Below are 72,089 nucleotides of genomic sequence, written 5' to 3'. Positions count from 1 at the left end.
GGACCCCTTCAGGGTCGAGAATGATTTTCCCTGAAGGAATCTGATGGTGTTTCATTAAGCAAGAAAGCTCGGCTATAAGGTTTTTATTTGGAGTCGCAAATTACAATACATACATACATACATACATACACACATACATACATACACACATACATACATCCATCCATTCATACATATAGTCATACAGTCATACATATAAACATCCAAACATACGGTCATTCGTTCATCCATCATTCCATCCATCCATCCATACATACACACATCCATCCATACATACATAGAAACATCCACACATTCATACATACATACATACAACTGCCGGGACGGAGTTTCCTTTCTCATAAGATTCCCAGACCAAGACTCGGGACGAGTCTTTTCAGAGGGGAAAGTAATGTAACGCTCCGTTGTAGACGGCGGATTAGTGTAACGGTCTGCTGTAGGCGGCGGAGATGCGTTCATAATAATATTCCGTATAAAACGGAATTATGTTCATACCGGATGTAAACTTGGATGGAAAGATGCAAATTAGCAAACCCCATGTAAGAGAAGTTAGTGTATATAAAGACCAGTGGACACCTTCAGGTCGGGCATGCTTTTCCCTGAAGGGATCTGTTGGTGTTTCATTACGCCAGAAAGCTCGGCTATCTGGTGTTTCATTGACATGGCACGTTATAAATGATGGCAGCGGTGGGATATTGACAACTGCCGGAACGGAGTTGCCTTACCCATAAGATTCCCAGACCAAGAGTCGGGAGCAATTTATTCGGAGGGGGAAGTTATGTACCGCTCTGCTGTAGGCGGCGGTTTAGAGTAACGGTCCGCTGTAGGCGGCTTAGGTGCGTTCATAATAATATTCCGTATAAAACGGAAGTGCGTTCATACCGGATGTAAACTTGGTTCGTAATATGCAAATTAGCAAAGCCCGGGCTATGTGAGAATAGAGAAGTTAATATATATAAAGACCAGTGGACCACTTCAGGGTCGAGCATGCTTTTTCCTGAAGAAATCTGCTGGTGTTTCATTACGCCAGAAAGCTCGACTATCTGGTGTTTCATTGACGTCGCACGTTACAAATAGTGGCTGCAGTGTGATATTAACAATTGCCGGAACGGAGTTGCCTTACCCTTGAGTTTTCCAGACGTCTTCTCGGAGGGGAAAGTAATGTAACGGTCCGCTGTAGTCGGCGTATATGCGTTCATAGTCTCCATTTCTATCATCGTCCTAGAAAGCTCAGCTATCCTGTGAGGCATAGTAAGTTGGAACTACAACAATCTTTCAGAGAAGGCTCTGCTTTCCTGTTCGTTGAATTCTAACGGTCCGCTGTACTCGGCGGAGGTCTACAGTGGCCGAGGTGCGTTCATAATAATATTCCGTATAAAAAGGAAGTAAGTTCATACCGGATGTAAACTTGGTTCGTAATATGCAAATTAGCAAAGCCCGGGCGATGTGAGAATAAAGAAGTTAATGTATATAAAGACCAGTGGACCCCTTCAGGGTCGAGCATGCTTTTCCCTGAAGGGATCTGCTGGTGTTTCATTAAGCAAGAAAGCTTGGCTATCAGGTTTATAATTGGCGTCACAAATTGCAACACATACATACACACATACAAATATACATCCATTCATACATATAATCATACAGTCATACATATAAACATCCAAACATACGGTCATACGTTCATCCATCCATCCATCCATCCATCCATCCATCCATACATACACACATCCATTCTTACATACATACAAACATCCACACATACATACAGTCATACATACGCACATACGTACATATTTCCATCTATCAATCCATCCATCCATAAGTACATACATACATACAACTGCCGGAACGAAGTTGCCTTACTCATAAGATTTTCAGACCAAGACTCGGGGACGAGTCTTTTCGGAAGGGAAAGTAATGTAACGGTCCGCTTTTTACGGCGGAGATGCGTTCATAATAATAATCCGTATAAAACGGAAGTACGTTTATACCGGATGTAAACTTGGTTGGAAATATGCAAATTCTCAAAGCCCGGGCTATGTGAAAATAGTGAAGTTAGTGTATACAAAGACCAGTGGACCCCTTCAGGGTCGAGCATGCTTTTCCCATGAAGGGATCTGCTGGTGTTTCATTAAGCAAGAAAGCTCGGCTATCAGGTTTTTATTTGGAGTCGCAAATTACAATATATACATACACACACACACACATACAAACATCCATCCATTCATACATATAGTCATACAGTCATACATAAAAATAAAATATCCAAACATACGGTCATACGTTCATCCATCCATACATACACACACACATCCATCCATACATACATAGAAATATCCACACATACATACAGTCATACATACGCACATACGTACATCCTTTCATCTATCAATCCATCCATCCATCCATCCATAAGTACATTCATTCATACATATATACATACATACATACATACATACATACAAACGTACATACATACATACATACAACTGCCGGGACGGAGTTGCCTTTCTAATAAGATTTCCAGACCAAGACTAGGGACGAGTCTTTTCGGAGGGGAAAGTAATGTAACGCTCCGCTGAAGGCGGCGGAGATGCGTTCATAATAATATTCCGTATTAAACGCAAGTACGTTCATACCGGATGTAAACTTGGTTGGAAATATGCAAATTATCAAAGCCCGGGCTATGTGAAAATAGTGAAGTTAGTGTATATAAAGCCTAGTGGACCCCTTCAGGATCGAGCATGCTTTTCCCTGAAGGGATCTGCTGGTGTTTCATTACGCCAGAAAGCTCGGCTAACTGGTGTTTCATTCACGTCGCACGTTAAAAATCGTGGCACCGGTGGGATATTGAGAACTGCCGGAACGGAGTTGCCTTACCCATAAGATTCCTAGACCAAAACTTGGAACGAGTCTTTTCGGAAGGGAAAGTAATGTAACGGTCCGCTGTATGCGGCGGATTAGTTTAAAGGTCCGCTGTGGGCGGCTTAGGTGCGTTCATATTAATATTCCGCATAAAACGGAAGTGCGTTCATACCGGATGTAAACTTGGTTCGTAATATGCTAATTAGCAAAGCCCGGGCTATGTGACAATAGAGAAGTTAATGTATATGAAGATAAGTGAAGACTTCAGGGTCGAGCATGCTTTTCCCTAAAGGGATCTGTTGGTGTTTCATTAAGCCAGAAAGCTCGGCTATCTTGTGTTTCATTGACGTCGCACGTTACAAATGGTGGCAGCGGTGGGATATTGACAACTGCCGGAACGGAGTTGCCTTACGTTTGAGTTTTCCAGAAGTCTTCTCGGAGGGGATAGTAATGTAACGGTCCGCTGTAGGCGGCGGATATGCGTTCATAGTCTCCATTTCTATCATCATCCTAGAATGCTCAGCTATCCTGTGAGGCATAAGTAAGTTGGAACTACAACAATCTTTTAGATAAAGCTCTGCTTTTCCTGTTCGTTGAAGTCTAACGGTCCGCTGTACTCGGCGGAGGTCTTACAGCGGCCGATGTGCGTTCATAATAATATTCCGTATAAAACGGAAGTGCGTTCATACCGGATGTAAACTTGGTTTGTAATATGCAAATTAGCAAAGCCCGGGCTATGTGAGCATAGAGAGGTTAATGTATATAAAGACCAGTGGACCACTTCAAGGTCGAGCATGCTTTTCCCTAAAGGTATCTGTTGTTGTTTCATTAAGCAAGAAAGCTCGGCTATCAGGTTTTTATTTGGAGTCGCAAATTACAAAACATACATACAAACATACAAAAATAAATACATACATACATACATACACACATACAAACATCCATCCATCCATCCATCCATAAGTACATACATACATACATACATACATACAAACTTACATACATACATACAAACACACATACAAACATCCATCCATTCATACATATAGTCATACAGTCATACATATAAACATCCAAACATACGGTCATACGTTCATCCATCATTCCATCCATCCATCCATACATACATCCACACATCCATCCATACATACATAGAAACATCCACACATTCATACATACATACATACAACTGCCGGGACGGAGTTGCATTTCTCATAAGATTCCCAGACAAAGACTCGGGACGAGTCTTTTCGGAGGGGAAAGTAATCTAACGCTCCGCTGTAACCGGCGGATTAGTTTAACAGTCTGCTGTAGGCGGCGGAGATGCGATCATAATAATATTCCGTATAAAACGGAAGTACGTTCATACCGGATGTAAACTTGGTTCGTAATATGCAAATTAGCAAAGCCCGGGCTATGTGAGAATAGAGAGGTTATTGTATATAAAAACCAGTGGACCACTTCATGGTCGAGCAGGCTTTTCCATAAAAGGATCTGTTGTTGTTCATTAAGCAAGAAAGCTCGGCTATCAGGTTTTTATTTGGAGTCGCAAATTACAATACATACATACATACATACATACATACAATCATCCATCCATTCATACATATAGTCATACAGTCATACATATAAACATCCAAACATACGGTTATACGTTCATCCATCCATACATACACACATCCATCCATACATACATAGAAACATCCACACATACATACAGTCATACTTACGCACATACTTACATCCTTTGATCTATCAATCCATCCATTCTTCCATCCATCCATAAGTACATACATACATACATACATACATACATACATACATACATACAAACGCAATGTAACGCTCATAATAATAATCCGTATAAAACGGAAGTACGTTCATACCGGATGTAAACTTGGTCGGAAATATGCAAATTAGCAAAGCCCGGGCTATGTGAAAATAGTGAAGTTAGTGTATATAAAGACCAGTGGACCCCTTCAGGGTCGAGCATGCTTTTCCCTGAAGCGATCTGATGGTGTTTCATTAAGAAAGAAAGCTCGGCTATAAGGTTTTTATTTTGAGTCGCAAATTACAATACATACATACATACATACATACACACATACATACATACACACATACATACATCCATCCATTCATACATATAGTCATACAGTCATACATATAAACATCCAAACATACGGTCATTCGTTCATCCATCATTCCATCCATCCATCCATACATACACACATCCATCCATACATACATAGGAACATCCACACATTCATACATACATACATACAACTGCCGGGACGGAGTTGCCTTTCTCATAAGATTCCCAGACCAAGACTCGGGACGAGTCTTTTCAGAGGGGAAAGTAATGTAACGCTCCGTTGTAGACGGCGGATTAGTGTAACGGTCTGCTGTAGGCGGCGGAGATGCGTTCATAATAATATTCCGTATAAAACGGAATTATGTTCATACCGGATGTAAACTTGGATGGAAATATGCAAATTAGCAAACCCCGTGTAAGAGAAGTTAGTGTATATAAAGACCAGTGGACCCCTTCAGGTCGGGCATGCTTTTCCCTGAAGGGATCTGTTGGTGTTTCATTACGCCAGAAAGCTCGGCTATCTGGTTTTTCATTGACATGGCACGTTATAAATGGTGGCAGCGGTGGGATATTGACAACTGCCGGAACGGAGTTGCCTTACCCATAAGATTCCCAGACCAAGACTCGGGAGCAGTCTTTTCGGAGGGGGAAGTTATGTACCGTTCTGCTGTAGGCGGCGGATTAGGGTTACGGTCCGCTGTAGGCGGATTAGGTGCGTTCATAATAATATTCCGTATAAAACGGAAGTGCGTTCATACCGGATGTAAACTTGGTTCGTAATATGCAAATTAGCAAAGCCCGGGCTATGTGAGAATAGAGAAGTTAATGTATATAAAGACCAGTGGACCACTTCAGGGTCGAGCATGCTTTTTCCTGAAGAAATCTGCTGGTGTTTCATTACGCCAGACAGCTCGACTATCTGGTGTTTCATTGACGTCGCACGTTACAAATAGTGGCAGCAGTGTGATATTAACAATTGCCGGAACGCAGTTGCCTTACCCTTGAGTTTTCCAGACGTCTTCTTTGAGGGGAAAGTAATGTAACGATCCGCTGTAGGCGGCGTATATGCGTTCATAGTCTCCATTTCTATGATCTTCCTAGAAAGCTCATTTATACTGTGAGGCATAGTAAGTTGGAACTGCAACAGTCTTTCAGAGAAAGCTCTGCTTTCCTGTTCGTTGAATTCTAACGGTCCTCTGTACTCGGTGGAGGTCTACAGCGGCCGAGGTGCGTTCAAAATAATATTCCGTATAAACCGGATATGCGTTCATACCGGATGTAAACTTGGTTCGAAATATGCAAATTAGCAAAGCCCGGGCTATGTGTGAATAGAGAGGTTAACGTATATAAAGACCAGTGGACCACTTCAGGGTCGAGCAAGCTTTTCCATAAAGGGATCTGCTGGTGTTTCATTAAGCAAGAAAGCTCGGCTATAAGGTTTTTATTTGGAGTCGCAAATTACAATACATACATACATACATACATACATACATACATACATACATACATACATACATACATACATACATACATACACACATACAAACATCCATCCATTCATACACATAGTCATACAGTCATACATATAAACATCCAAACATTCGGTCATACGTTCTTCCATCCATCCATCCATCAATCCATACATACATACACACATCCATCCATACATACATAGAAACATCAACACATTCATACATACATACATACAACTGCCGGGACGGAGTTGCCTTTCTCATAAGATTCCCTGACCAAGACTCGGGACGAGTCTTTTCGGAGGGGAAAGTAATATAACGCTCCGCTGTAGACGGAGGGGAAAGTAATATAACGCTCCGCTTATAGTGTATCCATAAGTACATACATACATACGTACATACATACATGTATACAAACATACATACATACATACAACTGCCGGAACGAAGTTGCCTTACTCATTAGATTTTCAGATTAAGACTCGGGACGAGTCTTTTCGGAGGGGAAAGTGATGTAACGGTCCGCTGTAGGCGGATTAGGTGCGTTCATAATAATATTCCGTATAAAACGGAAATGCGTTCATACCGGATGTAAACTTGGTTCGTAATATGCAAATAAGCAAAGCCCGGGCTATGTGAGAATAGAGAGGTTAATGTATAAAGACCAGTGGACCACTTCAAGGTCGAGCATGCTTATCCCTAAAGGGATCTGTTGTTGTTTCATTAAGCAAGAAAGCTCGGCTATCAGGTTTTTATTTGGAGTCGCAAATTACAATACATACATACATACATACATACATACACACATACAAACATCCATCCATTCATACATACATACATACAGTCATACATATAAACATCCAAACATACGGTCATACGTTCATCCATCCATCCATCCATCCATACATACACACATCCATCCATACATACATAGAAACATCCACACATTCATACATACATACATTTAACTGCCGGGACAGAGTTGCCTTTCTGATAAGATTCCCAGACCAAGACTCGGGACGAGTCTTTTCGGAGGGGAAAGTAATGTAACGCTCCGTTGAAGACGGCGGATTAGTGTAACCGTCTGTTGTAGGCGGCGGAGATCCGTTCATAATAATATTCCGTATAAAACGGAAGTACGTTCATACCGGATGTAAACTTGGATGGAAATATGCAAATTAGCAAACCCCATGTAAGAGAAGTTAGTGTATATAAAGACCAGTGGACACCTTCAGGTCGGGCATGCTTTTCCCTGAAGGGATCTGTTGGTGTTTCATTACGCCAGAAAGCTCGGCTATCTGGTGTTTCATTGACATGGCACGTTATAAATGGTGGCAGCGGTGGGATATTGACAACTGCCGGAACGGAGTTGCCTTACCCATAAGACTCCCAGACCAAGAGTCGGGAGCAATTTATTCGGAGGGGGAAGTTATGTACCGCTCTGCTGTAGGCGGCGGTTTAGAGTAACGGTCCGCTGTAGGCGGATTAGGTGCGTTCATAATAATATTCCGTATAAAACGGAAGTGCGTTCATACCGGGTGTAAACTTGGTTCGTAATATGCAAATTAGCAAAGCCCGGGCTATGTGAGAATAGAGAAGTTAATATATATAAAGACCAGTGGACCACTTCAGGATAGAGCATGCTTTTCCCTGAAGGGATCTGCTGGTGTTTCATTACGCCAGAATACATACATACATACATGCATACATACATACATACATACACACACACACACATACAAACATCCATCCATTCATACATATAGTCATACAGTCATACATAAAAATAAAATATCCAAACATACGGTCATACGTTCATCCATCCATACATACACACACACATCCATCCATACATACATAGAAATATCCACACATACATACAGTCATACATACGCACATACGTACATCCTTTCATCTATCAATCCATCCATCCATCCATCCATAAGTACATACATTCATACATATATACATACATACATACATACATATAAACGTACATACATACATACATACAACTGCCGGGACGGAGTTGCCTTTCTAATAAGATTTCCAGACCAAGACTAGGGACGAGTCTTTTCGGAGGGGAAAGTAATGTAACGCTCCGCTGAAGTCGGCGTAGTTGCGTTCATAATAATATTCCGTATTAAACGCAAGTACGTTCATACCGGATGTAAACTTGGTTGGAAATATGCAAATTATCAAAGCCCGGGCTATGTGAAAATAGTGAAGTTAGTGTATATAAAGACTAGTGTACCCCTTCAGGATCGAGCATGCTTTTCCCTGAAGGGATCTGCTGGTGTTTCATTACGCCAGAAAGCTCGGCTAACTGGTGTTTCATTCACGTCGCACGTTAAAAATCGTGGCACCGGTGGGATATTGAGAACTGCCGGAACGGAGTTGCCTTACCCATAAGATTCCTAGACCAAAACTTGGAACGAGTCTTTTCGGAAGGGAAAGTAATGTAACGGTCCGCTGTATGCGGCGGATTAGTTTAAAGGTCCGCTGTGGGCGGCTTAGGTGCGTTCATATTAATATTCCGCATAAAACGGAAGTGCGTTCATACCGGATGTAAACTTGGTTCGTAATATGCTAATTAGCAAAGCCCGGGCTATTTGACAATAGAGAAGTTAATGTATATGAAGACAAGTGAAGACTTCAGGGTCGAGCATGCTTTTCCCTAAAGGGATCTGTTGGTGTTTCATTAAGCCAGAAAGCTCGGCTATCTGGTGTTTCATTGACGTCGCACGTTACAAATGGTGGCAGCGGTGGGATATTGACAACTGCCGGAACGGAGTTGCCTTACGTTTGAGTTTTCCAGAAGTCTTCTCGGAGGGGATAGTAATGTAACGGTCCGCTGTAGGCGGCGGATATGCGTTCATAGTCTCCATTTCTATCATCATCCTAGAATGCTCAGCTATCCTGTGAGGCATAAGTAAGTTGGAACTACAACAATCTTTTAGATAAAGCTCTGCTTTTCCTGTTCGTTGAAGTCTAACGGTCCGCTGTACTCGGCGGAGGTCTTACAGCGGCCGATGTGCGTTCATAATAATATTCCGTATAAAACGGAAGTGCGTTCATACCGGATGTAAACTTGGTTCGTAATATGCAAATTAGCAAAGCCCGGGCTATGTGAGAATAGAGAGGTTAATGTATATAAAGACCAGTGGACCACTTCAAGGTCGAGCATGCTTTTCCCTAAAGGGATCTGTTGTTGTTTCATTAAGCAAGAAAGCTCGTCTATCAGGTTTTTATTTGGAGTCGCAAATTACAAAACATACATACATACATACAAAAATAAATACATTCATACATACATACATACATACACACATACACACATACAAACATCCATCCATCCATCCATCCACATCCATCCATCCATCCATCCATCCATAAGTACATACATACATACATACATACAAACTTACATACATACATACATACACAGATACAAACATCCATCCATTCATACATATAGTCATACAGTCATACATATAAACATCCAAACATACGGTCATACGTTCATCCATCCATCCATCCATCCATACATGCACACATCCATCCATACATACATAGAAACATCCACACGTTCATACATACATACATACAACTGCCGGGACGGAGTTGCCTTTCTCATAAGATTCCCAGACCAAGACTCGGGACGAGTCTTTTCGGAGAAGAAAGTAATGCAACGCTCCGCTGTAGGCGGCGGATTAGTGTAACGGTCTGCTGTAGGCGGCGGAGATCCGTTCATAATAATATTCCGTATCAAACGGAAGTACGTTCATACCGGATGTAAACTTGATTCGTAATATGCAAATTAGCAAAGCCCGGGCTATGTGAGAATAGAGAGGTTAATGTATATAAAGACCATTGGACCACTTCAGGGTCGAGCAAGCTTTTCCATAAAGGGATCTGTTGGTGTTTCATTAGGCAAGAAAGCTCGGCTATCAGGTTTTTATTTGGAGTCGCAAATTATACGTTCATCCATCCATACATACACACATCCATCCATACATACATAGAAACATCCACACATACATACAGTCATACTTTCGCACATACGTACATCCTTTGATCTATCAATCCATCCAGTCTTCCATCCATCCATAAGTACATACATAAATACATACATACATACATACATACATACATACAAACGCAATGTAACGCTCATAATAATAATCCGTATAAAACGGAAGTACGTTCATACCGGATGTAAACTTGGTCGGAAATATGCAAATTAGCAAAGCCCGGGCTATGTGAAAATAGTGAAGTTAGTGTATATAAAGACCAGTGGACCCCTTCAGGGTCGAGAATGATTTTCCCTGAAGGAATCTGATGGTGTTTCATTAAGCAAGAAAGCTCGGCTATAAGGTTTTTATTTGGAGTCGCAAATTACAATACATACATACATACATACATACACACATACATACATACACACATACATACATCCATCCATTCATACATATAGTCATACAGTCATACATATAAACATCCAAACATACGGTCATTCGTTCATCCATCATTCCATCCATACATACACACATCCATCCATACATACATAGAAACATCCACACATTCATACATACATACATACAACTGCCGGGACGGAGTTTCCTTTCTCATAAGATTCCCAGACCAAGACTCGGGACGAGTCTTTTCAGAGGGGAAAGTAATGTAACGCTCCGTTGTAGACGGCGGATTAGTGTAACGGTCTGCTGTAGGCGGCGGAGATGCGTTCATAATAATATTCCGTATAAAACGGAATTATGTTCATACCGGATGTAAACTTGGATGGAAAGATGCAAATTAGCAAACCCCATGTAAGAGAAGTTAGTGTATATAAAGACCAGTGGACACCTTCAGGTCGGGCATGCTTTTCCCTGAAGGGATCTGTTGGTGTTTCATTACGCCAGAAAGCTCGGCTATCTGGTGTTTCATTGACATGGCACGTTATAAATGATGGCAGCGGTGGGATATTGACAACTGCCGGAACGGAGTTGCCTTACCCATAAGATTCCCAGACCAAGACTCGGGAGCAATTTATTCGGAGGGGGAAGTTATGTACCGCTCTGCTGTAGGCGGCGGTTTAGAGTAACGGTCCGCTGTAGGCGGATTAGGTGCGTTCATAATAATATTCCGTATAAAACGGAAGTGCGTTCATACCGGATGTAAACTTGGTTCGTAATATGCAAATTAGCAAAGCCCGGGCTATGTGAGAATAGAGAAGTTAATATATATAAAGACCAGTGGACCCCTTCAGGGAAAAGCATGCTCTATCCTGAAGAAATCTGCTGGTGTTTCATTACGCCAGAAAGCTCGACTATCTGGTGTTTCATTGACGTCGCACGTTACAAATAGTGGCTGCAGTGTGATATTGACAATTGCCGGAACGGAGTTGCCTTACCCTTGAGTTTTCCAGACGTCTTCTCGGAGGGGAAAGTAATGTAACGGTCCGCTGTAGTCGACGTATATGCGTTCATAGTCTCCATTTCTATCATCGTCCTAGAAAGCTCAGCTATCCTGTGAGGCATAGTAAGTTGGAACTACAACAATCTTTCAGAGAAGGCTCTGCTTTCCTGTTCGTTGAATTCTAACGGTCCGCTGTACTCGGCGGAGGTCTACAGTGGCCGAGGTGCGTTCATAATAATATTCCGTATAAAAAGGAAGTAAGTTCATACCGGATGTAAACTTGGTTCGTAATATGCAAATTAGCAAAGCCCGGGCGATGTGAGAATAAAGAAGTTAATGTATATAAAGACCAGTGGACCCCTTCAGGGTCGAGCAAGCTTTTCCCTGAAGGGATCTGCTGGTGTTTCATTAAGCAAGAAAGCTCGGCTATCAGGTTTATAATTGGCGTCACAAATTGCAACACATACATACACACATACAAATATACATCCATTCATACATATAATCATACAGTAATACATATAAACATCCAAACATACGGTCATACGTTCATCCATCCATCCATCCATCCATCCATCCATCCATACATACACACATCCATTCTTACATACATACAAACATCCACACATACATACAGTCATACATACGCACATACGTACATATTTCCATCTATCAATCCATCCATCCATAAGTACATACATACATACAACTGCCGGAACGAAGTTGCCTTACTCATAAGATTTTCAGACCAAGACTCGGGGACGAGTCTTTTCGGAAGGGAAAGTAATGTAACGGTCCGCTTTTTACGGCGGAGATGCGTTCATAATAATAATCCGTATAAAACGGAAGTACGTTTATACCGGATGTAAACTTGGTTGGAAATATGCAAATTCTCAAAGCCCGGGCTATGTGAAAATAGTGAAGTTAGTGTATACAAAGACCAGTGGACCCCTTCAGGGTCGAGCATGCTTTTCCCCTGAAGGGATCTGCTGGTGTTTCATTAAGCAAGAAAGCTCGGCTATCAGGTTTTTATTTGGAGTCGCAAATTACAATATATACACACACACACACACACACATACAAACATCCATCCATTCATACATATAGTCATACAGTCATACATAAAAATAAAATATCCAAACATACGGTCATACGTTCATCCATCCATACATACACACACACATCCATCCATACATACATAGAAATATCCACACATACATACAGTCATACATACGCACATACGTACATCCTTTCATCTATCAATCCATCCATCCATCCATCCATAAGTACATACATTCATACATATATACATACATACATACATACATACATACAAACGTACATACATACATACATACAACTGCCGGGACGGAGTTGCCTTTCTAATAAGATTTCCAGACCAAGACTAGGGACGAGTCTTTTCGGAGGGGAAAGTAATGTAACGCTCCGCTGAAGGCGGCGGAGATGCGTTCATAATAATATTCCGTATTAAACGCAAGTACGTTCATACCGGATGTAAACTTGGTTGGAAATATGCAAATTATCAAAGCCCGGGCTATGTGAAAATAGTGAAGTTAGTGTATATAAAGACTAGTGGACCCCTTCAGGATCGAGCATGCTTTTCCCTGAAGGGATCTGCTGGTGTTTCATTACGCCAGAAAGCTCGGCTAACTGGTGTTTCATTCACGTCGCACGTTAAAAATCGTGGCACCGGTGGGATATTGAGAACTGCCGGAACGGAGTTGCCTTACCCATAAGATTCCTAGACCAAAACTTGGAACGAGTCTTTTCGGAAGGGAAAGTAATGTAACGGTCCGCTGTATGCGGCGGATTAGTTTAAAGGTCCGCTGTGGGCGGCTTAGGTGCGTTCATATTAATATTCCGCATAAAACGGAAGTGCGTTCATACCGGATGTAAACTTGGTTCGTAATATGCTAATTAGCAAAGCCCGGGCTATGTGACAATAGAGAAGTTAATGTATATGAAGATAAGTGAAGACTTCAGGGTCGAGCATGCTTTTCCCTAAAGGGATCTGTTGGTGTTTCATTAAACCAGAAAGCTCGGCTGTCTTGTGTTTCATTGACGTCGCACGTTACAAATGGTGGCAGCGGTGGGATATTGACAACTGCCGGAACGGAGTTGCCTTACGTTTGAGTTTTCCAAAGTCTTCTCGGAGGGGATAGTAATGTAACGGTCCGCTGTAGGCGGCGGATATGCGTTCATAGTCTCCATTTCTATCATCATCCTAGAATGCTCAGCTATCCTGTGAGGCATAAGTAAGTTGGAACTACAACAATCTTTTAGATAAAGCTCTGCTTTTCCTGTTCGTTGAAGTCTAACGGTCCGCTGTACTCGGCGGAGGTCTTACAGCGGCCGATGTGCGTTCATAATAATATTCCGTATAAAACGGAAGTGCGTTCATACCGGATGTAAACTTGGTTCGTAATATGCAAATTAGCAAAGCCCGGGCTATGTGAGAATAGAGAGGTTATTGTATATAAAAACCAGTGGACCACTTCATGGTCGAGCAGGCTTTTCCATAAAAGGATCTGTTGTTGTTCATTAAGCAAGAAAGCTCGGCTATCAGGTTTTTATTTGGAGTCGCAAATTACAATACATACATACATACATACATACATACAATCATCCATCCATTCATACATATAGTCATACAGTCATACATATAAACATCCAAACATACGGTTATACGTTCATCCATCCATACATACACACATCCATCCATACATACATAGAAACATCCACACATACATACAGTCATACTTGCGCACATACTTACATCCTTTGATCTATCAATCCATCCATTCTTCCATCCATCCATAAGTACATACATACATACATACATACATACATACATACAAACGCAATGTAACGCTCATAATAATAATCCGTATAAAACGGAAGTACGTTCATACCGGATGTAAACTTGGTCGGAAATATGCAAATTAGCAAAGCCCGGGCTATGTGAAAATAGTGAAGTTAGTGTATATAAAGACCAGTGGACCCCTTCAGGGTCGAGCATGCTTTTTCCTGAAGCGATCTGATGGTGTTTCATTAAGAAAGAAAGCTCGGCAATAAGGTTTTTATTTGGAGTCGCAAATTACAATACATACATACATACATACATACACACATACATACATACACACATACATACATCCATCCATTCATACATATAGTCATACAGTCATACATATAAACATCCAAACATACGGTCATTCGTTCATCCATCATTCCATCCATCCATCCATACATACACACATCCATCCATACATACATAGGAACATCCACACATTCATACATACATACATACAACTGCCGGGACGGAGTTGCCTTTCTCATAAGATTCCCAGACCAAGACTCGGGACGAGTCTTTTCAGAGGGGAAAGTAATGTAACGCTCCGTTGTAGACGGCGGATTAGTGTAACGGTCTGCTGTAGGCGGCGGAGATGCGTTCATAATAATATTCCGTATAAAACGGAATTATGTTCATACCGGATGTAAACTTGGATGGAAATATGCAAATTAGCAAACCCCGTGTAAGAGAAGTTAGTGTATATAAAGACCAGTGGACCCCTTCAGGTCGGGCATGCTTTTCCCTGAAGGGATCTGTTGGTGTTTCATTACGCCAGAAAGCTCGGCTATCTGGTGTTTCATTGACATGGCACGTTATAAATGGTGGCAGCGGTGGGATATTGACAACTGCCGGAACGGAGTTGCCTTACCCATAAGATTCCCAGACCAAGACTCGGGAGCAGTCTTTTTGGAGGGGGAAGTTATGTACCGTTCTGCTGTAGGCGGCGGATTAGGGTTACGGTCCGCTGTAGGCGGATTAGGTGCGTTCATAATAATATTCCGTATAAAACGGAAGTGCGTTCATACCGGATGTAAACTTGGTTCGTAATATGCAAATTAGCAAAGCCCGGGCTATGTGAGAATAGAGAAGTTAATGTATATAAAGACCAGTGGACCACTTCAGGGTCGAGCATGCTTTTTCCTGAAGAAATCTGCTGGTGTTTCATTACGCCAGACAGCTCGACTATCTGGTGTTTCATTGACGTCGCACGTTACAAATAGTGGCAGCAGTGTGATATTAACAATTGCCGGAACGCAGTTGCCTTACCCTTGAGTTTTCCAGACGTCTTCTTTGAGGGGAAAGTAATGTAACGGTCCGCTGTAGGCGGCGTATATGCGTTCATAGTCTCCATTTCTATGATCTTCCTAGAAAGCTCATTTATACTGTGAGGCATAGTAAGTTGGAACTGCAACAGTCTTTCAGAGAAAGCTCTGCTTTCCTGTTCGTTGAATTCTAACGGTCCTCTGTACTCGATGGAGGTCAACAGCGGCCGAGGTGCGTTCAAAATAATATTCCGTATAAACCGGAAGTGCGTTCATACCGGATGTAAACTTGGTTCGTAATATGCAAATTAGCAAAGCCCGGGCTATGTGTGAATAGAGAGGTTAACGTATATAAAGACCAGTGGACCACTTCAGGGTCGAGCAAGCTTTTCCATAAAGGGATCTGTTGTTGTTTCATTAAGCAAGAAAGCTCGGCTATCAGGTTTTTATTTGGAGTCGCAAATTACAATACATACATACATACATACATACATACATACATACATACATACATACACACATACAAACATCCATCCATTCATACACATAGTCATACAGTCATACATATAAACATCCAAACATTCGGTCATACGTTCTTCCATCCATCCATCCATCAATCCATACATACATACACACATCCATCCATACATACATAGAAACATCAACACATTCATACATACATACATACAACTGCCGGGACGGAGTTGCCTTTCTCATAAGATTCCCTGACCAAGACTCGGGACGAGTCTTTTCGGAGGGGAAAGTAATATAACGCTCCGCTGTAGACGGAGGGGAAAGTAATATAACGCTCCGCTTATAGTGTATCCATAAGTACATACATACATACGTACATACATACATGTATACAAACATACATACATACATACAACTGCCTGAACGAAGTTGCCTTACTCATTAGATTTTCAGATTAAGACTCGGGACGAGTCTTTTCGGAGGGGAAAGTGATGTAACGGTCCGCTGTAGGCGGATTAGGTGCGTTCATAATAATATTCCGTATAAAACGGAAATGCGTTCATACCGGATGTAAACTTGGTTCGTAATATGCAAATAAGCAAAGCCCGGGCTATGTGAGAATAGAGAGGTTAATATATAAAGACAAGTGGACCACTTCAAGGTCGAGCATGCTTATCCCTAAAGGGATCTGTTGTTGTTTCATTAAGCAAGAAAGCTCGGCTATCAGGTTTTTATTTGGAGTCGCAAATTACAATACATACATACATACATACATACATACACACATACAAACATCCATCCATTCATACATACATACATACAGTCATACATATAAACATCCAAACATACGGTCATACGTTCATCCATCCATCCATCCATCCATACATACACACATCCATCCATACATACATAGAAACATCCACACATTCATACATACATACATTTAACTGCCGGGACAGAGTTGCCTTTCTGATAAGAATCCCAGACCAAGACTCGGGACGAGTCTTTTCGGAGGGGAAAGTAATTTAACGCTCCGTTGAAGACGGCGGATTAGTGTAACCGTCTGTTGTAGGCGGCGGAGATCCGTTCATAATAATATTCCGTATAAAACGGAAGTACGTTCATACCGGATGTAAACTTGGATGGAAATATGCAAATTAGCAAACCCCATGTAAGAGAAGTTAGTGTATATAAAGACCAGTGGACACCTTCAGGTCGGGCATGCTTTTCCCTGAAGGGATCTGTTGGTGTTTCATTACGCCAGAAAGCTCGGCTATCTGGTGTTTCATTGACATGGCACGTTATAAATGGTGGCAGCGGTGGGATATTGACAACTGCCGGAACGGAGTTGCCTTACCCATAAGACTCCCAGACCAAGAGTCGGGAGCAATTTATTCGGAGGGGGAAGTTATGTTCCGCTCTGCTGTAGGCGGCGGTTTAGAGTAACGGTCCGCTGTAGGCGGATTAGGTGCGTTCATAATAATATTCCGTATAAAACGGAAGTGCGTTCATACCGGGTGTAAACTTGGTTCGTAATATGCAAATTAGCAAAGCCCGGGCTATGTGAGAATAGAGAAGTTAATATATATAAAGACCAGTGGACCACTTCAGGATAGAGCATGCTTTTCCCTGAAGGGATCTGCTGGTGTTTCATTACGCCAGAATACATACATACATACATGCATACATACATACATACATACACACACACACACATACAAACATCCATCCATTCATACATATAGTCATACAGTCATACATAAAAATAAAATATCCAAACATACGGTCATACGTTCATCCATCCATACATACACACACACATCCATCCATACATACATAGAAATATCCACACATACATACAGTCATACATACGCACATACGTACATCCTTTCATCTATCAATCCATCCATCCATCCATCCATAAGTACATACATTCATACATATATACATACATACATACATACATATAAACGTACATACATACATACATACAACTGCCGGGACGGAGTTGCCTTTCTAATAAGATTTCCAGACCAAGACTAGGGACGAGTCTTTTCGGAGGGGAAAGTAATGTAACGCTCCGCTGAAGTCGGCGTAGTTGCGTTCATAATAATATTCCGTATTAAACGCAAGTACGTTCATACCGGATGTAAACTTGGTTGGAAATATGCAAATTATCAAACCCCGGGCTATGTGAAAATAGTGAAGTTAGTGTATATAAAGACTAGTGGACCCCTTCAGAATCGAGCATGCTTTTCCCTGAAGGGATCTGCTGGTGTTTCATTACGCCAGAAAGCTCGGCTATAAGGTTTTTATTTGGAGTCGCAAATTACAATACATACATACATACATACATACATACATACACACATACATACATACATACATACATACATACATACATACATACAAACGTACATACATACATACAACTGCCGGAACGAAGTTGCCTTACTCATAAGATTTCCAGACCAAGACTCGGGGACGAGTCTTTTCGGAGGCGAAGGTCATGTAACGGTCCGCTGTAGGCGGCGGAGATGCGTTCATAAAAAATATTCCGTATAAAACGGAAGTACTTTCATACCGGATGTAAACTTTGTTGGAAATATGCAAATTAGCAAACCCCATGTAAGAGAAGTTAGTGTATATAAAGACCAGTGGATCCCTTCAGGGTCGAGCATGCTTTTCCCTGAAGGGATCTGCTGGTGTTTCTTTACGCCAGAAAGCTCGGCTATCTGGTATTTCATTCACGTCGCACGTTAAAAATCGTGGCACCGGTGGGATATTGGCAACTGCCGGAACGGAGTTGCCTTACCCATAAGATTCCTAGACCAAAACTTGGAACGAGTCTTTTCGGAAGGGAAAGTAATATAACGGTCCCCTGAAGGCGGCGGATTAGATTAACGGACCGCTGTAGGCGGATTAGGAGCGTTCATTATAATATTCCATATAAAACGGAAGTACGTTCATCCCGGATGTAAACTTGGTTCGTAATATGCAACTTAGCAAAGCCCGGGCTATGTGAGAATAGAGAAGTTAATGTATATAAAGACCAGTGGACCACTTCAGGGTCGAGCATGCTTTTTCCTGAATAGATCTGCTGGTGTTTCATTACGCCAGAAAGCTCGGCTATCAGGTGTTTCATTGACGTCGCACGTTACAAATGGTGACAGCGGTGGGATATTGACAACTGCCGGAACGGAGTTGCCTTACGTTTGAGTTTTCCAGAAGTCTTCTCGGAGGGGATAGTAATGTAACGGTCCGCTGTAGGCGGCGGATATGCGTTCATAGTCTCCTTTTCTATCATCATCCTAGAATGCTCAGCTATCCTGTGAGGCATCAGTAAGTTGGAACAACAACAATCTTTCAGAGAAAGCTCTACTTTTCCTGTTCGTTGAAGACTAACGGTCCGCTGAACTCGGCGGAGGTCTTACAGCGGCCGATGTGCGTTCATAGTAATATTCCGTATAAAACGGAAGTGCGTTCATACCGGATGTAAACTTGGTTCGTAATATGCAAATTAGCAAAGCCCGGGCTATGTGAGAATAGAGAGGTTAATGTATATAAAGACCAGTGGACCACTTCAAGGTCGAGCATGCTTTTCCTTAAAGGGATCTGTTGTTGTTTCATTAAGCAAGAAAGCTCGTCTATCAGGTTTTTATTTGGAGTCGCAAATTACAAAACATACATACATACATACAAAAATAAATACATTCATACATACATACATACACACACACATACACACATACAAACATCCATCCATCCATCCATCCATCCATCCATCCATCCATAAGTACATACATACATACATACATACAAACTTACATACATACATACATACACAGATACAAACATCCATCCATTCATACATATAGTCATACAGTCATACATATAAACATCCAAACATACGGTCATACGTTCATCCATCCATCCATCCATCCATACATGCACACATCCATCCATACATACATAGAAACATCCACACGTTCATACATACATACATACAACTGCCGGGACGGAGTTGCCTTTCTCATAAGATTCCCAGACCAAGACTCGGGACGAGTCTTTTCGGAGAAGAAAGTAATGCAACGCTCCGCTGTAGGCGGCGGATTAGTGTAACGGTCTGCTGTAGGCGGCGGAGATCCGTTCATAATAATATTCCGTATCAAACGGAAGTACGTTCATACCGGATGTAAACTTGATTCGTAATATGCAAATTAGCAAAGCCCGGGCTATGTGAGAATAGAGAGGTTAATGTAAATAAAGACCATTGGACCACTTCAGGGTCGAGCAAGCTTTTCCATAAAGGGATCTGTTGGTGTTTCATTAAGCAAGAAAGCTCGGCTATCAGGTTTTTATTTGGAGTCGCAAATTACAATACATACATACACACATACAAACATCCATCCATTCATACATATAGTCATACAGTCATACATATAAACATCCAAACATACGGTCATATGTTCATCCATCATTCCATCCATCCATCCATACATACATCCACACATCCATCCATACATACATAGAAACATCCACACATTCATACATACATACATACAACTGCCGGGACGGAGTTGCATTTCTCATAAGATTCCCAGACCAAGACTCGGGACGAGTCTTTTCGGAGGGGAAAGTAATGTAACGCTCCGCTGTAGGCGGCGGATTAGTTTAACAGTCTGCTGTAGGCGGCGGAGATGCGATCATAATAATATTCCGTATAAAACGGAAGTACGTTCATACCGGATGTAAACTTGGTTCGTAATATGCAAATTAGCAAAGCCCGGGCTATGTGAGAATAGAGAGGTTATTGTATATAAAAACCAGTGGACCACTTCATGGTCGAGCAGGCTTTTCCATAAAAGGATCTGTTGTTGTTCATTAAGCAAGAAAGCTCGGCTATCAGGTTTTTATTTGGAGTCGCAAATTATACGTTCATCCATCCATACATACACACATCCATCCATACATACATAGAAACATCCACACATACATACAGTCATACTTACGCACATACGTACATCCTTTGATCTATCAATCCATCCATCCTTCCATCCATCCATAAGTACATACATACATACATACATACATACATACATACATACATACATACATACAAACGCAATGTAACGCTCATAATAATAATCCGTATAAAACGGAAGTACGTTCATACCGGATGTAAACTTGGTCGGAAATATGCAAATTAGCAAAGCCCGGGCTATGTGAAAATAGTGAAGTTAGTGTATATAAAGACCAGTGGACCCCTTCAGGGTCGAGCATGCTTTTCCCTGAAGGGATCTGATGGTGTTTCATTAAGCAAGAAAGCTCGGCTATAAGGTTTTTATTTGGAGTCGCAAATTACAATACATACATACATACATACATACACACATACATACATACACACATACATACATCCATCCATTCATACATATAGTCATACAGTCATACATATAAACATCCAAACATACGGTCATTCGTTCATCCATCATTCCATCCATCCATCCATACATACACACATCCATCCATACATACATAGAAACATCCACACATTCATACATACATACATACAACTGCCGGGACGGAGTTGCCTTTCTCATAAGATTCCCAGCCCAAGACTCGGGACGAGTCTTTTCAGAGGGGAAAGTAATGTAACGCTCCGTTGTAGACGGCGGATTAGTGTAACGGTCTGCTGTAGGCGGCGGAGATGCGTTCATAATAATATTCCGTATAAAACGGAATTATGTTCATACCGGATGTAAACTTGGATGGAAATATGCAAATTAGCAAACCCCATGTAAGAGAAGTTAGTGTATATAAAGACCAGTGGACACCTTCAGGTCGGGCATGCTTTTCCCTGAAGGGATCTGTTGGTGTTTCATTACGCCAGAAAGCTCGGCTATCTGGTGTTTCATTGACATGGCACGTTATAAATGGTGGCAGCGGTGGGATATTGACAACTGCCGGAACGGAGTTGCCTTACCCATAAGATTCCCAGACCAAGACTCGGGAGCAATTTATTCGGAGGGGGAAGTTATGTACCGCTCTGCTGTAGGCGGCGGTTTAGAGTAACGGTCCGCTGTAGGCGGATTAGGTGCGTTCATAATAATATTCCGTATAAAACGGAAGTGCGTTCATACCGGATGTAAACTTGGTTCGTAATATGCAAATTAGCAAAGCCCGGGCTATGTGAGAATAGAGAAGTTAATGTATATAAAGACCAGTGGACCACTTCAGGGTCGAGCATGCTTTTTCCTGAAGAAATCTGCTGGTGTTTCATTACGCCAGAAAGCTCGACTATCTGGTGTTTCATTGACGTCGCACGTTACAAATAGTGGCTGCAGTGTGATATTAACAATTGCCGGAACGGAGTTGCCTTACCCTTGAGTTTTCCAGACGTCTTCTCGGAGGGGAAAGTAATGTAACTGTCCGCTGTAGTCGGCGTATATGCGTTCATAGTCTCCATTTCTATCATCGTCCTAGAAAGCTCAGCTATCCTGTGAGGCATAGTAAGTTGGAACTACAACAATCTTTCAGAGAAGGCTCTGCTTTCCTGTTCGTTGAATTCTAACGGTCCTCTGTACTCGGCGGAGGTCTACAGCGGCCGAGGTGCGTTCATAATAATATTCCGTATAAAAAGGAAGTACGTTCATACCGGATGTAAACTTGGTTCGTAATATGCAAATTAGCAAAGCCCGGGCGATGTGAGAATAAAGAAGTTAATGTATATAAAGACCAGTGGACCCCTTCAGGGTCGAGCATGCTTTTCCCTGAAGGGATCTGCTGGTCTTTCATTAAGCAAGAAAGCTCGGCTATCAGGTTTATAATTGGCGTCACAAATTGCAACATATACATACACACATACAAATATACATCCATTCATACATATAATCATACAGTCATACATATAAACATCCAAACATACGGTCATACGTTCATCCATCCATCCATCCATCCATCCATCCATCCATACATACACACATCCATCCATACATACATACAAACATCCACACATACATACAGTCATACATACGCACATACGTACATATTTCCATCTATCAATCCATCCATCCATAAGTACATACATACATACAACTGCCGGAACGAAGTTGCCTTACTCATAAGATTTTCAGACCAAGACTCGGGGACGAGTCTTTTCGGAAGGGAAAGTAATGTAACGGTCCGCTGTAGACGGCGGAGATGCGTTCATAATAATAATCCGTATAAAACGGAAGTACGTTTATACCGGATGTAAACTTGGTTGGAAATATGCAAATTCTCAAAGCCCGGGCTATGTGAAAATAGTGAAGTTAGTGTATACAAAGACCAGTGGACCCCTTCAGGGTCGAGCATGCTTTTCCCCTGAAGGGATCTGCTGGTGTTTCATTAAGCAAGAAAGCTCGGCTATCAGGTTTTTATTTGGAGTCGCAAATTACAATACATACATACACACACACACACATACAAACATCCATCCATTCATACATATAGTCATACAGTCATACATAAAAATAAAATATCCAAACATACGGTCATACGTTCATCCATCCATACATACACACACACATCCATCCATACATACATAGAAATATCCACACATACATACAGTCATACATACGCACATACGTACATCCTTTCATCTATCAATCCATCCATCCATCCATCCATAAGTACATACATTCATACATATATACATACATACATACATACATACAAACGTACATACATACATACATACAACTGCCGGGACGGAGTTGCCTTTCTAATAAGATTTCCAGACCAAGACTAGGGACGAGTCTTTTCGGAGGGGAAAGTAATGTAACGCTCCGCTGAAGGCGGCGGAGATGCGTTCATAATAATATTCCGTATTAAACGCAAGTACGTTCATACCGGATGTAAACTTGGTTGGAAATATGCAAATTATCAAAGCCCGGGCTATGTGAAAATAGTGAAGTTAGTGTATATAAAGACTAGTGGACCCCTTCAGGATCGAGCATGTTTTTCCCTGAAGGGATCTGCTGGTGTTTCATTACGCCAGAAAGCTCGGCTAACTGGTGTTTCATTCACGTCGCACGTTAAAAATCGTGGCACCGGTGGGATATTGAGAACTGCCGGAACGGAGTTGCCTTACCCATAAGATTCCTATACCAAAACTTGGAACGAGTCTTTTCGGAAGGGAAAGTAATGTAACGGTCCGCTGTATGCGGCGGATTAGTTTAAAGGTCCGCTGTGGGCGGCTTAGGTGCGTTCATATTAATATTCCGCATAAAACGGAAGTGCGTTCAGACCGGATGTAAACTTGGTTCGTAATATGCTAATTAGCAAAGCCCGGGCTATGTGACAATAGAGAAGTTAATGTATATGAAGACAAGTGAAGACTTCAGGGTCGAGCATGCTTTTCCCTAAAGGGATCTGTTGGTGTTTCATTAAGCCAGAAAGCTCGGCTATCTGGTGTTTCATTGACGTCGCACGTTACAAATGGTGGCAGCGGTGGGATATTGACAACTGCCGGAACGGAGTTGCCTTACGTTTGAGTTTTCCAGAAGTCTTCTCGGAGGGGATAGTAATGTAACGGTCCGCTGTAGGCGGCGGATATGCGTTCATAGTCTCCATTTCTATCATCATCCTAGAATGCTCAGCTATCCTGTGAGGCATAAGTAAGTTGGAACTACAACAATCTTTTAGATAAAGCTCTGCTTTTCCTGTTCGTTGAAGTCTAACGGTCCGCTGTACTCGGCGGAGGTCTTACAGCGGCCGATGTGCGTTCATAATAATATTCCGTATAAAACGGAAGTGCGTTCATACCGGATGTAAACTTGATTCGTAATATGCAAATTAGCAAAGCCCGGGCTATGTGAGAATAGAGAGGTTAATGTATATAAAGACCATTGGACCACTTCAGGGTCGAGCAAGCTTTTCCATAAAGGGATCTGTTGGTGTTTCATTAAGCAAGAAAGCTCGGCTATCAGGTTTTTATTTGGAGTCGCAAATTACAATACATACATACACACATACAAACATCCATCCATTCATACATATAGTCATACAGTCATACATATAAACATCCAAACATACGGTCATACGTTCATCCATCATTCCATCCATCCATCCATACATACATCCACACATCCATCCATACATACATAGAAACATCCACACATTCATACATACATACATACAACTGCCGGGACGGAGTTGCATTTCTCATAAGATTCCCAGACCAAGACTCGGGACGAGTCTTTTCGGAGGGGAAAGTAATGTAACGCTCCGCTGTAGGCGGCGGATTAGTTTAACAGTCTGCTGTAGGCGGCGGAGATGCGATCATAATAATATTCCGTATAAAACGGAAGTACGTTCATACCGGATGTAAACTTGGTTCGTAATATGCAAATTAGCAAAGCCCGGGCTATGTGAGAATAGAGAGGTTATTGTATATAAAAACCAGTGGACCACTTCATGGTCGAGCAGGCTTTTCCATAAAAGGATCTGTTGTTGTTCATTAAGCAAGAAAGCTCGGCTATCAGGTTTTTATTTGGAGTCGCAAATTATACGTTCATCCATCCATACATACACACATCCATCCATACATACATAGAAACATCCACACATACATACAGTCATACTTACGCACATACGTACATCCTTTGATCTATCAATCCATCCATCCTTCCATCCATCCATAAGTACATACATACATACAAACATACATACATACATACATACATACAAACGCAATGTAACGCTCATAATAATAATCCGTATAAAACGGAAGTACGTTCATACCGGATGTAAACTTGGTCGGAAATATGCAAATTAGCAAAGCCCGGGCTATGTGAAAATAGTGAAGTTAGTGTATATAAAGACCAGTGGACCCCTTCAGGGTCGAGAATGCTTTTCCCTGAAGGGATCTGATGGTGTTTCATTAAGCAAGAAAGCTCGGCTATAAGGTTTTTATTTGGAGTCGCAAATTACAATACATACATACATACATACATACACACATACATACATACACACATACATACATCCATCCATTCATACATATAGTCATACAGTCATACATATAAACATCCAAACATACGGTCATTCGTTCATCCATCATTCCATCCATCCATCCATACATACACACATCCATCCATACATACATAGAAACATCCACACATTCATACATACATACATACAACTGCCGGGACGGAGTTGCCTTTCTCATAAGATTCCCAGACCAAGACTCGGGACGAGTCTTTTCAGAGGGGAAAGTAATGTAACGCTCCGTTGTAGACGGCGGATTAGTGTAACGGTCTGCTGTAGGCGGCGGAGATGCGTTCATAATAATATTCCGTATAAAACGGAATTATGTTCATACCGGATGTAAACTTGGATGGAAATATGCAAATTAGCAAACCCCATGTAAGAGAAGTTAGTGTATATAAAGACCAGTGGACACCTTCAGGTCGGGCATGCTTTTCCCTGAAGGGATCTGTTGGTGTTTCATTACGCCAGAAAGCTCGGCTATCTGGTGTTTCATTGACATGGCACGTTATAAATGGTGGCAGCGGTGGGATATTGACAACTGCCGGAACGGAGTTGCCTTACCCATAAGATTCCCAGACGTCTTCTCGGAGGGGAAAGTAATGTAACGGTCCGCTGTAGTCGGCGTATATGCGTTCATAGTCTCCATTTCTATCATCGTCCTAGAAAGCTCAGCTATCCTGTGAGGCATAGTAAGTTGGAACTACAACAATCTTTCAGAGAAGGCTCTGCTTTCCTGTTCGTTGAATTCTAACGGTCCGCTGTACTCGGCGGAGGTCTACAGCGGCCGAGGTGCGTTCATAATAATATTCCGTATAAAAAGGAAGTACGTTCATACCGGATGTAAACTTGGTTCGTAATATGCAAATTAGCAAAGCCCGGGCGATGTGAGAATAAAGAAGTTAATGTATATAAAGACCAGTGGACCCCTTCAGGGTCGAGCATGCTTTTCCCTGAAGGGATCTGCTGGTGTTTCATTAAGCAAGAAAGCTCGGCTATCAGGTTTATAATTGGCGTCACAAATTGCAACATATACATACACACATACAAATATACATCCATTCATACATATAATCATACAGTCATACATATAAACATCCAAACATACGGTCATACGTTCATCCATCCATCCATCCATCCATCCATCCATACATACACACATCCATCCATACATACATACAAACATCCACACATACATACCGTCATACATACGCACATACGTACATATTTCCATCTATCAATCCATCCATCCATAAGTACATGCATACATACAACTGCCGGAACGAAGTTGCCTTACTCATAAGATTTTCAGACCAAGACTCGGGGACGAGTCTTTTCGGAAGGGAAAGTAATGTAACGGTCCGCTGTAGACGGCGGAGATGCGTTCATAATAATAATCCGTATAAAACGGAAGTACGTTTATACCGGATGTAAACTTGGTTGGAAATATGCAAATTCTCAAAGCCCGGGCTATGTGAAAATAGTGAAGTTAGTGTATACAAAGACCAGTGGACCCCTTCAGGGTCGAGCATGCTTTTCCCCTGAAGGGATCTGCTGGTGTTTCATTAAGCAAGAAAGCTCGGCTATCAGGTTTTTATTTGGAGTCGCAAATTACAATATATACATACACACACACACACATACAAACATCCATCCATTCATACATATAGTCATACAGTCATACATAAAAATAAAATATCCAAACATACGGTCATACGTTCATCCATCCATACATACACACACACATCCATCCATACATAGAAATATCCACACATACATACAGTCATACATACGCACATACGTACATCCTTTCATCTATCAATCCATCCATCCATCCATCCATAAGTACATACATTCATACATATATACATACATACATACATACATACAAACGTACATACATACATACATACAACTGCCGGGACGGAGTTGCCTTTCTAATAAGATTTCCAGACCAAGACTAGGGACGAGTCTTTTCGGAGGGGAAAGTAATGTAACGCTCCGCTGAAGGCGGCGGAGATGCGTTCATAATAATATTCCGTATTAAACGCAAGTACGTTCATACCGGATGTAAACTTGGTTGGAAATATGCAAATTATCAAAGCCCGGGCTATGTGAAAATAGTGAAGTTAGTGTATATAAAGACTAGTGGACCCCTTCAGGATCGAGCATGCTTTTCCCTGAAGGGATCTGCTGGTGTTTCATTACGCCAGAAAGCTCGGCTAACTGGTGTTTCATTCACGTCGCACGTTAAAAATCGTGGCACCGGTGGGATATTGAGAACTGCCGGAACGGAGTTGCCTTACCCATAAGATTCCTAGACCAAAACTTGGAACGAGTCTTTTCGGAAGGGAAAGTAATGTAACGGTCCGCTGTATGCGGCGGATTAGTTTAAAGGTCCGCTGTGGGCGGCTTAGGTGCGTTCATATTAATATTCCGCATAAAACGGAAGTGCGTTCATACCGGATGTAAACTTGGTTCGTTATATGCTAATTAGCAAAGCCCGGGCTATGTGACAATAGAGAAGTTAATGTATATGAAGACAAGTGAAGACTTCAGGGTCGAGCATGCTTTTCCCTAAAGGGATCTGTTGGTGTTTCATTAAGCCAGAAAGCTCGGCTATCTGGTGTTTCATTGACGTCGCACGTTACAAATGGTGGCAGCGGTGGGATATTGACAACTGCCGGAACGGAGTTGCCTTACGTTTGAGTTTTCCAGAAGTCTTCTCGGAGGGGATAGTAATGTAACGGTCCGCTGTAGGCGGCGGATATGCGTTCATAGTCTCCATTTCTATCATCATCCTAGAATGCTCAGCTATCCTGTGAGGCATAAGTAAGTTGGAACTACAACAATCTTTTAGATAAAGCTCTGCTTTTCCTGTTCGTTGAAGTCTAACGGTCCGCTGTACTCGGCGGAGGTCTTACAGCGGCCGATGTGCGTTCATAATAATATTCCGTATAAAACGGAAGTGCGTTCATACCGGATGTAAACTTGGTTCGTAATATGCAAATTAGCAAAGCCCGGGCTATGTGAGAATAGAGAGGTTAATGTATATAAAGACCAGTGGACCACTTCAAGGTCGAGCATGCTTTTCCCTAAAGGGATCTGTTGGTGTTTCATTAAGCAAGAAAGCTCGGCTATCAGGTTTTTATTTGGAGTCGCAAATTACAAAACATACATACAAACATACAAAAATAAATACATACATACATACATACATACATACACACATACACACATACAAACATCCATCCATCCATCCATCCATCCATCCATAAGTACATACATACATACATACATACATACAAACTTACATACATACATACATACACAGATACAAACATCCATCCATTCATACATATAGTCATACAGTCATACATATAAACATCCAAACATACGGTCATACGTTCATCCATCCATCCATCCATCCATACATGCACACATCCATCCATACATACATAGAAACATCCACACATTCATACATACATACATACAACTGCCGGGACGGAGTTGCCTTTCTCATAAGATTCCCAGACCAAGACTCGGGACGAGTCTTTTCGGAGAAGAAAGTAATGTAACGCTCCGCTGTAGGCGGCGGATTAGTGTAACGGTCTGCTGTAGGCGGCGGAGATCCGTTCATAATAATATTCCGTATCAAACGGAAGTACGTTCATACCGGATGTAAACTCGATTCGTAATATGCAAATTAGCAAAGCCCGGGCTATGTGAGAATAGAGAGGTTAATGTATATAAAGACCATTGGACCACTTCAGGGTCGAGCAAGCTTTTCCATAAAGGGATCTGTTGGTGTTTCATTAAGCAAGAAAGCTCGGCTATCAGGTTTTTATTTGGAGTCGCAAATTACAATACATACATACACACATACAAACATCCATTCATTCATACATATAGTCATACAGTCATACATATAAACATCCAAACATACGGTCATACGTTCATCCATCATTCCATCCATCCATCCATACATACATCCACACATCCATCCATACATACATACATACATACATACAACTGCCGGGACGGAGTTGCCTTTCTCATAAGATTCCCAGACCAAGACTCGGGACGAGTCTTTTCGGAGGGGAAAGTAATGTAACGCTCCGCTGTAGGCGGCGGATTAGTTTAACAGTCTGCTGTAGGCGGCGGAGATGCGATCATAATAATATTCCGTATAAAACGGAAGTACGTTCATACCGGATGTAAACTTGGTTCGTAATATGCAAATTAGCAAAGCCCGGGCTATGTGAGAATAGAGAGGTTATTGTATATAAAAACCAGTGGACCACTTCATGGTCGAGCAGGCTTTTCCATAAAAGGATCTGTTGTTGTTCATTAAGCAAGAAAGCTCGGCTATCAGGTTTTTATTTGGAGTCGCAAATTACAATACATACATACATACATACATACATACAATCATCCATCCATTCATACATATAGTCATACAGTCATACATATAAACATCCAAACATACGGTTATACGTTCATCCATCCATACATACACACATCCATCCATACATACATAGAAACATCCACACATACATACAGTCATACTTACGCACATACGTACATCCTTTGATCTATCAATCCATCCATCCTTCCATCCATCCATAAGTACATACATACATACATACATACATACATACATACATACATACAAACGCAATGTAACGCTCATAATAATAATCCGTATAAAACGGAAGTACGTTCATACCGGATGTAAACTTGGTCGGAAATATGCAAATTAGCAAAGCCCGGGCTATGTGAAAATAGTGAAGTTAGTGTATATAAAGACCAGTGGACCCCTTCAGGGTCGAGCATGCTTTTCCCTGAAGGGATCTGCTGGTGTTTCATAAGCAAGAAAGCTCGGCTATCAGGTTTTTATTTGGAGTCGCAAATTACAATACATACATACATACATACATACATACACACATACATACATACACACATACATACATCCATCCATTCATACATATAGTCATACAGTCATACATATAAACATCCAAACATACGGTCATTCGTTCATCCATCATTCCATCCATCCATCCATACATACACACATCCATCCATACATACATAGGAACATCCACACATTCATACATACATACATACAACTGCCGGGACGGAGTTGCCTTTCTCATAAGATTCCCAGACCAAGACTCGGGACGAGTCTTTTCAGAGGGGAAAGTAATGTAACGCTCCGTTGTAGACGGCGGATTAGTGTAACGGTCTGCTGTAGGCGGCGGAGATGCGTTCATAATAATATTCCGTATAAAACGGAATTATGTTCATACCGGATGTAAACTTGGATGGAAATATGCAAATTAGCAAACCCCGTGTAAGAGAAGTTAGTGTATATAAAGACCAGTGGACCCCTTCAGGTCGGGCATGCTTTTCCCTGAAGGGATCTGTTGGTGTTTCATTACGCCAGAAAGCTCGGCTATCTGGTGTTTCATTGACATGGCACGTTATAAATGGTGGCAGCGGTGGGATATTGACAACTGCCGGAACGGAGTTGCCTTACCCATAAGATTCCCAGACCAAGACTCGGGAGCAGTCTTTTCGGAGGGGGAAGTTATGTACCGTTCTGCTGTAGGCGGCGGATTAGGGTTACGGTCCGCTGTAGGCGGATTAGGTGCGTTCATAATAATATTCCGTATAAAACGGAAGTGCGTTCATACCGGATGTAAACTTGGTTCGTAATATGCAAATTAGCAAAGCCCGGGCTATCTGAGAATAGAGAAGTTAATGTATATAAAGACCAGTGGACCACTTCAGGGTCGAGCATGCTTTTTCCTGAAGAAATCTGCTGGTGTTTCATTACGCCAGACAGCTCGACTATCTGGTGTTTCATTGACGTCGCACGTTACAAATAGTGGCAGCAGTGTGATATTAACAATTGCCGGAACGCAGTTGCCTTACCCTTGAGTTTTCCAGACGTCTTCTTTGAGGGGAAAGTAATGTAACGGTCCGCTGTAGGCGGCGTATATGCGTTCATAGTCTCCATTTCTATGATCTTCCTAGAAAGCTCATTTATACTGTGAGGCATAGTAAGATGGAACTGCAACAGTCTTTCAGAGAAAGCTCTGCTTTCCTGTTCGTTGAATTCTAACGGTCCTCTGTACTCGGTGGAGGTCTACAGCGGCCGAGGTGCGTTCAAAATAATATTCCGTATAAACCGGATATGCGTTCATACCGGATGTAAACTTGGTTCGAAATATGCAAATTAGCAAAGCCCGGGCTATGTGTGAATAGAGAGGTTAACGTATATAAAGACCAGTGGACCACTTCAGGGTCGAGCAAGCTTTTCCATAAAGGGATCTGCTGGTGTTTCATTAAGCAAGAAAGCTCGGCTATAAGGTTTTTATTTGGAGTCGCAAATTACAATACATACATACATACATACATACATACATACATACATACATACATACATACATACATACATACATACACACATACAAACATCCATCCATTCATACACATAGTCATACAGTCATACATATAAACATCCAAACATTCGGTCATACGTTCTTCCATCCATCCATCCATCAATCCATACATACATACACACATCCATCCATACATACATAGAAACATCAACACATTCATACATACATACATACAACTGCCGGGACGGAGTTGCCTTTCTCATAAGATTCCCTGACCAAGACTCGGGACGAGTCTTTTCGGAGGGGACAGTAATATAACGCTCCGCTGTAGACGGAGGGGAAAGTAATATAACGCTCCGCTTATAGTGTATCCATAAGTACATACATACATACATGTATACAAACATACATACAACTGCCGGAACGAAGTTGCCTTACTCATTAGATTTTCAGATTAAGACTCGGGACGAGTCTTTTCGGAGGGGAAAGTGATGTAACGGTCCGCTGTAGGCGGATTAGGTGCGTTCATAATAATATTCCGTATAAAACGGAAATGCGTTCATACCGGATGTAAACTTGGTTCGTAATATGCAAATAAGCAAAGCCCGGGCTATGTGAGAATAGAGAGGTTAATGTATAAAGACAAGTGGACCACTTCAAGGTCGAGCATGCTTATCCCTAAAGGGATCTGTTGTTGTTTCATTAAGCAAGAAAGCTCGGCTATCAGGTTTTTATTTGGAGTCGCAAATTACAATACATACATACATACATACATACATACACACATACAAACATCCATCCATTCATACATACATACATACAGTCATACATATAAACATCCAAACATACGGTCATACGTTCATCCATCCATCCATCCATCCATACATACACACATCCATCCATACATATATAGAAACATCCACACATTCATACATACATACATTTAACTGCCGGGACAGAGTTGCCTTTCTGATAAGATTCCCAGACCAAGACTCGGGACGAGTCTTTTCGGAGGGGAAAGTAATGTAACGCTCCGTTGAAGACGGCGGATTAGTGTAACCGTCTGTTGTAGGCGGCGGAGATCCGTTCATAATAATATTCCGTATAAAACGGAAGTACGTTCATACCGGATGTAAACTTGGATGGAAATATGCAAATTAGCAAACCCCATGTAAGAGAAGTTAGTGTATATAAAGACCAGTGGACACCTTCAGGTCGGGCATGCTTTTCCCTGAAGGGATCTGTTGGTGTTTCATTACGCCAGAAAGCTCGGCTATCTGGTGTTTCATTGACATGGCACGTTATAAATGGTGGCAGCGGTGGGATATTGACAACTGCCGGAACGGAGTTGCCTTACCCATAAGACTCCCAGACCAAGAGTCGGGAGCAATTTATTCGGAGGGGGAAGTTATGTACCGCTCTGCTGTAGGCGGCGGTTTAGAGTAACGGTCCGCTGTAGGCGGATTAGGTGCGTTCATAATAATATTCCGTATAAAACGGAAGTGCGTTCATACCGGGTGTAAACTTGGTTCGTAATATGCAAATTAGCAAAGCCCGGGCTATGTGAGAATAGAGAAGTTAATATATATAAAGACCAGTGGACCACTTCAGGATAGAGCATGCTTTTCCCTGAAGGGATCTGCTGGTGTTTCATTACGCCAGAATACATACATACATACATACATACATACATACATACATACATGCATACATAAAAATAAAATATCCAAACATACGGTCATACGTTCATCCATCCATACATACACACACACATCCATCCATACATACATAGAAATATCCACACATACATACAGTCATACATACGCACATACGTACATCCTTTCATCTATCAATCCATCCATCCATCCATCCATAAGTACATACATTCATACATATATACATACATACATACATACATATAAACGTACATACATACATACATACATACAACTGCCGGGACGGAGTTGCCTTTCTAATAAGATTTCCAGACCAAGACTAGGGACGAGTCTTTTCGGAGGGGAAAGTAATGTAACGCTCCGCTGAAGTCGGCGTAGTTGCGTTCATAATAATATTCCGTATTAAACGCAAGTACGTTCATACCGGATGTAAACTTGGTTGGAAATATGCAAATTATCAAACCCCGGGCTAAATGAAAATAGTGAAGTTAGTGTATATAAAGACTAGTGGACCCCTTCAGGATCGAGCATGCTTTTCCCTGAAGGGATCTGCTGGTGTTTCATTACGCCAGAAAGCTCGGCTATAAGGTTTTTATTTGGAGTCGCAAATTACAATACATACATACATACATACATACATACATACATACATACATACATACATACATACATACATACACACATACATACATACACACATACATACATCCATCCATTCATACATATAGTCATACATTCATACATATAAACATCCAAACATACGATCATTCGTTCATCCATCATTCAATCCATCCATCCATACATACACACATCCATCCATACATACATAGAAACATCCACACATTCATACATACATACATACAACTGCCGGGACGGAGTTGCCTTACTCATAAGATTCCCAGACCAAGACTCGGGACGAGTCTTTTCAGAGGGGAAAGTAATGTATTGCTCCGTTGTAGACGGCGGATTAGTGTAACGGTCTGCTGTAGGCGGCGGAGATGCGTTCATAATAATATTCCGTATAAAACGGAATTATGTTCATACCGGATGGAAATATGCAAATTAGCAAACCCCGTGTAAGAGAAGTTAGTGTATATAAAGACCAGTGGACCCCTTCAGGTCGGGCATGCTTTTCCCTGAAGGGATCTGTTGGTGTTTCATTACGCCAGAAAGCTCGGCTATCTGGTGTTTCATTGACATGGCACGTTATAAATGGTGGCAGCGGTGGGATATTGACAACTGCCGGAACGGAGTTGCCTTACCCATAAGATTCCCAGACGAAGACTCGGGAGCAGTCTTTTCGGAGGGGGAAGTTATGTACCGTTCTGCTGTAGGCGGCGGATTAGGTTTACGGTCCGCTGTAGGCGGATTAGGTGCGTTCATAATAATATTCCGTATAAAACGGAAGTGCGTTCATACCGGATGTAAACTTGGTTCGTAATATGCAAATTAGCAAAGCCCGGGCTATGTGAGAATAGAGAAGTTAATGTATATAAAGACCAGTGGACCACTTCAGGGTCGAGCATGCTTTTTCCTGAAGAAATCTGCTGGTGTTTCATTACGCCAGAAAGCTCGACTATCTGGTGTTTCATTGACGTCGCACGTTACAAATAGTGGCTGCAGTGTGATATTAACAATTGCCGGAACGCAGTTGCCTTACCCTTGAGTTTTCCAGACGTCTTCTTTGAGGGGAAAGTAATGTAACGGTCCGCTGTAGGCGGCGTATATGCGTTCATAGTCTCCATTTCTATGATCTTCCTAGAAAGCTCATTTATACTGTGAGGCATAGTAAGTTGGAACTGCAACAATCTTTCAGAGAAAGCTCTGCTTTCCTGTTCGTTGAATTCTAACGGTCCTCTATACTCGGTGGAGGTCTACAGTGGCCGAGGTGCGTTCAAAATAATATTCCGTATAAACCGGAAGTGCGTTCATACCGGATGTAAACTTGGTTCGTAATATGCAAATTAGCAAAGCCCGGGCTATGTGTGAATAGAGAGGTTAACGTATATAAAGTCCAGTGGACCACTTCAGGGTCGAGCATGCTTTTCCATAAAGGGATCTGTTGTTGTTTCATTAAGCAAGAAAGCTCGGCTATCAGGTTTTTATTTGGAGTCGCAAATTACAATACATACATACATACATACATACATACATATACATACATATACATACATACATACATACATACATACACACATACAAACATCCATCCATGCATACACATAGTCATACAGTCTTACATATAAACATCCAAACATTCGGTCATACGTTCTTCCATCCATCCATCCATCAATCCATACATACATACACACATCCATCCATACATACATAGAAACATCAACACATTCATACATACATACATACAACTGCCGGGACGGAGTTGCCTTTCTCATAAGATTCCCTGACCAAGACTCGGGACGAGTCTTTTCGGAGGGGAAAGTAATATAACGCTCCGCTGTAGGCGGCGGATTAGTTTAACAGTCTGCTGTAGGCGGCGGAGATGCGATCATAATAATATTCCGTATAAAACGGAAGTACGTTCATACCGGATGTAAACTTGGTTCGTAATATGCAAATTAGCAAAGCCCGGGCTATGTGAGAATAGAGAGGTTATTGTATATAAAAACCAGTGGACCACTTCATGGTCGAGCAGGCTTTTCCATAAAAGGATCTGTTGTTGTTTCATTAAGCAAGAAACCTCGGCTATCAGGTTTTTATTTGGAGTCGCAAATTACAATACATACATACATACATACATACATATACATACATATACATACATACATACATACATACATACACACATACAAACATCCATCCATTCATACACATAGTCATACAGTCTTACATATAAACATCCAAACATTCGGTCATACGTTCTTCCATCCATCCATCCATCAATCCATACATACATACACACATCCATCCATACATACATAGAAACATCAACACATTCATACATACATACATACAACTGCCGGGACGGAGTTGCCTTTCTCATAAGATTCCCTGACCAAGACTCGGGACGAGTCTTTTCGGAGGGGAAAGTAATATAACGCTCCGCTGTAGGCGGCGGATTAGTTTAACAGTCTGCTGTAGGCGGCGGAGATGCGATCATAATAATATTCCGTATAAAACGGAAGTACGTTCATACCGGATGTAAACTTGGTTCGTAATATGCAAATTAGCAAAGCCCGGGCTATGTGAGAATAGAGAGGTTATTGTATATAAAAACCAGTGGACCACTTCATGGTCGAGCAGGTTTTTCCATAAAAGGATCTGTTGTTGTTCATTAAGCAAGAAAGCTCGGCTATCAGGTTTTTATTTGGAGTCACAAATTACAATACATACATACATACATACATACATACATACATACATACATACATACATACATATAGTCATACAGTCATACATATAAACATCCAAACATACGGTTATACGTTCATCCATCCATAACGGTCCGCTGAACTCGGCGGAGGTCTTACAGCGGCCGATGTGCGTTCATAATAATATTCCGTATAAAACGGAAATGCGTTCATACCGGATGTAAACTTGGTTCGTAATATGCAAATAAGCAAAGCCCGGGCTATGTGAGATTAGAGAGGTTAATGTATAAAGACCAGTGGACCACTTCAAGGTCGAGCATGCTTATCCCTAAAGGGATCTGTTGTTGTTTCATTAAGCAAGAAAGCTCGGCTATCAGGTTTTTATTTGGAGTCGCAAATTACAATACATACATACATACATACATACATACATACATACATACATACATACACACATACAAACATCCATTCATACACATAGTCATACAGTCATACATATAAACATCCAAACATTCGGTCATACGTTCTTCCATCCATCCATCCATCAATCCATACATACATACACACATCAATCCATACATACATAGAAACATCAACACATTCATACATACATACATACAACTGCCGGGACGGAGATGCCTTTCTCATAAGATTCCCTGACCAAGACTCGGGACGAGTCTTTTCGGAGGGGAAAGTAATATAACGCTCCGCTGTAGACGGAGGGGAAAGTAATATAACGCTCCGCTTATAGTGTATCCATAAGAACATACATACATACGTACATACATAGAAACATCAACACATTCATACATACATACATACAACTGCCGGGACGGAGATGCCTTTCTCATAAGATTCCCTGACCAAGACTCGGGACGAGTCTTTTCGGAGGGGAAAGTAATATAACGCTCCGCTGTAGACGGAGGGGAAAGTAATATAACGCTCCGCTTATAGTGTATCCATAAGAACATACATACATACGTACATACATACATGTATACAAACATACATACAAACATACATACATGTATACAAACATACATACATACATACAACTGCCGGAACGAAGTTGCCTTACTCATTAGATTTTCAGATTAAGACTCGTGACGAGTCTTTTCGGAGGGGAAAGTGATATAACGGTCCGCTGTAGGCGGATTAGGTGCGTTCATAATAATATTCCGTATAAAACGGAAGTGCGTTCATACCGGATGTAAACTTGGTTCGTAATATGCAAATTAGCAAAGCCCGGGCTATGTGAGAATAGAGAAGTTAATATATATAAAGACCAGTGGACCACTTCAGGATAGAGCATGCTTTTCCTGAAGGGATCTGCTGGTGTTTCATTACGCCAGAAAGCTCGACTATCTGGTGTTTCATTGACGTCGCACGTTACAAATAGTGAATGCAGTGTGATATTGACAATTGCCGGAACGGAGTTGCCTTACCCTTGAGTTTTCCACACGTCTTCTCGGAGGGGAAAGTAATGTAACGGTCCGCTGTAGTCGGCGTATATGCGTTCATAGTCTCCATTTCTATCATCGTCCTAGAAAGCTCAGCTATCCTGTGAGGCATAGTAAGTTGGAACTACAACAATCTTTCAGAGAAGGCTCTGCTTTCCTGTTCGTTGAATTCTAACGGTCCGCTGTACTCGGCGGAGGTCTACAGCGGCCGAGGTGCGTTCATAATAATATTCCGTATAAAAAGGAAGTACGTTCATACCGGATGTAAACTTGGTTCGTAATATGCAAAATAGCAAAGCCCGGGCGATGTGAGAATAAAGAAGTTAATGTATATAAAGACCAGTGGACCCCTTCAGGGTCGAGCATGCTTTTCCCTGAAGGGATCTGCTGGTGTTTCATTAAGCAAGAAAGCTCGGCTATCAGGTTTATAATTGGCGTCACAAATTGCAACATATACATACACACATACAAATATACATCCATTCATACATATAATCATACAGTCATACATATAAACATCCAAACATACGGTCATACGTTCATCCATCCATCCATCCATCCATCCATCCATCCATCCATACATACATACATCCATCCATACATACATACAAACATCCACACATACATACAGTCATACATACGCACATACGTACATATTTCCATCTATCAATCCATCCATCCATAAGTACATACATACATACAACTGCCGGAACGAAGTTGCCTTACTCATAAGATTTTCAGACCAAGACTCGGGGACGAGTCTTTTCGGAAGGGAAAGTAATGTAACGGTCCGCTGTAGACGGCGGAGATGCGTTCATAATAATAATCCGTATAAAACGGAAGTACGTTTATACCGGATGTAAACTTGGTTGGAAATATGCAAATTCTCAAAGCCCGGGCTATGTGAAAATAGTGAAGTTAGTGTATACAAAGACCAGTGGACGGACCCCTTCAGGGTCGAGCATGCTTTTCCCTGAAGGGATCTGCTGGTGTTTCATTAAGCAAGAAAGCTCGGCTATCAGGTTTTTATTTGGAGTCGCAAATTACAATACATACATACATACATACATACATACATACATACATACATACATACATACATACATACATACATACATACATGCATACATACATACATACATACACACACACACACATACAAACATCCATCCATTCATACATATAGTCATACAGTCATACATAAAAATAAAATATCCAAACATACGGTCATACGTTCATCCATCCATACATACACACACACATCCATCCATACATACATAGAAATATCCACACATACATACAGTCATACATACGCACATACGTACATCCTTTCATCTATCAATCCATCCATCCATCCATCCATAAGTACATACATTCATACATATATACATACATACATACATACATACAAACGTACATACATACATACATACAACTGCCGGGACGGAGTTGCCTTTCTAATAAGATTTCCAGACCAAGACTAGGGACGAGTCTTTTCGGAGGGGAAAGTAATGTAACGCTCCGCTGAAGGCGGCGGAGATGCGTTCATAATAATATTCCGTATTAAACGCAAGTACGTTCATACCGGATGTAAACTTGGTTGGAAATATGCAAATTATCAAAGCCCGGGCTATGTGAAAATAGTGAAGTTAGTGTATATAAAGACTAGTGGACCCCTTCAGGATCGAGCATGCTTTTCCCTGAAGGGATCTGCTGGTGTTTCATTACGCCAGAAAGCTCGGCTAACTGGTGTTTCATTCACGTCGCACGTTAAAAATCGTGGCACCGGTGGGATATTGAGAACTGCCGGAACGGAGTTGCCTTACCCATAAGATTCCTAGACCAAAACTTGGAACGAGTCTTTTCGGAAGGGAAAGTAATGTAACGGTCCGCTGTATGCGGCGGATTAGTTTAAAGGTCCGCTGTGGGCGGCTTAGGTGCGTTCATATTAATATTCCGCATAAAACGGAAGTGCGTTCATACCGGATGTAAACTTGGTTCGTTATATGCTAATTAGCAAAGCCCGGGCTATGTGACAATAGAGAAGTTAATGTATATGAAGACAAGTGAAGACTTCAGGGTCGAGCATGCTTTTCCCTAAAGGGATCTGTTGGTGTTTCATTAAGCCAGAAAGCTCGGCTATCTGGTGTTTCATTGACGTCGCACGTTACAAATGGTGGCAGCGGTGGGATATTGACAACTGCCGGAACGGAGTTGCCTTACGTTTGAGTTTTCCAGAAGTCTTCTCGGAGGGGATAGTAATGTAACGGTCCGCTGTAGGCGGCGGATATGCGTTCATAGTCTCCATTTCTATCATCATCCTAGAATGCTCAGCTATCCTGTGAGGCATAAGTAAGTTGGAACTACAACAATCTTTTAGATAAAGCTCTGCTTTTCCTGTTCGTTGAAGTCTAACGGTCCGCTGTACTCGGCGGAGGTCTTACAGCGGCCGATGTGCGTTCATAATAATATTCCGTATAAAACGGAAGTGCGTTCATACCGGATGTAAACTTGGTTCGTAATATGCAAATTAGCAAAGCCCGGGCTATGTGAGAATAGAGAGGTTAATGTATATAAAGACCAGTGGACCACTTCAAGGTCGAGCATGCTTTTCCCTAAAGGGATCTGTTGGTGTTTCATTAAGCAAGAAAGCTCGGCTATCAGGTTTTTATTTGGAGTCGCAAATTACAAAACATACATACATACATACAAAAATAAATACATACATACATACATACATACATACACACATACACACATACAAACATCCATCCATCCATCCATCCATCCATAAGTACATACATACATACATACATACAAACTTACATACATACATACATACACAGATACAAACATCCATCCATTCATACATATAGTCATACAGTCATACATATAAACATCCAAACATACGGTCATACGTTCATCCATCATTCCATCCATCCATCCATACATACATCCACACATCCATCCATACATACATAGAAACATCCACACATTCATACATACATACATACAACTGCCGGGACGGAGTTGCATTTCTCATAAGATTCCCAGACCAAGACTCGGGACGAGTCTTTTCGGAGGGGAAAGTAATGTAACGCTCCGCTGTAGGCGGCGGATTAGTTGAACAGTCTGCTGTAGGCGGCGGAGATGCGATCATAATAATATTCCGTATAAAACGGAAGTACGTTCATACCGGATGTAAACCTGGTTCGTAATATGCAAATTAGCAAAGCCCGGGCTATGTGAGAATAGAGAGGTTATTGTATATAAAAACCAGTGGACCACTTCATGGTCGAGCAGGCTTTTCCATCAAAGGATCTGTTGTTGTTCATTAAGCAAGAAAGCTCGGCTATCAGGTTTTTATTTGGAGTCGCAAATTACAATACATACATACATACATACATACATACATACAATCATCCATCCATTCATACATATAGTCATACAGTCATACATATAAACATCCAAACATACGGTCATACGTTCATCCATCCATCCATCCATCCATACATGCACACATCCATCCATACATACATAGAAACATCCACACATTCATACATACATACATACAACTGCCGGGACGGAGTTGCCTTTCTCATAAGATTCCCAGACCAAGACTCGGGACGAGTCTTTTCGGACAAGAAAGTAATGTAACGCTCCGCTGTAGGCGGCGGATTAGTGTAACGGTCTGCTGTAGGCGGCGGAGATCCGTTCATAATAATATTCCGTATCAAACGGAAGTACGTTCATACCGGATGTAAACTTGATTCGTAATATGCAAATAAGCAAAGCCCGGGCTATGTGAGAATAGAGAGGTTAATGTATATAAAGACCATTGGACCACTTCAGGGTCGAGCAAGCTTTTCCATAAAGGGATCTGTTGGTGTTTCATTAAGCAAGAAAGCTCGGCTATCAGGTTTTTATTTGGAGTCGAAAATTACAATACATACATACACACATACAAACATCCATCCATTCATACATATAGTCATACAGTCATACATATAAACATCCAAACATACGGTCATACGTTCATCCATCATTCCATCCATCCATCCATACATACATCCACACATCCATCCATACATACATAGAAACATCCACACATTCATACATACATACATACAACTGCCGGGACGGAGTTGCATTTCTCATAAGATTCCCTGACCAAGACTCGGGACGAGTCTTTTCGGAGGGGAAAGTAATGTAACGCTCCGCTGTAGGCGGCGGATTAGATTAACAGTCTGCTGTAGGCTGCGGAGATGCGATCATAATAATATTCCGTATAAAACGGAAGTACGTTGATACCGGATGTAAACTTGGTTCGTAATATGCAAATTAGCAAAGCCCGGGCTATGTGAGAATAGAGAGGTTATTTTATATAAAAACCAGTGGACCACTTCATGGTCGAGCAGGCTTTTCCATAAAAGGATCTGTTGTTGTTCATTAAGCAAGAAAGCTCGGCTATCAGGTTTTTATTTGGAGTCGCAAATTATACGTTCATCCATCCATACATACACACATCCATCCATACATACATAGAAACATCCACACATACATACAGTCATACTTTCGCACATACGTACATCCTTTGATCTATCAATCCATCCAGTCTTCCATCCATCCATAAGTACATACATAAATACATACATACATACAAACGCAATGTAACGCTCATAATAATAATCCGTATAAAACGGAAGTACGTTCATACCGGATGTAAACTTGGTCGGAAATATGCAAATTAGCAAAGCCCGGGCTATGTGAAAATAGTGAAGTTAGTGTATATAAAGACCAGTGGACCCCTTCAGGGTCGAGAATGATTTTCCCTGAAGGAATCTGATGGTGTTTCATTAAGCAAGAAAGCTCGGCTATAAGGTTTTTATTTGGAGTCGCAAATTACAATACATACATACATACATACATACACACATACATACATACACACATACATACATCCATCCATTCATACATATAGTCATACAGTCATACATATAAACATCCAAACATACGGTCATTCGTTCATCCATCATTCCATCCATCCATCCATACATACACACATCCATCCATACATACATAGAAACATCCACACATTCATACATACATACATACAACTGCCGGGACGGAGTTTCCTTTCTCATAAGATTCCCAGACCAAGACTCGGGACGAGTCTTTTCAGAGGGGAAAGTAATGTAACGCTCCGTTGTAGACGGCGGATTAGTGTAACGGTCTGCTGTACGCGGCGGAGATGCGTTCATAATAATATTCCGTATAAAACGGAATTATGTTCATACCGGATGTAAACTTGGATGGAAAGATGCAAATTAGCAAACCCCATGTAAGAGAAGTTAGTGTATATAAAGACCAGTGGACACCTTCAGGTCGGGCATGCTTTTCCCTGAAGGGATCTGTTGGTGTTTCATTACGCCAGAAAGCTCGGCTATCTGAAGTTTCATTGACATGGCACGTTATAAATGATGGCAGCGGTGGGATATTGACAACTGCCGGAACGGAGTTGCCTTACCCATAAGATTCCCAGACCAAGACTCGGGAGCAATTTATTCGGAGGGGGAAGTTATGTACCGCTCTGCTGTAGGCGGCGGTTTAGAGTAACGGTCCGCTGTAGGCGGATTAGGTGCGTTCATAATAATATTCCGTATAAAACGGAAGTGCGTTCATACCGGATGTAAACTTGGTTCGTAATATGCAAATTAGCAAAGCCCGGGCTATGTGAGAATAGAGAAGTTAATATATATAAAGACCAGTGGACAACTTCAGGGTCGAGCATGCTTTTTCCTGAAGAAATCTGCTGGTGTTTCATTACGCCAGAAAGCTCGACTATCTGGTGTTTCATTGACGTCGCACGTTACAAATAGTGGCTGCAGTGTGATATTAACAATTGCCGGAACGGAGTTGCCTTACCCTTGAGTTTTCCAGACGTCTTCTCGGAGGGGAAAGTAATGTAACGGTCCGCTGTAGTCGGCGTATATGCGTTCATAGTCTCCATTTCTATCATCGTCCTAGAAAGCTCAGCTATCCTGTGAGGCATAGTAAGTTGGAACTACAACAATCTTTCAGAGAAGGCTCTGCTTTCCTGTTCGTTGAATTCTAACGGTCCGCTGTACTCGGCGGAGGTCTACAGTGGCCGAGGTGCGTTCATAATAATATTCCGTATAAAAAGGAAGTAAGTTCATACCGGATGTAAACTTGGTTCGTAATATGCAAATTAGCAAAGCCCGGGCGATGTGAGAATAAAGAAGTTAATGTATATAAAGACCAGTGGACCCCTTCAGGGTCGAGCATGCTTTTCCCTGAAGGGATCTGCTGGTGTTTCATTAAGCAAGAAAGCTCGGCTATCAGGTTTATAATTGGCGTCACAAATTGCAACACATACATACACACATACAAATATACATCCATTCATACATATTATCATACAGTCATACATATAAACATCCAAACATACGGTCATACGTTCATCCATCCATCCATCCATCCATCCATCCATACATACACACATCCATCCATACATACATACAAACATCCACACATACATACCGTCATACATACGCACATACGTACATATTTCCATCTATCAATCCATCCATCCATAAGTACATACATACATACAACTGCCGGAACGAAGTTGCCTTACTCATAAGATTTTCAGACCAAGACTCGGGGACGAGTCTTTTCGGAAGGGAAAGTAATGTAACGGTCCGCTGTAGACGGCGGAGATGCGTTCATAATAATAATCCTTATAAAACGGAAGTACGTTTATACCGGATGTAAACTTGGTTGGAAATATGCAAATTCTCAAAGCCCGGGCTATGTGAAAATAGTGAAGTTAGTGTATACAAAGACCAGTGGACCCCTTCAGGGTCGAGCATGCTTTTCCCCTGAAGGGATCTGCTGGTGTTTCATTAAGCAAGAAAGCTCGGCTATCAGGTTTTTATTTGGAGTCGCAAATTACAATATATACATACACACACACACACATACAAACATCCATCCATTCATACATATAGTCATACAGTCATACATAAAAATAAAATATCCAAACATACGGTCATACGTTCATCCATCCATACATACACACACACATCCATCCATACATACATAGAAATATCCACACATACATACAGTCATACATACGCACATACGTACATCCTTTCATCTATCAATCCATCCATCCATCCATCCATAAGTACATACATTCATACATATATACATACATACATACATACATACAAACGTACATACATACATACATACAACTGCCGGGACGGAGTTGCCTTTCTAATAAGATTTCCAGACCAAGACTAGGGACGAGTCTTTTCGGAGGGGAAAGTAATGTAACGCTCCGCTGAAGTCGGCGGAGATGCGTTCATAATAATATTCCGTATTAAACGCAAGTACGTTCATACCGGATGTAAACTTGGTTGGAAATATGCAAATTATCAAACCCCGGGCTATGTGAAAATAGTGAAGTTAGTGTATATAAAGACTAGTGGACCCCTTCAGGATCGAGCATGCTTTTCCCTGAAGGGATCTGCTGGTGTTTATTAAGCAAGAAAGCTCGGCTATAAGGTTTTTATTTGGAGTCGCAAATTACAATACATACATACATACATACATACATACATACATGCATACATACATACATACATACATACACACATACATACATACATACATACATACATCCATCCATTCATACATATAGTCATACATTCATACATATAAACATCCAAACATACGATCATTCGTTCATCCATCATTCAATCCATCCATCCATACATACACACATCCATCCATACATACATAGAAACATCCACACATTCATACATACATACATACAACTGCCGGGACGGACTTGCCTTACTCATAAGATTCCCAGACCAAGACTCGGGACGAGTCTTTTCAGAGGGGAAAGTAATGTATTGCTCCGTTGTAGACGGCGGATTAGTGTAACGGTCTGCTGTAGGCGGCGGAGATGCGTTCATAATAATATTCCGTATAAAACGGAATTATGTTCATACCGGATGGAAATATGCAAATTAGCAAACCCCGTGTAAGAGAAGTTAGTGTATATAAAGACCAGTGGACCCCTTCAGGTCGGGCATGCTTTTCCCTGAAGGGATCTGTTGGTGTTTCATTACGCCAGAAAGCTCGGCTATCTGGTGTTTCATTGACATGGCACGTTATAAATGGTGGCAGCGGTGGGATATTGACAACTGCCGGAACGGAGTTGCCTTACCCATAAGATTCCCAGACGAAGACTCGGGAGCAGTCTTTTCGGAGGGGGAAGTTATGTACCGTTCTGCTGTAGGCGGCGGATTAGGTTTACGGTCCGCTGTAGGCGGATTAGGTGCGTTCATAATAATATTCCGTATAAAACGGAAGTGCGTTCATACCGGATGTAAACTTGGTTCGTAATATGCAAATTAGCAAAGCCCGGGCTATGTGAGAATAGAGAAGTTAATGTATATAAAGACCAGTGGACCACTTCAGGGTCGAGCATGCTTTTTCCTGAAGAAATCTGCTGGTGTTTCATTACGCCAGAAAGCTCGACTATCTGGTGTTTCATTGACGTCGCACGTTACAAATAGTGGCTGCAGTGTGATATTAACAATTGCCGGAACGCAGTTGCCTTACCCTTGAGTTTTCCAGACGTCTTCTTTGAGGGGAAAGTAATGTAACGGTCCGCTGTAGTCGGCGTATATGCGTTCATAGTCTCCATTTCTATCATCGTCCTAGAAAGCTCATTTATACTGTGAGGCATAGTAAGTTGGAACTGCAACAATCTTTCAGAGAAAGCTCTGCTTTCCTGTTCGTTGAATTCTAACGGTCCTCTATACTCGGTGGAGGTCTACAGCGGCCGAGGTGCGTTCAAAATAATATTCCGTATAAACCGGAAGTGCGTTCATACCGGATGTAAACTTGGTTCGTAATATGCAAATTAGCAAAGCCCGGGCTATGTGTGAATAGAGAGGTTAACGTATATAAAGTCCAGTGGACCACTTCAGGGTCGAGCATGCTTTTCCATAAAGGGATCTGTTGTTGTTTCATTAAGCAAGAAAGCTCGGCTATCAGGTTTTTATTTGGAGTCGCAAATTACAATACATACATACATACATACATACATACATATACATACATATACATACATACATACATACATACATACACACATACAAACATCCATCCATGCATACACATAGTCATACAGTCTTACATATAAACATCCAAACATTCGGTCATACGTTCTTCCATCCATCCATCCATCAATCCATACATACATACACACATCCATCCATACATACATAGAAACATCAACACATTCATACATACATACATACAACTGCCGGGACGGAGTTGCCTTTCTAATAAGATTCCCTGACCAAGACTCGGGACGAGTCTTTTCGGAGGGGAAAGTAATATAACGCTCCGCTGTAGGCGGCGGATTAGTTTAACAGTCTGCTGTAGGCGGCGGAGATGCGATCATAATAATATTCCGTATAAAACGGAAGTACGTTCATACCGGATGTAAACTTGGTTCGTAATATGCAAATTAGCAAAGCCCGGGCTATGTGAGAATAGAGAGGTTATTGTATATAAAAACCAGTGGACCACTTCATGGTCGAGCAGGCTTTTCCATAAAAGGATCTGTTGTTGTTTCATTAAGCAAGAAACCTCGGCTATCAGGTTTTTATTTGGAGTCGCAAATTACAATACATACATACATACATACATACATATACATACATATACATACATACATACATACATACATACACACATACAAACATCCATCCATTCATACACATAGTCATACAGTCTTACATATAAACATCCAAACATTCGGTCATACGTTCTTCCATCCATCCATCCATCAATCCATACATACATACACACATCCATCCATACATACATAGAAACATCAACACATTCATACATACATACATACAACTGCCGGGACGGAGTTGCCTTTCTCATAAGATTCCCTGACCAAGACTCGGGACGAGTCTTTTCGGAGGGGAAAGTAATATAACGCTCCGCTGTAGGCGGCGGATTAGTTTAACAGTCTGCTGTAGGCGGCGGAGATGCGATCATAATAATATTCCGTATAAAACGGAAGTACGTTCATACCGGATGTAAACTTGGTTCGTAATATGCAAATTAGCAAAGCCCGGGCTATGTGAGAATAGAGAGGTTATTGTATATAAAAACCAGTGGACCACTTCAGGGTCGAGCAGGTTTTTCCATAAAAGGATCTGTTGTTGTTCATTAAGCAAGAAAGCTCGGCTATCAGGTTTTTATTTGGAGTCGCAAATTACAATACATACATACATACATACATACATACATACATACATACATATAGTCATACAGTCATACATATAAACATCCAAACATACGGTTATACGTTCATCCATCCATAACGGTCCGCTGAACTCGGCGGAGGTCTTACAGCGGCCGATGTGCGTTCATAATAATATTCCGTATCAAACGGAAATGCGTTCATACCGGATGTAAACTTGGTTCGTAATATGCAAATAAGCAAAGCCCGGGCTATGTGAGATTAGAGAGGTTAATGTATAAAGACCAGTGGACCACTTCAAGGTCGAGCATGCTTATCCCTAAAGGGATCTGTTGTTGTTTCATTAAGCAAGAAAGCTCGGCTATCAGGTTTTTATTTGGAGTCGCAAATTACAATACATACATACATACATACATACATACATACATACATACATACATACATACATACATACATACATACATACATACAAACATCCATTCATACACATAGTCATACAGTCATACATATAAACATCCAAACATTCGGTCATACGTTCTTCCATCCATCCATCCATCAATCCATACATACATACACACATCAATCCATACATACATAGAAACATCAACACATTCATACATACATACATACAACTGCCGGGACGGAGATGCCTTTCTCATAAGATTCCCTGACCAAGACTCGGGACGAGTCTTTTCGGAGGGGAAAGTAATATAACGCTCCGCTGTAGACGGAGGGGAAAGTAATATAACGCTCCGCTTATAGTGTATCCATAAGAACATACATACATACGTACATACATAGAAACATCAACACATTCATACATACATACATACAACTGCCGGGACGGAGATGCCTTTCTCATAAGATTCCCTGACCAAGACTCGGGACGAGTCTTTTCGGAGGGGAAAGTAATATAACGCTCCGCTGTAGACGGAGGGGAAAGTAATATAACGCTCCGCTTATAGTGTATCCATAAGAACATACATACATACGTACATACATACATGTATACAAACATACATACAAACATACATACATGTATACAAACATACATACATACATACAACTGCCGGAACGAAGTTGCCTTACTCATTAGATTTTCAGATTAAGACTCGTGACGAGTCTTTTCGGAGGGGAAAGTGATATAACGGTCCGCTGTAGGCGGATTAGGTGCGTTCATAATAATATTCCGTATAAAACGGAAGTGCGTTCATACCGGATGTAAACTTGGTTCGTAATATGCAAATTAGCAAAGCCCGGGCTATGTGAGAATAGAGAAGTTAATATATATAAAGACCAGTGGACCACTTCAGGATAGAGCATGCTTTTCCTGAAGGGATCTGCTGGTGTTTCATTACGCCAGAAAGCTCGACTATCTGGTGTTTCATTGACGTCGCACGTTACAAATAGTGAATGCAGTGTGATATTAACAATTGCCGGAACGGAGTTGCCTTACCCTTGAGTTTTCCAGACGTCTTCTTTGAGGGGAAAGTAATGTAACGGTCCGCTGTAGTCGGCGTATATGCGTTCATAGTCTCCATTTCTATCATCGTCCTAGAAAGCTCAGCTATCCTGTGAGGCATAGTAAGTTGGAACTACAACAATCTTTCAGAGAAGGCTCTGCTTTCCTGTTCGTTGAATTCTAACGGTCCGCTGTACTCGGCGGAGGTCTACAGCGGCCGAGGTGCGTTCATAATAATATTCCGTATAAAAAGGAAGTACGTTCATACCGGATGTAAACTTGGTTCGTAATATGCAAAATAGCAAAGCCCGGGCGATGTGAGAATAAAGAAGTTAATGTATATAAAGACCAGTGGACCCCTTCAGGGTCGAGCATGCTTTTCCCTGAAGGGATCTGCTGGTGTTTCATTAAGCAAGAAAGCTCGGCTATCAGGTTTATAATTGGCGTCACAAATTGCAACATATACATACACACATACAAATATACATCCATTCATACATATAATCATACAGTCATACATATAAACATCCAAACATACGGTCATACGTTCATCCATCCATCCATCCATCCATCCATCCATCCATCCATACATACATACATCCATCCATACATACATACAAACATCCACACATACATACATACATACATACGCACATACGTACATATTTCCATCTATCAATCCATCCATCCATAAGTACATACATACATACAACTGCCGGAACGAAGTTGCCTTACTCATAAGATTTTCAGACCAAGACTCGGGGACGAGTATTTTCGGAAGGGAAAATAATGTAACGGTCCGCTGTAGACGGCGGAGATGCGTTCATAATAATAATCCGTATAAAACGGAAGTACGTTTATACCGGATGTAAACTTGGTTGGAAATATGCAAATTCTCAAAGCCCGGGCTATGTGAAAATAGTGAAGTTAGTGTATACAAAGACCAGTGGACGGACCCCTTCAGGGTCGAGCATGCTTTTCCCTGAAGGGATCTGCTGGTGTTTCATTAAGCAAGAAAGCTTGGCTATCAGGTTTTTATTTGGAGTCGCAAATTACAATACATACATACATACATACATACATACAATCATCCATCCATTCATACATATAGTCATACAGTCATACATATAAACATCCAAACATACGGTCATACGTTCATCCATCCATCCATCCATCCATACATGCACACATCCATCCATACATACATAGAAACATCCACACATTCATACATACATACATACAACTGCCGGGACGGAGTTGCCTTTCTCATAAGATTCCCAGACCAAGACTCGGGACGAGTCTTTTCGGACAAGAAAGTAATGTAACGCTCCGCTGTAGGCGGCGGATTAGTGTAACGGTCTGCTGTAGGCGGCGGAGATCCGTTCATAATAATATTCCGTATCAAACGGAAGTACGTTCATACCGGATGTAAACTTGATTCGTAATATGCAAATAAGCAAAGCCCGGGCTATGTGAGAATAGAGAGGTTAATGTATATAAAGACCATTGGACCACTTCAGGGTCGAGCAAGCTTTTCCATAAAGGGATCTGTTGGTGTTTCATTAAGCAAGAAAGCTCGGCTATCAGGTTTTTATTTGGAGTCGAAAATTACAATACATACATACACACATACAAACATCCATCCATTCATACATATAGTCATACAGTCATACATATAAACATCCAAACATACGGTCATACGTTCATCCATCATTCCATCCATCCATCCATACATACATCCACACATCCATCCATACATACATAGAAACATCCACACATTCATACATACATACATACAACTGCCGGGACGGAGTTGCATTTCTCATAAGATTCCCAGACCAAGACTCGGGACGAGTCTTTTCGGAGGGGAAAGTAATGTAACGCTCCGCTGTAGGCGGCGGATTAGTTTAACAGTCTGCTGTAGGCTGCGGAGATGCGATCATAATAATATTCCGTATAAAACGGAAGTACGTTCATACCGGATGTAAACTTGGTTCGTAATATGCAAATTAGCAAAGCCCGGGCTATGTGAGAATAGAGAGGTTATTTTATATAAAAACCAGTGGACCACTTCATGGTCGAGCAGGCTTTTCCATAAAAGGATCTGTTGTTGTTCATTAAGCAAGAAAGCTCGGCTATCAGGTTTTTATTTGGAGTCGCAAATTATACGTTCATCCATCCATACATACACACATCCATCCATACATACATAGAAACATCCACACATACATACAGTCATACTTTCGCACATACGTACATCCTTTGATCTATCAATCCATCCAGTCTTCCATCCATCCATAAGTACATACATAAATACATACATACATACATACATACATACATACAAACGCAATGTAACGCTCATAATAATAATCCGTATAAAACGGAAGTACGTTCATACCGGATGTAAACTTGGTCGGAAATATGCAAATTAGCAAAGCCCGGGCTATGTGAAAATAGTGAAGTTAGTGTATATAAAGACCAGTGGACCCCTTCAGGGTCGAGAATGATTTTCCCTGAAGGAATCTGATGGTGTTTCATTAAGCAAGAAAGCTCGGCTATAAGGTTTTTATTTGGAGTCGCAAATTACAATACATACATACATACATACATACACACATACATACATACACACATACATACATCCATCCATTCATACATATAGTCATACAGTCATACATATAAACATCCAAACATACGGTCATTCGTTCATCCATCATTCCATCCATCCATCCATACATACACACATCCATCCATACATACATAGAAACATCCACACATTCATACATACATACATACAACTGCCGGGACGGAGTTTCCTTTCTCATAAGATTCCCAGACCAAGACTCGGGACGAGTCTTTTCAGAGGGGAAAGTAATGTAACGCTCCGTTGTAGACGGCGGATTAGTGTAACGGTCTGCTGTACGCGGCGGAGATGCGTTCATAATAATATTCCGTATAAAACGGAATTATGTTCATACCGGATGTAAACTTGGATGGAAAGATGCAAATTAGCAAACCCCATGTAAGAGAAGTTAGTGTATATAAAGACCCAGTGGACACCTTCAGGTCGGGCATGCTTTTCCCTGAAGGGATCTGTTGGTGTTTCATTACGCCAGAAAGCTCGGCTATCTGAAGTTTCATTGACATGGCACGTTATAAATGATGGCAGCGGTGGGATATTGACAACTGCCGGAACGGAGTTGCCTTACCCATAAGATTCCCAGACCAAGACTCGGGAGCAATTTATTCGGAGGGGGAAGTTATGTACCGCTCTGCTGTAGGCGGCGGTTTTGAGTAACGGTCCGCTGTAGGCGGATTAGGTGCGTTCATAATAATATTCCGTATAAAACGGAAGTGCGTTCATACCGGATGTAAACTTGGTTCGTAATATGCAAATTAGCAAAGCCCGGGCTATGTGAGAATAGAGAAGTTAATATATATAAAGACCAGTGGACAACTTCAGGGTCGAGCATGCTTTTTCCTGAAGAAATCTGCTGGTGTTTCATTACGCCAGAAAGCTCGACTATCTGGTGTTTCATTGACGTCGCACGTTACAAATAGTGGCTGCAGTGTGATATTAACAATTGCCGGAACGGAGTTGCCTTACCCTTGAGTTTCCAGACGTCTTCTCGGAGGGGAAAGTAATGTAACGGTCCGCTGTAGTCGGCGTATATGCGTTCATAGTCTCCATTTCTATCATCGTCCTAGAAAGCTCAGCTATCCTGTGAGGCATAGTAAGTTGGAACTACAACAATCTTTCAGAGAAGGCTCTGCTTTCCTGTTCGTTGAATTCTAACGGTCCGCTGTACTCGGCGGAGGTCTACAGTGGCCGAGGTGCGTTCATAATAATATTCCGTATAAAAAGGAAGTAAGTTCATACCGGATGTAAACTTGGTTCGTAATATGCAAATTAGCAAAGCCCGGGCGATGTGAGAATAAAGAAGTTAATGTATATAAAGACCAGTGGACCCTTCAGGGTCGAGCATGCTTTTCCCTGAAGGGATCTGCTGGTGTTTCATTAAGCAAGAAAGCTCGGCTATCAGGTTTATAATTGGCGTCACAAATTGCAACACATACATACACACATACAAATATACATCCATTCATACATATAATCATACAGTCATACATATAAACATCCAAACATACGGTCATACGTTCATCCATCCATCCATCCATCCATCCATCCATCCATACATACACACATCCATTCTTACATACATACAAACATCCACACATACATACAGTCATACATACGCACATACGTACATATTTCCATCTATCAATCCATCCATCCATAAGTACATACATACATACAACTGCCGGAACGAAGTTGCCTACTCATAAGATTTTCAGACCAAGACTCGGGGACGAGTCTTTTCGGAAGGGAAAGTAATGTAACGGTCCGCTTACGGCGGAGATGCGTTCATAATAATAATCCGTATAAAACGGAAGTACGTTTTACCGGATGTAAACTTGGTTGGAAATATGCAAATTCTCAAAGCCCGGGCTATGTGAAAATAGTGAAGTTAGTGTATACAAAGACCAGTGGACCCCTTCAGGGTCGAGCATGCTTTTCCCCTGAAGGGATCTGCTGGTGTTTCATTAAGCAAGAAAGCTCGGCTATCAGGTTTTTATTTGGAGTCGCAAATTAATATATAAATACATACACACACACACACATACAAACATCCATCCATTCATACATATAGTCATACAGTCATACATAAAAATAAAATATCCAAACATACGGTCATACGTTCATCCATCCATACATACACACACACATCCATCCATACATACATAGAAATATCCACACATACATACAGTCATACATACGCACATACGTACATCCTTTCATCTATCAATCCATCCATCCATCCATCCATAAGTACATACATTCATACATATATACATACATACATACATACATACAAACGTACATACATACATACATACAACTGCCGGGACGGAGTTGCCTTTCTAATAAGATTTCCAGACCAAGACTAGGGACGAGTCTTTTCGGAGGGGAAAGTAATGTAACGCTCCGCTGAAGGCGGCGGAGATGCGTTCATAATAATATTCCGTATTAAAACGCAAGTACGTTCATACCGGATGTAAACTTGGTTGGAAATATGCAAATTATCAAAGCCCGGGCTATGTGAAAATAGTGAAGTTAGTGTATATAAAGACTAGTGGACCCCTTCAGGATCGAGCATGCTTTTCCCTGAAGGGATCTGCTGGTGTTTCATTACGCCAGAAAGCTCGGCTAACTGGTGTTTCATTCACGTCGCACGTTAAAAATCGTGGCACCGGTGGGATATTGAGAACTGCCGGAACGGAGTTGCCTTACCCATAAGATTCCTAGACCAAAACTTGGAACGAGTCTTTTCGGAAGGGAAAGTAATGTAACGGTCCGCTGTATGCGGCGGATTAGTTTAAAGGTCCGCTGTGGCGGCTTAGGTGCGTTCATATTAATATTCCGCATAAAACGGAAGTGCGTTCATACCGGATGTAAACTTGGTTCGTAATATGCTAATTAGCAAAGCCCGGGCTATGTGACAATAGAGAAGTTAATGTATATGAAGAAGTGAAGACTTCAGGGTCGAGCATGCTTTTCCCTAAAGGGATCTGTTGGTGTTTCATTAAGCCAGAAAGCTCGGCTATCTGTGTTTCATTGACGTCGCACGTTACAAATGGTGGCAGCGGTGGGATATTGACAACTGCCGGAACGGAGTTGCCTTACGTTTGAGTTTTCCAGAAGTCTTCTCGGAGGGGATAGTAATGTAACGGTCCGCTGTAGGCGGCGGATATGCGTTCATAGTCTCCATTTCTATCATCATCCTAGAATGCTCAGCTATCCTGTGAGGCATAAGTAAGTTGGAACTACAACAATCTTTTAGATAAAGCTCTGCTTTTCCTGTTCGTTGAAGTCTAACGGTCCGCTGTACTCGGCGGAGGTCTTACAGCGGCCGATGTGCGTTCATAATAATATTCCGTATAAAACGGAAGTGCGTTCATACCGGATGTAAACTTGGTTCGTAATATGCAAATTAGCAAAGCCCGGGCTATGTGAGCATAGAGAGGTTAATGTATATAAAGACCAGTGGACCACTTCAAGGTCGAGCATGCTTTTCCTAAAGGGATCTGTTGTTGTTCATTAAGCAAGAAAGCTCGGCTATCAGGTTTTTATTTGGAGTCGCAAATTACAAAACATACATACATACATACATACAAAAATAAATACATACATACATACATACACACATACACACATACAAACATCCATCCATCCATCCATCCATAAGTACATACATACATACATACATACATACAAACTTACATACATACATCAAACACACATACAAACATCCATCCATTCATACATATAGTCATACAGTCATACATATAAACATCCAAACATACGGTCATACGTTCATCCATCATCCATCCATCCATCCATACATACATCCACACATCCATCCATACATACATAGAAACATCCACACATTCATACATACATACATACAACTGCCGGGACGGAGTTGCATTTCTCATAAGATTCCCAGACCAAAGACTCGGGACGAGTCTTTTCGGAGGGGAAAGTAATCTAACGCTCCGCTGTAACCGGCGGATTAGTTTAACAGTCTGCTGTAGGCGGCGGAGATGCGATCATAATAATATTCCGTATAAAACGGAAGTACGTTCATACCGGATGTAAACTTGGTTCGTAATATGCAAATTAGCAAAGCCCGGGCTATGTGAGAATAGAGAGGTTATTGTATATAAAAACCAGGACCACTTCATGGTCGAGCAGGCTTTTCCATAAAAGGATCTGTTGTTGTTCATTAAGCAAGAAAGCTCGGCTATCAGGTTTTTATTTGGAGTCGCAAATTACAATACACACATACATACATACATACAATCATCCATCCATTCATACATATAGTCATACAGTCATACATATAAACATCCAAACATACGGTTATACGTTCATCCATCCATACATACACACATCCATCCATACATACATAGAAACATCCACACATACATACAGTCATACTTACGCACATACTTACATCCTTTGATATATCAATCCATCCATTCTTCCATCCATCCATAAGTACATACATACATACATACATACATACATACATACAAACGCAATGTAACGCTCATAATAATAATCCGTATAAAACGGAAGTACGTTCATACCGGATGTAAACTTGGTCGGAAATATGCAAATTAGCAAAGCCGGGCTATGTGAAAATAGTGAATTAGTGTATATAAAGACCAGTGGACCCCTTCAGGGTCGAGCATGCTTTTCCCTGAAGCGATCTGATGGTGTTTCATTAAGAAAGAAAGCTCGGCTATAAGGTTTTATTTGGAGTCGCAAATTACAATACATACATACATACATACATACACACATACATACATACACACATACATACATCCATCCATTCATACATATAGTCATACAGTCATACATATAAAACATCCAAACATACGGTCATTCGTTCATCCATCATTCCATCCATCCATCCATACATACACACATCCATCCATACATACATAGGAACATCCACACATTCATACATACATACATACAACTGCCGGGACGGAGTTGCCTTTCTCATAAGATTCCCAGACCAAGACTCGGGACGAGTCTTTCAGAGTGAAAGTAATGTAACGCTCCGTTGTAGACGGGCGGATTAGTGTAACGGTCTGCTGTAGGCGGCGGAGATGCGTTCATAATAATATTCCGTATAAAACGGAATTATGTTCATACCGGATGTAAACTTGGATGGAAATATGCAAATTAGCAAACCCCGTGTAAGAGAAGTTAGTGTATATAAAGACCAGTGGACCCCTTCAGGTCGGGCATGCTTTTCCCTGAAGGATCTGTTGGTGTTTCATTACGCCAGAAAGCTCGGCTATCTGGTGTTTCATTGACATGGCACGTTATAAATGGTGGCAGCGGTGGGATATTGACAACTGCCGGAACGGAGTTGCCTTACCCATAAGATTCCAGACCAAGACTCGGGAGCAGTCTTTTCGGAGGGGGAAGTTATGTACCGTTCTGCTGTAGGCGGCGGATTAGGGTTACGGTCCGCTGTAGACGGATTAGGTGCGTTCATAATAATATTCCGTATAAACGGAAGTGCGTTCATAACCGGATGTAAACTTGGTTCGTAATATGCAAATTAGCAAAGCCCGGGCTATGTGAGAATAGAGAAGTTAATGTATATAAAGACCAGTGGACCACTTCAGGGTCGAGCATGCTTTTTCCTGAAGAAATCTGCTGGTGTTTCATTACGCCAGACAGCTCGACTATCTGGTGTTTCATTGACGTCGCACGTTACAAATAGTGGCAGCAGTGTGATATTAACAATTGCCGGAACGCAGTTGCCTTACCCTTGAGTTTCCAGACGTCTTCTTTGAGGGGAAAGTAATGACGGTCCGCTGTAGGCGGCGTATATGCGTTCATAGTCTCCATTTCTATGATCTTCCTAGAAAGCTCATTTATACTGTGAGGCATAGTAAGATGGAACTGCAACAGTCTTTCAGAGAAAGCTCTGCTTTCCTGTTCGTTGAATTCTAACGGTCCTCTGTACTCGGTGGAGGTCTACAGCGGCCGAGGTGCGTTCAAAATAATATTCCGTATAAACCGGATATGGTTCATACCGGATGTAAACTTGGTTCGAAATATGCAAATTAGCAAAGCCCGGGCTATGTGTGAATAGAGAGGTTAACGTATATAAAGACCAGGGACCACTTCAGGGTCGAGCAAGCTTTCCATAAAGGGATCTGTTGTTGTTTCATTAAGCAAGAAAGCTCGGCTATCAGGTTTTTTATTTGGAGTCGCAAATTACAATACATACATACATACATACATACATACACACATACAAACATCCATCCCATTCATACATACATACATACAGTCATACATATAAACATCCAAACATACGGTCATACGTTCATCCATCCATCCATCCATCCATACATACACACATCCATCCATACATATATAGAAACATCCACACATTCATACATACATACATTTAACTGCCGGGACAGAGTTGCCTTTCTGATAAGATCCCAGACCAAGACTCGGGACGAGTCTTTTCGGAGGGGAAAGTAATGTAACGCTCCGTTGAAGACGGCGGATTAGTGTAACCGTCTGTTGTAGGCGGCGGAGAGATCCGTCATAAAATATTCCGTATAAAACGGAAGTACGTTCATACCGGATGTAAACTTGGATGGAAAATATGCAAATTAGCAAACCCCATGTAAGAGAAGTTAGTGTATATAAAGACCAGTGGACACCTTCAGGTCGGGCATGCTTTTCCTGAAGGGATCTGTTGGTGTTTCATTACGCCAGAAAGCTCGGCTATCGTGTGTTCATTGACAGGCACGTTATAAATGGTGGCCAGCGGTGGGATATTGACAACTGCCGGAACGGAGTTGCCTTACCCATAAGACTCCCAGACCAAGAGTCGGGAGCAATTTATTCGGAGGGGGAAGTATGTACCGCTCTGCTGTAGGCGGCGGTTTAGAGTAACGGTCCGCTGTAGGCGGATTAGGTGCGTTCATAATAATATTCCGTATAAAACGGAACGTGCGTTCATACCGGGTGTAAACTTGGTTCGTAATATGCAAATTAGCAAAGCCCGGGCTATGTGAGAATAGAGAAGTTAATATATATAAAGACCAGTGGACCACTTCAGGATAGAGCATGCTTTTCCCTGAAGGGATCTGCTGGTGTTTCATTACGCCAAGAATACATACATACATACATGCATACATACATACATACATACACACACACACACATACAAACATCCATCCATTCATACATATAGTCATACAGTCATACATAAAAATAAAAATATCCAAACATACGGTCATACGTTCATCCATCCATACATACACACACACATCCATCCATACATACATAGAAATATCCACACATACATACAGTCATACATACGCACATACGTACATCCTTTCATCTATCAATCCATCCATCCATCCATCCATAAGTACATACATTCATACATATATACATACATACATACATACATATAAACGTACATACATACATACATACAACTGCCGGGACGGAGTTGCCTTTCTAATAAGATTTCCAGACCAAGACTAGGGACGAGTCTTTTCGGAGGGAAAGTAATGTAACGCTCCGCTGAAGTCGGCGTAGTTGCGTTCATAATAATATTCCGTATTAAACGCAAGTACGTTCATACCGGATGTAAACTTGGTTGGAAATATGCAAATTATCAAACCCCGGGCTAAATGAAAATAGTGAAGTTAGTGTATATAAAGACTAGTGGACCCCTTCAGGATCGAGCATGCTTTTCCCTGAAGGGATCTGCTGGTGTTTCATTACGCCAGAAAGCTCGGCTATAAGGTTTTTATTTGGAGTCGCAAATTACAATACATACATACATACATACATACATACATACATACATACATACATACATACATACATACATACACACATACATACATACACACATACATACATCCATCCATTCATACATATAGTCATACATTCATACATATAAACATCCAAACATACGATCATTCGTTCATCCATCATTCAATCCATCCATCCATACATACACACATCCATCCATACATACATAGAAACATCCACACATTCATACATACATACATACAACTGCCGGGACGGACTTGCCTTACTCATAAGATTCCCAGACCAAGACTCGGGACGAGTCTTTTCAGAGGGAAAGTAATGTATTGCTCCGTTGTAGACGGCGGATTAGTGTAACGGTCTGCTGTAGGCGGCGGAGATGCGTTCATAATAATATTCCGTATAAAACGGAATTATGTTCATACCGGATGGAAATATGCAAATTAGCAAACCCGTGTAAGAGAAGTTAGTGTATATAAAGACCAGTGGACCCCTTCAGGTCGGGCATGCTTTTCCCTGAAGGGATCTTGTGGTTTCATTACGCCAGAAAGCTCGGCTATCTGGTGTTTCATTGACATGGCACGTTATAAATGGTGGCAGCGGTGGGATATTGACAACTGCCGGAACGGAGTTGCCTTACCCATAAGATTCCCAGACGAAGACTCGGGAGCAGTCTTTTCGGAGGGGGAAGTTATGTACCGTTCTGCTGTAGGCGGCGGATTAGGTTTACGGTCCGCTGTAGGCGGATTAGGTGCGTTCATAATAATATTCCGTATAAAACGGAAGTGCGTTCATACCGGATGTAAACTTGGTTCGTAATATGCAAATTAGCAAAGCCCGGGCTATGTGAGAATAGAGAAGTTAATGTATATAAAGACCAGTGGACCACTTCAGGGTCGAGCATGCTTTTTCCTGAAGAAATCTGCTGGTGTTTCATTACGCCAGAAAGCTCGACTATCTGGTGTTTCATTGACGTCGCACGTTACAAATAGTGGCTGCAGTGTGATATTAACAATTGCCGGAACGCAGTTGCCTTACCCTTGAGTTTTCCAGACGTCTTCTTTGAGGGGAAAGTAATGTAACGGTCCGCTGTAGGCGGCGTATATGCGTTCATAGTCTCCATTTCTATGATCTTCCTAGAAAGCTCATTTATACTGTGAGGCATAGTAAGTTGGAACTGCAACAATCTTTCAGAGAAAGCTCTGCTTTCCTGTTCGTTGAATTCTAACGGTCCTCTATACTCGGTGGAGGTCTACAGCGGCCGAGGTGCGTTCAAAATAATATTCCGTATAAACCGGAAGTGCGTTCATACCGGATGTAAACTTGGTTCGTAATATGCAAATTAGCAAAGCCCGGGCTATGTGTGAATAGAGAGGTTAACGTATATAAAGTCCAGTGGACCACTTCAGGGTCGAGCATGCTTTTCCATAAAGGGATCTGTTGTTGTTTCATTAAGCAAGAAAGCTCGGCTATCAGGTTTTATTTGGAGTCGCAAATTACAATACATACATACATACATACATACATACATATACATACATATACATACATACATACATACATACATACACACATACAAACATCCATCCATGCATACACATAGTCATACAGTCTTACATATAAACATCCAAACATTCGGTCATACGTTTTCCATCCATCCATCCATCAATCCATACATACATACACACATCCATCCATACATACATAGAAACATCAACACATTCATACATACATACATACAACTGCCGGGACGGAGTTGCCTTTCTCATAAGATTCCCTGACCAAGACTCGGGACGAGTCTTTTCGGAGGGGAAAGTAATATAACGCTCCGCTGTAGGCGGCGGATTAGTTTAACAGTCTGCTGTAGGCGGCGGAGATGCGATCATAATAATATTCCGTATAAAACGGAAGTACGTTCATACCGGATGTAAACTTGGTTCGTAATATGCAAATTAGCAAAGCCGGGCTATGTGAGAATAGAGAGGTTATTGTATATAAAAACCAGTGGACCACTTCATGGTCGAGCAGGCTTTTCCATAAAAGGATCTGTTGTTGTTTCATTAAGCAAGAAACCTCGGCTATCAGGTTTTTATTTGGAGTCGCAAATTACAATACATACATACATACATACATACATATACATACATATACATACATACATACATACATACATACACACATACAAACATCCATCCATTCATACACATAGTCATACAGTCTTACATATAAACATCCAAACATTCGGTCATACGTTTTCCATCCATCCATCCATCAATACATACATACACACATCCATCCATACATACATAGAAACATCAACACATTCATACATACATACATACAACTGCCGGGACGGAGTTGCCTTTCTCATAAGATTCCCTGACCAAGACTCGGGACGAGTCTTTTCGGAGGGGAAAGTAATATAACGCTCCGCTGTAGGCGGCGGATTAGTTTAACAGTCTGCTGTAGGCGGCGGAGATGCGATCATAATAATATTCCGTATAAAACGGAAGTACGTTCATACCGGATGTAAACTTGGTTCGTAATATGCAAATTAGCAAAGCCCGGGCTATGTGAGAATAGAGAGGTTATTGTATATAAAAACCAGTGGACCACTTCATGGTCGAGCAGGTTTTTCCATAAAAGGATCTGTTGTTGTTCATTAAGCAAGAAAGCTCGGCTATCAGGTTTTTATTTGGAGTCGCAAATTACAATACAACATACATACATACACATACATACATACATACATACATACATATAGTCATACAGTCATACATATAAACATCCAAACATACGGTTATACGTTCATCCATCCATAACGGTCCGCTGAACTCGGCGGAGGTCTTACAGCGGCCGATGTGCGTTCATAATAATATTCCGTATCAAACGGAAATGCGTTCATACCGGATGTAAACTTGTGTTCGTAATATGCAAATAAGCAAAGCCCGGGCTATGTGAGATTAGAGAGGTTAATGTATAAAGACCAGTGGACCACTTCAAGGTCGAGCATGCTTATCCCTAAAGGGATCTGTTGTTGTTTCATTAAGCAAGAAAGCTCGGCTATCAGGTTTTTATTTGGAGTCGCAAATTACAATACATACATACATACATACATACATACATACATACATACATACATACATACATACATACATACATAAAACATCCATTCATACACATAGTCATACAGTCATACATATAAACATCCAAACATTCGGTCATACGTTCTTCCATCCATCCATCCATCAATCCATACATACATACACACATCAATCCATACATACATAGAAACATCAACACATTCATACATACATACATACAACTGCCGGGACGGAGATGCCTTTCTCATAAGATTCCCTGACCAAGACTCGGGACGAGTCTTTTCGGAGGGGAAAGTAATATAACGCTCCGCTGTAGACGGAGGGGAAAGTAATATAACGCTCCGCTTATAGTGTATCCATAAGAACATACATACATACGTACATACATAGAAACATCAACACATTTATACATACATACATACAACTGCCGGGACGGAGATGCCTTTCTCATAAGATTCCCTGACCAAGACTCGGGACGAGTCTTTTCGGAGGGGAAAGTAATATAACGCTCCGCTGTAGACGGAGGGGAAAGTAATATAACGCTCCGCTTATAGTGTATCCATAAGAACATACATACATACGTACATACATACATGTATACAAACATACATAATACATACATACATGTATACAAACATACATACATACATACAACTGCCGGAACGAAGTTGCCTTACTCATTAGATTTTCAGATTAAGACTCGTGACGAGTCTTTTCGGAGGGGAAAGTGATATAACGGTCCGCTGTAGGCGGATTAGGTGCGTTCATAATAATATTCCGTATAAAACGGAAGTGCGTTCATACCGGATGTAAACTTGGTTCGTAATATGCAAATTAGCAAAGCCCGGGCTATGTGAGAATAGAGAAGTTAATATATTAAAGACCAGTGGACCACTTCAGGATAGAGCATGCTTTTCCTGAAGGGATCTGCTGGTGTTTCATTACGCCAGAAAGCTCGACTATCTGGTGTTTCATTGACGTCGCACGTTACAAATAGTGAATGCAGTGTGATATTGACAATTGCCGGAACGGAGTTGCCTTACCCTTGAGTTTTCCACACGTCTTCTCGGAGGGGAAAGTAATGTAACGGTCCGCTGTAGTCGGCGTATATGCGTTCATAGTCTCCATTTCTATCATCGTCCTAGAAAGCTCAGCTATCCTGTGAGGCATAGTAAGTTGGAACTACAACAATCTTTCAGAGAAGGCTCTGCTTTCCTGTTCGTTGAATTCTAACGGTCCGCTGTACTCGGCGGAGGTCTAACAGCGGCCGAGGTGCGTTCATAATAATATTCCGTATAAAAAGGAAGTACGTTCATACCGGATGTAAACTTGGTTCGTAATATGCAAATAGCAAAGCCCGGGCGATGTGAGAATAAAGAAGTTAATGTATATAAAGACCAGTGGACCCCTTCAGGGTCGAGCATGCTTTTCCCTGAAGGGATCTGCTGGTGTTTCATTAAGCAAGAAAGCTCGGCTATCAGGTTTATAATTGGCGTCACAAATTGCAACATAACATACACAATACAAATATACATCCATTCATACATATAATCATACAGTCATACATATAAACATCCAAACATACGGTCATACGTTCATCCATCCATCCATCCATCCATCCATCCATCCATCCATCCATACATACACACATCCATCCATACATACATACAAACATCCACACATACATACAGTCATACATACGCACATACGTACATATTTCCATCTATCAATCCATCCATCCATAAGTACATACATACATACAACTGCCGGAACGAAGTTGCCTTACTCATAAGATTTTCAGACCAAGACTCGGGGACGAGTCTTTTCGGAAGGGAAATAATGTAACGGTCCGCTGTAGACGGCGGAGATGCGTTCATAATAATAATCCGTATAAAACGGAAGTACGTTTATACCGGATGTAAACTTGGTTGGAAATATGCAAATTCTCAAAGCCCGGGCTATGTGAAAATAGTGAAGTTAGTGTATACAAAGACCAGTGGACGGACCCCTTCAGGGTCGAGCATGCTTTTCCCTGAAGGGATCTGCTGGTGTTTCATTAAGCAAGAAAGCTTGGCTATCAGGTTTTTATTTGGAGTCGCAAATTACAATAATACATACATACATACATACATACATACATACATACATACATACATACATACATACATACATACATACACACATAAACACATACAAACATCCATCCATTCATACATATAGTCATACAGTCATACATAAAAATAAAATATCCAAACATACGGTCATACGTTCATCCATCCATACATACACACACACATCCATCCATACATACATAGAAATATCCACACATACATACAGTCATACATACGCACATACGTACATCCTTTCATCTATCAATCCATCCATCCATCCATCCATAAGTACATACATTCATACATATATACATACATACATACATACATACAAACGTACATACATACATACATACAACTGCCGGGACGGAGTTGCCTTTCTAATAAGATTTCCAGACCAAGACTAGGGACGAGTCTTTTCGGAGGGGAAAGTAATGTAACGCTCCGCTGAAGGCGGCGGAGATGCGTTCATAATAATATTCCGTATTAAACGCAAGTACGTTCATACCGGATGTAAACTTGGTTGGAAATATGCAAATTATCAAAGCCCGGGCTATGTGAAAATAGTGAAGTTAGTGTATATAAAGACTAGTGGACCCCTTCAGGATCGAGCATGCTTTTCCCTGAAGGGATCTGCTGGTGTTTCATTACGCCAGAAAGCTCGGCTAACTGGTGTTTCATTCACGTCGCACGTTAAAAATCGTGGCACCGGTGGGATATTGAGAACTGCCGGAACGGAGTTGCCTTACCCATAAGATTCCTAGACCAAAACTTGGAACGAGTCTTTTCGGAAGGGAAAGTAATGTAACGGTCCGCTGTATGCGGCGGATTAGTTTAAAGGTCCGCTGTGGCGGCTTAGGTGCGTTCATATTAATATTCCGCATAAAACGGAAGTGCGTTCATACCGGATGTAAACTTGGTTCGTAATATGCTAATTAGCAAAGCCCGGGCTATTGACAATAGAGAAGTTAATGTATATGAAGACAAGTGAAGACTTCAGGGTCGAGCATGCTTTTCCCTAAAGGGATCTGTTGGTGTTTCATTAAGCCAGAAAGCTCGGCTATCTGGTGTTTCATTGACGTCGCACGTTACAAATGGTGGCAGCGGTGGGATATTGACAACTGCCGGAACGGAGTTGCCTTACGTTTGAGTTTTCCAGAAGTCTTCTCGGAGGGGATAGTAATGTAACGGTCCGCTGTAGGCGGCGGATATGCGTTCATAGTCTCCATTTCTATCATCATCCTAGAATGCTCAGCTATCCTGTGAGGCATAAGTAAGTTGGAACTACAACAATCTTTTAGATAAAGCTCTGCTTTTCCTGTTCGTTGAAGTCTAACGGTCCGCTGTACTCGGCGGAGGTCTTACAGCGGCCGATGTGCGTTCATAATAATATTCCGTATAAAACGGAAGTGCGTTCATACCGGATGTAAACTTGGTTCGTAATATGCAAATTAGCAAAGCCCGGGCTATGTGAGAATAGAGAGGTTAATGTATATAAAGACCAGTGGACCACTTCAAGGTCGAGCATGCTTTTCCCTAAAGGGATCTGTTGTTGTTTCATTAAGCAAGAAAGCTCGGCTATCAGGTTTTTATTTGGAGTCGCAAATTACAAAACATACATACAACATACAAAAATAAATACATACATACATACATACATACATACACACATACACACATACAAACATCCATCCATTCATCCATCCATCCATAAGTACATACATACATACATACATACAAACTTACATACATACATACATACACAGATACAAACATCCATCCATTCATACATATAGTCATACAGTCATACATATAAACATCCATCCATCCATCCATACATGCACACATCCATCCATACATACATAGAAACATCCACACGTTCATACATACATACATACAACTGCCGGGACGGAGTTGCCTTTCTCATAAGATTCCCAGACCAAGACTCGGGACGAGTCTTTTCGGAGAAGAAAGTAATGTAACGCTCCGCTGTAGGCGGCGGATTAGTGTAACGGTCTGCTGTAGGCGGCGGAGATCCGTTCATAATAATATTCCGTATCAAACGGAAGTACGTTCATACCGGATGTAAACTTGATTCGTAATATGCAAATTAGCAAAGCCCGGGCTATGTGAGAATAGAGAGGTTAATGTATATAAAGACCATTGGACCACTTCAGGGTCGAGCAAGCTTTTCCATAAAGGGATCTGTTGGTGTTTCATTAAGCAAGAAAGCTCGGCTATCAGGTTTTTATTTGGAGTCGCAAATTACAATACATACATACACACATACAAACATCCATCCATTCATACATATAGTCATACAGTCATACATATAAACATCCAAACATACGGTCATACGTTCATCCATCATTCCATCCATCCATCCATACATACATCCACACATCCATCCATACATACATAGAAACATCCACACATTCATACATACATACATACAACTGCCGGGACGGAGTTGCATTTCTCATAAGATTCCCAGACCAAGACTCGGGACGAGTCTTTTCGGAGGGGAAAGTAATGTAACGCTCCGCTGTAGGCGGCGGATTAGTTTGAACAGTCTGCTGTAGGCGGCGGGAGATGCGATCATAATAATATTCCGTATAAAACGGAAGTACGTTCATACCGGATGTAAACTGGTTCGTAATATGCAAATTAGCAAAGCCCGGGCTATGTGAGAATAGAGAGGTTATTATATATAAAAACCAGTGGACCACTTCATGGTCGAGCAGGCTTTTCCATCAAAGGATCTGTTGTTGTTCATTAAGCAAGAAAGCTCGGCTATCAGGTTTTTATTTGGAGTCGCAATTACAATACATACATACACATACATACATACAATCACATCCATCCATCATACATATAGTCATACAGTATATATAAACATCCAAACATACGGTCATACGTTCATCCATCCATCCATCCATCCATACATGCACACATCCATCCATACATACATAGAAACATCCACACATTCATACATACATACATACAACTGCCGGGACGGAGTTGCCTTTCTCATAAGATTCCCAGACCAAGACTCGGACGAGTCTTTTCGGACAAGAAAGTAATGTAACGCTCCGCTGTAGGCGGCGGATTAGTGTAACGGTCTGCTGTAGGCGGCGGAGATCCGTTCATAATAATATTCCGTATCAAACGGAAGTTACGTTCATACCGGATGTAAACTGATTCGTAATATGCAAATAAGCAAAGCCCGGGCTATGTGAGAATAGAGAGGTTAATGTATATTAAAGACCATTGGACCACTTCAGGGTCGAGCAAGCTTTTCCATAAAGGGATCTGTTGGTGTTTCATTAAGCAAGAAAGCTCGGCTATCAGGTTTTTATTTGGAGTCGAAAATTACAATACATACATACACACATACAAACATCCATCCATTCATACATATAGTCATACAGTCATACATATAAACATCCAAACATACGGTCATACGTTCATCCATCATTCCATCCATCCATCCATACATACATCCACACATCCATCCATACATACATAGAAACATCCACACATTCATACATACATACATACAACTGCCGGGACGGAGTTGCATTTCTCATAAGATTCCCAGACCAAGACTCGGACGAGTCTTTTCGGAGGGGAAAGTAATGTAACGCTCCGCTGTAGGCGGCGGATTAGTTTAACAGTCTGCTGTAGGCTGCGGAGATGCGATCATAATAATATTCCGTATAAAACGGAAGTACGTTCATACCGGATGTAAACTTGGTTCGTAATATGCAAATTAGCAAGCCCGGGCTATGTGAGAATAGAGAGGTTATTTTATATAAAAACCAGTGGACCACTTCATGGTCGAGCAGGCTTTTCCATAAAAGGATCTGTTGTTGTTCATTAAGCAAGAAGCTCGGCTATCAGGTTTTTATTTGGAGTCGCAAATTATACGTTCATCCATCCATACATACACACATCCATCCATACATACATAGAAACATCCACACATACATACAGTCATACTTTCGCACATACGTACATCCTTTGATCTATCAATCCATCCAGTCTTCCATCCATCCATAAGTACATACATAAATACATACATACATACATACATACATACATACAAACGCAATGTAACGCTCATAATAATAATCCGTATAAAACGGAAGTACGTTCATACCGGATGTAAACTTGGGTCGGAAATATGCAAATTAGCAAAGCCCGGCTATGTGAAAATAGTGAAGTTAGTGTATATAAACCAGTGGACCCCTTCAGGGTCGAGAATGATTTTCCCTGAAGGAATCTGATGGTGTTTCATTAAGCAAGAAAGCTCGGCTATAAGGTTTTTATTTGGAGTCGCAAATTACAATACATACATACATACATACATACACACATACATACATACACACATACATACATCCATCCATTCATACATATAGTCATACAGTCATACATATAAACATCCAAACATACGGTCATTCGTTCATCCATCATTCCATCCATCCATCCATACATACACACATCCATCCATACATACATAGAAACATCCACACATTCATACATACATACATACAACTGCCGGGACGGAGTTTCCTTTCTCATAAGATTCCCAGACCAAGACTCGGGACGAGTCTTTTCAGAGGGGAAAGTAATGTAACGCTCCGTTGTAGACGGCGGATTAGTGTAACGGTCTGCTGTACGCGGCGGAGATGCGTTCATAATAATATTCCGTATAAAACGGAATTATGTTCATACCGGATGTAAACTTGGATGGAAAGATGCAAATTAGCAAACCCCATGTAAGAGAAGTTAGTGTATATAAAGACCAGTGGACACCTTCAGGTCGGGCATGCTTTTCCCTGAAGGGATCTGTTGGTGTTTCATTACGCCAGAAAGCTCGGCTATCTGAAGTTTCATTGACATGGCACGTTATAAATGATGGCAGCGGTGGGATATTGACAACTGCCGGAACGGAGTTGCCTTACCCATAAGATTCCCAGACCAAGACTCGGGAGCAATTTATTCGGAGGGGGAAGTTATGTACCGCTCTGCTGTAGGCGGCGGTTTTGAGTAACGGTCCGCTGTAGGCGGATTAGGTGCGTTCATAATAATATTCCGTATAAAACGGAAGTGCGTTCATACCGGATGTAAACTTGGTTCGTAATATGCAAATTAGCAAAGCCCGGGCTATGTGAGAATAGAGAAGTTAATATATATAAAGACCAGTGGACAACTTCAGGGTCGAGCATGCTTTTTCCTGAAGAAATCTG

The sequence above is a fragment of the Mya arenaria genome, chromosome 13, assembly GCF_026914265.1.
Source record: "Mya arenaria isolate MELC-2E11 chromosome 13, ASM2691426v1".
Classification (NCBI taxonomy): Eukaryota; Metazoa; Mollusca; class Bivalvia; order Myida; family Myidae; genus Mya; species Mya arenaria.
This window is presented reverse-complemented; position numbering follows the sequence as displayed.